This window comes from Urocitellus parryii, chromosome 3 (genome assembly GCF_045843805.1).
Source record: "Urocitellus parryii isolate mUroPar1 chromosome 3, mUroPar1.hap1, whole genome shotgun sequence".
Classification (NCBI taxonomy): domain Eukaryota; kingdom Metazoa; phylum Chordata; class Mammalia; order Rodentia; family Sciuridae; genus Urocitellus; species Urocitellus parryii.
The window spans coordinates 118,635,387-118,707,475 of NC_135533.1; the positions used below are offsets into that span (position 1 = coordinate 118,635,387).

The 72,089-nt window shown below is 37.3% G+C and overlaps 1 protein-coding gene across 1 annotated transcript; it reads left to right on the top strand.

The window, feature by feature from the left end:
- The first annotated feature begins 19,637 nt into the window (after positions 1–19,637).
- Positions 19,638–46,150, top strand: LOC144253738 (immunoglobulin lambda-1 light chain-like). The gene is made up of 2 exons (XM_077796450.1): positions 19,638–19,988; positions 45,650–46,150. The coding sequence occupies exons 1-2, from the start codon at positions 19,638–19,640 to the stop codon at positions 46,148–46,150; spliced, it is 852 nt and encodes a 283-aa protein (XP_077652576.1).
- The last annotated feature ends 25,939 nt before the right edge of the window (positions 46,151–72,089 follow it).

A 72,089-nucleotide genomic window follows, 5' to 3' on the forward strand; every position in this document is an offset into this window, starting at 1 on the left:
GGGTCAAATGGTGGCTCCACTCCAAGTGTTCTAAGGAATCTCCAGACTGCTTTCCAGAGTGTTTGCAATGATTTGCAGTTTCACCATCATGTGCTTATTTTTTTCTGCAATTTTCTTCCTGAAACATTGGTAATTTTATTCAGTTTGTTTTATGTTACTTGGTGTAGAGAGATCAAATATTCTGGGTTAATTTTTGGAGAAAAAGTTAGAAAAAGCATAATCAAAAGAAAACTTTATATGTGCTGGTGGATTTGGGTACACTCATTAAGAAAAGGAGGATTATATTTCCTGATCTGCAAAGGAGTAGGGAAGAATTTTTGTCTTGCTTTTTTCTGAATTGAAGGGCAAGTGGAGCTTGACCTGTGGAAAAAATATCTGGAGAAAATTAACAGTCATTGCACTTAAGAGAACTATGTGAAGGTGGAAAAATTAATTATCATTAAAACTACATAAAAGCACAAGGGGACATACACTGCCTATTCTTCACAGTAGAAGAAAGAAATGAAGAAAGTAGGGTGGAAATAGTGATGAAAATTTAATATATTAATGTTTTATAAATTTGAATGGCTTATTAATGCACACATTATAATACAATTTATTCTAAAATGATTTATCAATCAGAATGTAAGTTATTTTACAAATTTCTATACTATTGCTTTCAGAAATATTAAAACTACACCGAGATTCCATCTCACTCCAGTCACAATGGCAATTATCAAGAATATAAGCAACAATCAGATTTGAAGATGTGGGGAAATGTATACTCATACATTGCTGGTGGAACTGAAAATTGGTACAACTACTTTGGAAAGGTCTATGAAGATTCCTCAGATACTTGGAATGGAATGACAACTTAAACAGCTATCCAATTTCTCAGTTTATACCCAAAGGTATTAAAATGTATACTATAATGATGAATCTGTATCAATATCTGTAGCAGTTCAATCTACAGTATCTAAACTATATAAAGAGGCTAGGTTCCCTTAAATAGATAAATGGATAAAGAAAACATGGTATGTATACACAATGAAATATTACTCAGCCTTAAAGAGAAGGAATTTGTAGCATTTATAGATAAATGGATGAAACTGGAGACTATAATCTTAAGTGAAATAAAACAATCCTAAAAGCATAAAGCCTCATTGTTCTCTCTGATATGTGAATGCAAACTCAAAATAAGGTAAAGGGGTGAGGAAGAATAGAAATACTTAGGATTAGATAAAGAGGAATGAAGGGAAGGAATGGGGAATAGGAACAGGAAATAGTAGAATGAATCAGACTTAATTTCCTGTGTGTGTGTGTGTGTGTGTGTGTGTGTATATATATAAAACAAATGTAATTATACATCCTATACAACCAGAAAAATGGGAAGTTATACTCCATATAAGTATAATATGTGAAAACATTTTCTATTGTCATATATAAACAATAAGAACAAATAAAAAGTAAAATAATTTTTTTTTTAAATTCAGGATGTACTTCCTCAGATGGAAACATGGAACCTTCCTGAGATACACTGAATCATATTGAACAAATATGAACAAACGTTGACATTCATGTCCACATACCTGCATATGTCACAATGACAAGGACAATACTTTTTTATCCATGACTGAAAATATTCATGAGTTCTGGAATCTGAGTCCTTTCAGGGTCTCCAGTCCCTGTGGCATTCCATGTAACCAATGGTAGCTGAAATGCTACATGGTTGTGACTGACTCATTGTCACAACCCTCATTCTCACTTGCAGACAATAAAGGTTACAAATATGTGAACTGAGAAAACTTAAAAACATGCATATATGTATCTTCTAAATAGCATCAAATGGCTGCTCATAAGGTATTGCAACTGTATTTCGTGCCAAGTCAAAGGTGAAAAGACTATGGGAACAAAATTTTTTTGTTGTGGATAAACAAGATGGTACCCACAAAATAATGAAACTAGAAAGTTTATATTCACATGCTTAAGTTTGATCTGAGAAGAATTTATATCAAAGACAACACCGTAATCCTGTTCAGGGAAGAGTCAAGTGAACTGTGCATAAATTCACCATGAGGAGTCTGAGTAATGCAAGAAGGCCTTCATGAGATAATGAGGAGGCCACACAAGGGGCTAAATGGTGGGGCACTTATGCAGAGGCAGTGGGTGTAGTGGAGACATAGGATTGTCTCAGGGGTTCTGATCACAATGTAACATGATGATGTGTATGAACAACAGGGGGCACTGCAGACTAGTTAAGAAGAGTTAGATAGTAATAAGTAATATAATAAGCCACCTGGCTCTTCCTGAGTTTCTCATGCTATGGCTCACAGCTGTGACCTCCCACATCTCTGACCCAACCCAACTCCACCCCTGCACACCCACTTGGCATCTTTATGTGCAAGAGTTGAACCCAGACCCAGGGTATAATCAGAAAACGTGGAGGAAACTAATTTGCATGGATAGAAATTCCCCTTCTCAGAGTTTAATAAAGAGGGCAAGGGAGGAACTTGGGGGAAACTCTGCTCAGGACTTGGAAGAGGAAGCAGAGTTCAGGATGACCTTCACCATGACCTGGTCTTGTCTCCTCCTCACAGTCCTTGTTCAGTGCACAGGTGACATGATATGGAGGAGGAATAGTGTGTGGGAGTCCTCTGATATAGGTCCTGATTATACTCTTTTTTCTAGACAAAAATCACTTTCTCTGTGTTTCTCTCACTTCCAGGGTCCTGGGCCCAGTCTGTGCTGACTCAGCAGCCCTCACTTTCTGGGACTCCAGGACAGAGGGTCACCATCTCCTGCACTGGAAATAGCAACAATATTGGCGGCAGCGGTAATTATGTGAACTGGTACCAACAGCTCCCAGAAACGGCTCCCAAACTCCTCATCTAAGGTAATAGTAATCAACTCTCAGGGGTCCCTGATCGCTTCTCTGGCTCCAAGTCTGGCAACTCTGCTTCACTGACCATCACTGGACTCCAGCCTGAGGATGAGGCTGTCTATCACTGTCAGTCTTATGATGACAGCCTCAGTGCTCGCACAGTGCTCCAGGCTCATGGGGAAGTAATACAAGAACCCTTTACCATCTGTCAGGAGGGCAAACACACAGCAGCTTTGCTCAGGCCTGGTATCTGGCTTTTTCTGCTACCACTACTGTAAGCCCAGCTGAATCTACTGGCACCCTTTTGAGTGAGAAGATTCTTGTCCTCTGTACTCAGAATCATTCACAGCTGCATGTTTCTAGGAAAATGCATCCATAGAAACAGAAATCCTTGCTTCTCATTAGCTTAGGAGATGAACAGAATGCTGTTGTCTCTTTGCTTTGAAGGTCAGCTGATGAGGCAGCCAGTGCATTCCTTGTCTTCACAGAGTTCACATCTGATGGGGAATCCTGTGGTTCCACACTCCATTTTTCTTATTTCCATTTATTCTAGAACTGTGTCTTCTTCTCCTTAGGCCTCATTGTGTATAAATGTGATTCATGTTTTAGCCTAATTTTATATAAGTTTTCTAACAGGCAATATTTGAAAGACAATAAATGCACATAATTGAAAACAGAGATTTTGAGATAGTGTCCCACCTTTGGGAACATCAAGACAGTTAGGTCAAGGAATCTGTCTACCAGCCCACAAGCCTACTTTAAACTTTCAGAATCCTCCCTCCATCCCTGCTCACAGAACCTCCCATGAAATCACTGACTTTATTTCTGTGATTATTAGTCAGGTTTTCTCATATATTTAAAAACAACAGAGGATTTTTTTTTTCTTGAATGACCTTTTCAATTTTATAAATACCTTTTGAGACCCTTTCACATTTAGTTGAAATTTCATTGATTCTGCTGGGGACATATCATGACCTTTATGATCTCTGGATATTGCTGTGTTGATGCACACTTTTTTATGATCATGTGTGTGTTAATTTTATTTTATAACTTTGTAAATATAGAGAGCAATATAATGTAGCCTTCATTGTATTGATTGCATTATTGGCCTCCTGATATAAGAACTTTCCTCAAAAATTGATAGGAACCAATCAGAAATCCTTTTCCTTTGTTATCTATTCACTGGACTCAGCATCTCCTCATGGGGCCTGTGGACATGTCTACCCAGGCCCTTACCCTCCTCACTTAGTAGAAAAACTGTCCTATTTCAAGGCTTGTGGTGGAACTGAGATAAAAGGCAAAAGGGCTGACATGCTTGAGTTTCAGGGAGTTACTTGCAAGTAGAAGGCAATTAGGGGATCAAGTTTCCTGCCTTGTGTGCTCACTCAGAGTTTTGAAAGTGTCTCTTACATTGTCATAATCTTTGCAAGGAGCTCTGCAACTATAACACGTTTCCTGGAGCCCATCTGATGACAATAATACTACTAGGAAAATTGTGTTTTCTCCATATACTGATAACAATAGCTAACACATAAGGGAGGTTCAGGACAGGGACAGGCAGTGAAGGTGTGTATTTCTAGCTGCATCCAGGATACAAAAGTTATTTTGGTCCATGTCCTGCCTGAGGAGCCTCCAAATCAGGTTTCTGAAGTCCAGTTAGTTAAGTAAGAAATAAGCACCTTTCATGTTTCCTTCTTAATCTCATGTCAGTTGAGATTTCCAGTAGTTAACCAGTGTCTGACAAACAGTTCATCTTACAAGGACACATGCTGTGACATCTTGAAAGGCATAGATGGCAAGAGCTTGACCTGAAACACTTCTCCTTAGATACTTTCATGGAATAAAAGTGGATTCCGGTAGTTGCATCTAAGAGACAAAACACATAAAAAATCCAGGTGGTCTGAATGCCACCATGTTTGCTGTATTTATATGTTTTTATTTCCTTTAGAAGCTACAGAAGGGAATTCAAGGAACATGCATAGGAGCCCAGATTGTCCCTTGCAGATATAGGGGAGAATAATAAATGTTTGAACATTCAAAAAGAAAGAGGTCTTTCACTATGAGGTTGGTAGGGTGTGACAGAATTAGCTGCATCTAGAGCTTGCTCTGTACAACAACTAGTTGGAGAAAGAAAGCCAAATGAGGAGCACCCCAACCTCCTGTGTACATAAGAGAAATATTAGAGAAGATAGGTAGCTAGGAAAACTTGATATCTGGCCATGAGAACCACCAGAGGGTCATTCTCTCAATTCAACAGTAGGTCTATTTATTGTGAGCTGCTTTCGTGATCCATTGGTTAGCATTCAGCTCTCTCACTGCCTTGGCCCAAGTTAGATTTCTGGTCAGTGAAATGTTCCTTTTGCCATCTGTGGTGGTGCATGCCTGTAATCCCAGATACTCAGAAAGCTGAGACAGCAAGTTGAAGGCAAACTTCAACAACTGAGGTACAACTTGCCTCAAAAACAAACAAAATAAAACAAAAAACAATGAAATATCACAGAGAAGGCATTCATTGTAATATTTAACTTGGGACATTGAAGATGTTTCTGATTCTCAATGGTTATGAACATTGCTTTGGTTAGCAGCTTAAAGGGTTTCCAGGAATTGGGTGGATATAGGACTCTGCATCACATGTGTGCACAAATAGTGTCATGGTTAACAAATTTCCATTTCCTTTTCAGTGCCAGACACAATTCTCTGCCTCCTTGAAGAATTCCTTGGCTCAGGCTTCACTTTGCCTGATAAAGTAGAATCAGGGGAGGCCTGTGGTACATTTGGACAGTAGCATGATAAATTGAATAGCTACTGACCTCCTTCTCCCCTGAATGTTTCCTTCCGCATGCTGACAAGAATTATCCCACAAGTGATTGAGTTAGTAACAGAATGAAAATAAACACATGAAGAGAATCACCATTCATCACATACAGTGCAAAAGGTGTGTGAGCAAGAATTTTCCCATGTTACTTCATATCACAGAGTTGCAATTGTGTTTATCCAGAATGACAAAAACTATCTGGTCCAATAACAAAGTAAAATTGCTAAGTCTATGCATCTCAATGCTAACAGATACTGTTTTCAGTGGGTGACTGAATTAGTATAAGTTCCACTTGCTCCACAGCAGGTTGATTGGCAAGATTAATTAGTAGAGGAAGATGTAAGCAGACAACTGGAAAACTGCTCACCCTGATTATCCATGTGGGAAACAGTGTCCTAACTTATGTGAGGCTCTTCTAAGACCGTCACCCACAGTAGAATCTGGTCTTAAGAATATTCTTCTCAATTAAAAGTGGATTCATTGGCAGAGTAGATTGTATGTTAGGCCACAAAACAAGTCTTTAGAAATTGAAGAGAAAGGAGTAATTCTAATCTTATTCTAAGAGGCCAGTTGTTCTTTCCTGTAAGTTTCACTGACATTGATATATCTACTATAAATAATTGTGCTATCATGCATACATCACTCTTAGTCAGGAATGCCCTAAAAGCTGGGAGTGGTGGTTCACACCTGCAAATCCAACAGCTTGGGAGACTGAAGCTGTAGGATCACAAGTGCAAAGCCAGCCTCAGCAACACTGAAAGGTCCTAGTCAACTTAGCATGTCTCTTTCTCTAAAACAAAAAGGGGCTGGGGATGATGCTTAGTGAGTAAGACCCTCTGGGTTCAGTTCCTGACACACTAAAAGCAAAACAGAAAAAATAGAAAATTCATCCTGAGCTTTGTGTATTTTTGAGTAGTGTGGTCATGTAGACCTGGTTGACCATGTGCATAATTGACTTTATCTCAACTCAGGTAGTTTTTTAAAAAAATAAAATTGTCAAGAAAATATGCTCTAAATTGAAGCATTTCCTCTTTCTTTTTTCTTTTTGACCTTTTTTCTGGTCTAAACTTTAGCTCCAGGGAATTCTTCCAAAATGCATGTCACAACCTGGGCATGTCTCATTCTTCTCTTTACTCAGACTAGTAATATATATATATATATATATATATATATATATATATATATATAGTAATATATATATATATATATATATATATATATATATTAGATATATCTAAAATCATTTTCAACTTAAGCCTTCTCTACATCCAATGAGAATCTTAAAATCAATAACCCTATCAGCAAGTTTGATCATAAAAACAATTTCTTTACACATTGAAAACACTCATGAGTGATGTTCCATCTTTGTTAATTTTTCTATTGATAACTTCCACTTATGAAAGAATGAACTGGATCCTTGGAGGGAGAAATTAGAATAGAGGAAGTAGATCCAAGAGACAGAGAAAATGAGAGCATGGGCAGGTACTGTGGAATGGCATCAAACAAAAGATCGTATTATGTGCAAGGACCAACATATCACAGTAAATTCCAATTTTATTAATTATTTTATTGCACCAATTAATTAAAAACAGGAATGATACCAGTTGAGTAGAGAAACAAGCTTTGGGGAGGGTGAGTGGAAGGAAAGGGAGAATACTGGGGAATGAAAATTGATAAAATTATGTTTCCTGTATGTATGAATATGGGTTTGGTTAATCTGATGATTAACATACAGTCATAATAAAACAATGAAGCATTATACAAAATGAACACAAGTATGTTATCATAAAGAAAACTCAGATAAAATTAAGATCATGCAAAACTAAAATCAAATTGTACACAACTGGGAATGATTTCAACAAAGAGACAAAATCAGATAAATAGATATAAACAGGGATTCTCAAAGAAAACTCAAATAATGAATGTGAGACAATCTTGAAAATATAGTGGAAATGCCATACAAACAATTCAACACTTCTTTATCCAATGAGACCTTGTAGCTTAAGACCAAAAGGTCGTCATGGGGCACTATGTATATTTGTAGAAAACTAGTAGAAACTCAAGTGGTTCAGCTTTATTGGATCATGAACATTTGCTCAGAGGACCATGCACAGTGCTAAAGCAGGTGCTTCCTCCCAAGGGGAAAATCCACAACACACAGCCACCCTAGGTTTACCTCTGAAAATGTAAGTGCTCTGGAATTTGATGTTAAATGTCTCATTTTTATTTAAGACACCACACAAATATGTCTCCTTCAGCAGGCAATTCAGTAATAAATTATGGGCCATCAGGAAGTCTGGTCTAAACGTTAAGGCCAGGAAATCCTTCCAAAATGCATACCACAGCCTGGGCATGTCACCTTCTCCTCCTTACTCAGTGTTCAGAATGATAAAGACTTTGGAATACAGCCATTGTAGCAGCATTCTGTTGTCCTTCCTCATTCTAGACATGTTTTCTTGAGGTTTTAGGGTCCACTCACTGACCACTTGGTCTGGAGGGATAGTTATAGTTTTGGTCCCAATGATTACTTCTCATACTGGTTGCAGCAGAAGTCTAGCCAAGTGCCCAGGACCCTGATTTGAATGAAAAACAAGAGACCCTCTTGGTCACCTTCCTGGTTTTCAGGATTCCTTGCTATGGGCAAAGCTCCTGATCCTCTCAAGTGTTCACTTGAGGGTGAAACAGGTTCAATGTGTGATACATTATAGTGATGCTCAGAACAGTGAGACCCAGATGAGGAACAAAGATCTACACCTGCATTGACTTAGTCTAGATAGAAATATGATCACAGGATATGGGAAATATAAGAACAGACATTGACCACTCTGGCAGCCCAATGATGAGTGTCCATAGAGACAGGTTTAGGAAGGGGCTGGTTAGTTTCTGTTTCTGTAGGAGTCCAAAATGGAGGATATCTGCCAATTGTTTGTGAGGAAATATTCCACAAATATTCCACAATGCCATAAAGATCTCCAATTTTAGTTGATTTGAGAAAAAATCACCACTCTTCCTGTGTGCCTCATAATTGCTCTATGAACAACACACACTCCTGTTTGGACTCTGCAACACCCTTCATTTCTATTGATCCTTTCCCAGGCTGGGCTCATCTTCCTTGAGATCTGAAAACATAGGGAAGCTGTGCTTCACTTTCTCTTCAGATTATACTATGGTGTGACTTTATATTTCCTGATGAAGAATAAACCCTTTCCACTAAAGCATAGCTCTGTGGCCACTACCATACTCATTTTTCCTTTTTAGGCTTCACAAGTTACACTCTTCCCTAAATAATCTTAATGTGAAATGATATTGGATAAATATCAGGATATTTTGTCCTTGACTTTATAAATGTGCCCAACTTTTCAATCCATGGAGCACTAAGAAAATGAATCTAATTAGAAACACTTCCTCTGATATAAAAATTAACAACAGTTGCTTAATTGAGAAGTTGTAGGAGCACTATAACAACATTAATTCATATTTATATAATTTACATAATTATATATAATTTATTATATATATATATAAATATATATATATACACACAAATGTTATTTCATATCAATACTCATAAGGAAAAAATATATAAAACTAGAATAAGATAACTTACATTATATCAGAGTCAAAAGGAAATTGGTTTTGTCAGGTAGACATTCAAGGGCAAATTAGAGCACAGAGAAGCAAGTCAAAGCAGAGAACACTCATTCCCTGATAATATTTTTTTAATTTTTTATTGGTTGTTCAAAACATTACGAAGCTCTTGACGTATCATATTTCATACATTTGATTCAAGTGGGTTGTGAATTCCCAGTTTTACCCCAAATACAGATTGCAGAATCACATTGGTAACACATCCACGTTTTTACATATTGCCATACTAGTGTATGTTGTATTCTGCTACCTTTCCTATCCTCTACTATCCCCCCTCCCCTCCCCTCCCATCTTCTCTCTCTACCCCATCTGCTGTAATTCAATTCTCTCCCCTGTTTTTTTCCCCTTTCCCTTCACAACCTCTTATATGTAATTTTGTATAACAATGAGGGTCTCCTTCCATTTCCATGCAGTTTCCCTTCTCTCTCCCTTTCCCTCCCACCTCTCATCTCTGTTTAATGTTAATCTTTTCCTCATGCTCTTCCTCCCTGCTCTGTTCTTAGTTGCTCTACTTATATCAAAGAAGACATTTGGAATTTGTTTTTTAGGGATTGGCTAGCTCTAATGCCATCCATTTTCCTGCAAATTCCATGAGTTTGTCATTTTTTAGTGCTGTGTAATACTCCATTGTGTATAAATGCCACATTTCTTTTTATCCATTCATCTAATGAAGGGCATCTAGGTTGGTTCCATAGTCTAGCTATTGTGAATTGTGATGCTATGAACATCAATGTGGCAGTATCCCTATAGTACGATCTTTTAAGGTCTTCAGGGACATTTCCTGATAATATTATATTCTCATAGGACAAAGAGACATCTGCATCAACTGCATGTAGAGTGGAGTGAGAACACAAAAGGAGACTCTCAGAAAAGCAGCAACCTGAAATTAAGTAAACCTGTAAAAGGAACAAAGGCAGCATTACTATGACTTGTGAACTCTCCTGAGCTTAGGCTTTAAATGTTGTTCAAAAGGTTTGTAGACTGGAAAAAAGCCAAAGTACCTGGCTGAAGCATAGTCAAATAAATACCAGATAATTCTGAAATATGTGGTATCATAAACAGTGCATTTAGAGTTCTGGAGACCATTAGAAACTGAAAAAACAAAAATAAAAAAAAAGGTCTCAGCACTAAATACCAGAGTTGTTTTACTCTTAGTGAAATAAAATCAGAAAGGTCCATTTACTCTAATCAGGTTAACCTTCCACAATCTCTGCCAGGATATGACAGGGGGTTGAAGACCCAGGATCAGACACCACAGGGGTGAAGTTGCATTATGCATGACAGGTTAGAGCTCTGCACCAGACCAATCTTGTGCAGAAAAAAGTCCTCATCAAATTGTGACTTTCCTGCCCCTGGGCCCCAAGAGCCACATGAGCATTGGGATCTGACCCACACTCTTGCTTCCTATTTCATATTCCCACCCTCATGGATGGATCATTTAGGACTGTTTTCTATGCAAGATGGAATGATGGTCACAGAGCAGGATGCAATTTAGATAAAGAAGCAAGCTAGAAGACTGGAGAGAAAATGAGAAGAAATCAGGCAAGAGTAGATATCAATGCTGAAAATAAGAAAAATCAGTGAGTCCATTTAATTTACAAACACAAATACAAAAATTTCTCATTTTGAGTATTAGTTGACTTTGTTTTATTAAAACAACATAGACAGCACATCCTACATATAAAGTAAAGAGAGGTTTATTTTGGTTCATGAATATGGTGGTTTTAGCCTGGAATGGGTTGCCACATTTATTTAAGACAATGGTAAAGTTATGATAAAATGGGTAAGTTTGAGCCAAGTGAATGGTCATATTTTAAGCCGGGAAGTTGAGAGAGAGAGAGAGAGAGAGAGAGAGAGAGAGAGAGAGAGAGAGAGAGAGAGAGAGAGAGAGAGGAGACTGAGAGAGAGAGGAGGATGGGGATGGGGGGGAGAGAGACAGGGTGTTATATATCCACAGTATTTGTGGACATATCTCTAAAGAACTAAGGCTTTATCACAAGACCCTACCTACTCTCACAATTTACTATCATCTGGTAGTATCTCTTGGTACTACCACTCTGGGAGGAAGCCTCTACATATGGATCTTTGGCAGACACTCAAATTCTACCCACAGTGTAGCAGTATGTTAGGAAGCAGAATTTATGTTAAATTGAGAAAGACTTATGTTGTCCAAAAGAAAGAATTTGGACTGAAAATAGGACTTTTTCTGTGTATGTGTGTGTGTGTGTGTGTGTGTGTGTGTGTATGTGAAGTCTATGAAAGATGCTGAACATTGATTTTGAATGGTGAGCAAGTACAAGAGATATGAGATAATGTCAGATGTCTCAATCATGGAGATAGCCTCTAAGTTCTCAGAAGTGAGACTTGAGTCACTGTAGGGTAGAAAGATGGAATCACAGGACCACCTCAATTGGACTTCAATGGGACTAATAAATACACTGTGGATTCCCACCATGTGCTGCATATATCAATATGGTCCTTCAGGGATAAAATGCAGAGCCCAAATTAAACACTTATGTATCACTTGTACATATAAGGAAGCTGCTTTTGCTTTGCTAACATGAGCTCCTGGTACTCTTGGATCTTATTCGTTCCTAGGTTTCCTATTCTTCATTTGATCTTTAGCTCTTTATTGCTAAGTGAATATCACACTTGATAATGTCTGAGGGAATTTCAGAAGTAGCTTGGGGCTCACTGTAGAGGTTAAGATTATTTGCTGGTCACTGTGATTTCTTAATTCATCTGTATTAAATATGTGATAAATATGGTAACACATTGCTTTTTGTGTTTTTATATTGCATCTTAATAATTTGTGATTTTTTTAGTGAGTTTTAATATAAATGATAAAATTGATATTATTAAGGTTTTTGTGTATTAAAAGTAGCATTTTGTTTCTTTTTTCACTTAAATTTCAGATTGTTCTCTTTACCTTTATATTACAAGCATAAACAATCTGGCATTCTATCAGACACTTTTGACTATTGGACATAGCAAACTTTAATGTGAATCATTATTTCTAATATGAATGGATCTCTTAGAACACACCCCCCAAAATCATGAATGATTTGGAAGGAAACAATAATAACAATGAAAATATAATAAAATAATTATGAACAATTTAGAAATTCTATTTTAGTTTGTAGTTATGACCTCCATTTTTTTCAAAAGAAAACCTTATTTCACAAAGGAACTGAATATGTTTCATTTCTGAACACCCAGTTTTATTCACTAGCATTTCTAATCATCTTCAAATGTGAAAGTGTCTTAAAACGGTAGAGACGTTCACATTAATTTATTCAGAAATAGTCTTAATTTTATTTTCAAGTTTGTTGAACATGTTTTTCTTTTTTTCTTAGTTTTGATGCTGGGAAGAATATCATACTTTATCTCAAATTTGTGTGCCTGTGTTAAAGCTGTATAATTGACGACTTCATAGAGTGTAGGCAGATGGCATCCTAAGCCTTGTGCTGCTGCTGTCCGTGTCTACAATCTCAACCCGGGACTCCACTGAGGCTGCTTGGACTGTTTCTACACTCAGTCAGTGGAAAACCCTGTCTCTGGAACTGGTCATTGATTTCCCCACAAAACTGGCTCTGGAGTGTCAAAATGGGATCTATGCTGCAGAAAAAGGACCTGAATGTGATAGACATCATTATTCAAAGTACATCTATGAAGACACGAATTGGTGTCAACATACTTCATATACAACCAGAGATATGAAAAATTGTGCTGTATATGTGACATAAGAATTGTAATTCATTTGGCTATGATTTAATTTTTTAAAAAAATCAATTAAAAAGGGCCTGACAGTTAACTCAAGAGGGAACAAAACTCTTTTACTGGAGAGAAAAGATATATTCACCAGAAAGGTTTGGGTTTGCAATAAAATAGATGAACTAGGTAGCCCTGGAGAATTTATCCTTGTTTTTATTCCATCTCTGACTTTGAAGAGATGAAATTTGTGGCTGGGTTGAAGAAGTGTGGGGAAGCTGACCTTGTGAAAGGCATTGCTATGGGAAGAGGATGAATCCCTGTGTTATAGTTAAAGTTTCATCCTGGGGTTTCATAAACTGATTTCCAGACAACTCACTTACAATCAAATCAAGCCTTTATTGAAGCACACTGGTGGCAACTGACCAGAAAATAAAGCTGTTCCCTGATCAATCCCAAACAATTGCAAGGGCGCTCCATATAAGCCTGAAAACTGCATAAGGGATGTTTTGGGATCCATGTAATACAAATGCAAGCAAGCCAAGTTACAGAAGTGGGAGAGTGCAGTCAGGTGGAGGGATGCTTAGCCAATCCAATCACAGTTAGCCCAGTCACTCTAGTTATAGAAACAGAGCCCTGTTACTCTAGTTACAGAAACAATGTCCCATTAGGTATTTCCGTGTTCTTACAGGTTTCTATATCAAAAGAAGAAGAACATCTTGCCCTGATCATGACCATTCTACTTGGCATGGTTGTTTTACAGAATGGAGTCACAAAAAAATGGAGTTACATTTGCTTTTATTATCACACCTGCAGACCTTTTTTTGTCTCTAAAATTACTAAATATTTTCCACCTTTTGATACCACAATGTGAAACATATACAACAGAATCCCCTCCAACCTGCTCTTCCACCTGGCCTCAGCTCTGTGAATCTGAACACAGGTGTTGCCTTTCCCAGATCTTTTTCTCTGGACTACCTGCTCCTCTCCCACCTGAGGTTCATTAGGCCCAGGAGACACACTTTGGGCCCAGGAGTCACACATAAGAGGCACTTGACATTTCACTGGTTTCCTATTTCTTTTGCTCTCATCTTAAACAAGAGACTCAGTAAGTCCCACACCCAGATCTCTTTGTCCCTATTTTGATTATAATTTCCCCAGAGCTGATGCTCTAAATAAGACATAATGATGTGCATGGTCCATATTAAACATGTTCTGGTCAATCCAGAAGTGACCTTAAGAATATAAACTGATGTACAGATGGGCAGAGTCCCAAGCACATGGACATTGGTTTGGTCCCAGCAGTTTTTTCCCCTAATCTTTGATTATTGAGTAAGCTAGTTGATCATGCCACCCTCCCTGGGTCAGAGACCCAGACACTGCCAGTATCCACGGGGTAGAGATGGGTAGGGACACATTTTCATGAGCAGCCCCAACTCTGGGAGGCCAATGGACTGGTATAAGAGACCTGGGACAATGGAAGCTATCAGAGTTAGACCTAAGAAGGAGCTGTGTCCCCCATAGACTGGAATCTGTTCCACCTTCTGGTCTTCTCTGACTGCACAGGTAGGTATAGGCCTGAGAGGCCAAGGGCAGACCCCTAATCTGAGTCATTACCCTCTTCCTCAAATACCCAAGTCACTGACCACTGCCTCTGTCCTTCACTGTGATGGGTCTGTGCTTCACTGTGATGGGTCTGTCCCTCTCTTTGCCTATGCTGACACAGCCATTTCCCTTCTCTGCATCTCTAGGATCAGCAAATAGACTTACCAGCACTCTGAACGGAAACCTACTGTTGGTAGAAAAAAATGTAGTGGTACTAGCAGGACTTGTATCTGAGCACTACTCAAACTTGTAAAATCTGAGTCAGACTCAGACAAACAGCTGGGGCCTGGGTTCCCCAGTTGAATTTTTGGGTACAAAGATGTCTCAATCAATGAAGTGTATTTGTAAATCTCTGGCTTCCAGTATGAGGACAAGAACAATTATTACTGTCCTGTATATAAAATCAGTGCTTATAACAGGAAAACCATATGAGGCAGCAGGACATGTCACTCATCTGTAGAGCTTCCAAGTGGTCAAAAACCTCACTATTTATAAAATAACACTTCAGATTCTGGTTTTCATTAGTGGTACAGCATAATTCTATCCTATTACACAATGAATTGCAAAATGCAAAACAAAAGAGTCACAATTTATCTTAATACTAAAAATAATAAAATTATCAATTATCACCAGTAAAGAAGGTATGACACAGAAGTTGAAACCCATCAAGATGATAACGTGTAATATCATTATCAGTCAAAATTCAACAATAGTTTATTTAAATTATAAATTATGCATAATTGTATATGTAATAAAATTTTAGCAGTGATAAATGTCTCTACCCATCATGACTCAGCCATTGTAATTGCATATTATACACTGAATTCTGTAACTGCATTTTCTTTAAAACAATATTATTGAGTTAAACATGTAAACATCCCTGATGTCTCTACAGATAGACATGTAAGCGCTGTTTTATTTTTTCTTTTTATTTAATTTTTTCTAACTTCTTAATTTTAGACTCATGTAAACTACACATATGAATAATAGAATTGAGATGTTCAGCTTCAAGTGGAAGCAGTAAAAATTAAAAGAATTTAAAATAATTTTTTGGTCCATATAAAATGTTGTCCGAACTTAATTTCAAATTTCAAAATTCCAAAGCCTTAGAACATAACAATAAAATTGGTTTATTTTTTCATCATAATATCAAGCCTAATTGAATGAATACTGTGCATTTAAAATCCTCTGTTTCAGTAATCATAGATCCTTGTGTTTAAATTAATGAAGAAAAGGAGTCTAATGGTAGGCTAATATCCTCATTTAAGTGATTTATTCTTCCTGTGAATAACCAGGATATGCCTGCATCTATGTAATAATCCACAGATTGGCCTTAGTGAACAAGTGAACTCATGCTAGGTTAGCATATGGCATCATTCCTTTTGATTTGCACATCAACTTAAGGCACCTGGAATCACAGTAAATGTGCAGTTTTGGTAGAATACGTTTATTTTCACTTCAATGCCTTTGTGGAATAGTAAACCATCCCATAGATGTATAGCACATTTCATTGTTACTTTAATATGCACAGATAGATGAGATTTAGTGTTATTTCATGTGCTTATTTTCTTTTTTTATTTGTTGTTTTTAGATGTATATGACTGTAAACTGTATTTTGACATATTATTCATACATTGGGCAAAACTCATTATAATTTTGTTCCCATTCTTGGGGGTGAACATGATGTTGTCATCTATTTATGTAGTTGTTATAGTTGTCATCTATTTCTATATTTTACACAGGGAATTTATGTCCAATTCATTCTGCTGACTTCCCTATTCTCAATCCCCCCCCTTTTTACCTTCATTCCCCTTTGTCTAATATAATGAACTTCTATATTTACCCCACCTACTATAACTTGCTATGGTTTTTCATCCACATATCAGAGAGAACATTCAACCTTTGGCTTTTTGGGACTGGTTTATTTCACTTAGGATGATAGTCACAAGTTTCATCTATTTACCCACAAATGCCATAATTTCTTTCTTCTTTAAGGCTAAATAATATTCCATTGTGTATATGTACCACATTTCTTTATCCATTCATCTATTAAAGGGAAGCTAGGTTGGTCACATAGTTTAACTACTGTGAATTGAGCTGCTGTAAACTTTGATGTGGTTGCAACACTGTAGTATGCTGATTTTAACTGAGAAGTGGGATAGCTGGATCAAATAGTGGTTCCACTCCAAGTGTTCTGAGGAATCTCCAGGCTGCTTTCTGGTATGGCTGCAATGATTTGCAGTTCCACTATTATGTTCTTATTTGGTTCTACAATTTTCTTCCTAAAACATTGGTAATTTTATACAGTTTGTTTTATGTTGCTGGGTGTAAAAATTTTAAATATTCTGGGTTCATTTTTTTGAGATAAAATTAGACAAAAGATAATCAAAAGAAAACTCCATGTGCTGGTGAATTTGGGTACACTCATGGAGAAGAGGAGAATTATATTTCCTGATCTGCAATGGAGTAGGGAAGAATTTTTGTCTTGCTTTTTCTGAATTGAAAGACAAGTGGAGCTTGATCTGTGGAAAAAAGAATCTGCAAGAAATCAACGGTCTTTGCACTTAAGAGAACTATATGAAGGTGGAAATAAATTTTCATTAAAAGTACAGAAAAGCACAAGGAACATGCACTTCCTATTCTTCACAGGTAGAAGAAAGAAGGAAGAAAGGAATAGAGGAGGGAGGGTGAAAATAGTGATGAAAATTTAATATATTAAAGTTTTATAAATTTTAATGGCTTAATAATGCACACATTCTAATACAATTTATTGTAAAATAATCTATTAATCAGAAAATGTAAGTTAGTTTTCAAATTTCTATACTAATATAAAAATATTAAATTACACAATGTACACAATTTATCTTATCAGAAATAAATATAATTGCTTGATTTTTAATTCTTTATTTAATTACAAATTGTGCTGGATTTGAAAAGGAGCAACCTACTTTGAAGTGAGATATGTTTCTAAGTATGGAAGATTCTAGTCTGTAGAATGGCACTTGTTGACTATCATTGGATCTAGAATTGTGAAAATTATGAAAAAATATTCAACATTTATAGCAGTTTGAGAAATTCAAATTAAAACTACACTGAGATTTCATTTCACTCCAGTTACAATGGCAATTATCAAGAATACAAGCAATAATCAATATTGGTGAGGATGTGGGGGAAATGTACACTCATACATTGCTGGTAGAATTACAATTTGGTACAATTACTCTGGAAACCTATATGGAGATTTCTCAGAAAACTTGGAATGGAACCACCATTTGACCCAAGTATCCTACTCCTTGGTTTATACCCAAAGGTCTTAAAATCAGAATACTATAAAGAGGCAGCTATATCAATTTTTACAGCAGTTCAATTCACAACATCTAAACAATGAAAACAGCACAGTTGGCCTTAAAAAGATAAGTGGATAAAGAAAATGTGATATATATATATATATATCAATCACAATATAAATGTGTGTATATATATATATATATATCTCACAATAGTCACAAAGGTGACTCAGCCATAAAGAGAAGGAATTTGTGGCATTTACAGATAAGTGGATGAAACTGGAGACTATCATCTTAAGTAAAATAAGCCAATCCTAAAAAACACAAAGCCTGAAAACAATGATTCTCTCTGATATGTGAATGCTAACCCAAAATAAGGGCAAGAGGAGAGAAAAATTAGAAATACATAGGAATAGATAAAGGGGAATGAAGGGAAGGAATGGGGAATGGGAATAGGAAAAATTTAGAATGAATTGGCCATAGTATTCTATGTGTGTATATAAACACATGACCAATGTAATTATACATCCTGTGCAACCAGAAGAATGTGAAATTATACTACATATATGTATAATATGTGAAAATACATGCTAATGTCATTTATAACCAATAAGAACAAATAAAAGATAAAATAAAGATTTAAAAAATCAGAATATGATTTACTTCCTCAGTTGGAAACACGGACCTCTTCTGAGATACACTGAATCATATTGAATAAATATGAAGAAAAGCTGATATTCATGCCCAGACTGCCTGCATATTTCCCAGTGATGAGGAAAATGCATTTTCTTCCATGACTGGAAACATTCATGAGTCCTGTAATCTGAGTCCTTTAAGGGTCTCCAGTCTCTTTGACATTTCATGTAGCCAAAGGTGACTGAAATGCTACATGGTTGTGACTGACTCATAGTCACAACCATCATTCTCACTGGTTGACAATAAGGGTTACAAGTAAGCAAACTGAGAAATCATGCATTAAAGTATCTTCTAAAGAGCATCAAATGGCTGCTCATAAGATTTTACAACTGGATTCCTTGCCAAGACAAAGGTGAAAGTACTATTGGAACAAAATTTTTGTGTTGTGGATAAACTTAGATGGTACTCACAAGATAACAAAACCAGAAGCTTATGTTCACCTGCTTAATCCTGATCTGAGAAGAATTTATATCAAAGACACTATCTTAGTCCTGTCGAAAGAAGAGTCAAATGAACTATGCAGCAGTTAGGATGACATATATGAACAATAGGGGCACTGCAGAACAGTTAAGAGGGGTCAGGAAGTAACAAGTAATTTAATAAGCCATCTGGCTCTGCAAGAGGCTCTCTTGTTAAGGCTAACAGCTGTGACCTCCCACACCCTTGAGAAAACCCAACTTCACCCCTGCATACCCACTTGGCATCTTTATGTATAGGAGGTGAGCCAGGGCCCAGAGAGCAATCAGAAAACTTGGAGGAACCTAATTTGCATGGATAGAACTTCCCCTTCTTAGAGTATAAAGAGGGCAAGGGAAACACTTGGGGAAACCTCTACTCAGGATTGGAAACAGGAGATAGAGCTCAGAACAATCTTCACCATGGCCTGGTCCTGTTTCCTCCTCACATTCTTTGTTCAGTGCTCAGGTGACATGATATGGAGGAGGAATAGGGTGTGGGAGTTCTCTGATGTGGGCTCTGATTCTACTTTTGTTTCTAAATAAAAAACACCCTCTGCATGTCTCCTCCACTTCTAGGATCCTGGGTCCAGTCTGTGCTGATTCAGCAGCCCTCACTGTCTGGGGCTCCAGGACAGAGTGTCACCATCTCCTGCACTGGAAGCAGCAACAATATCGGTGACAATTTCGTGCACTGGTATCAGCAGCTCCCAGAAACAGCACCTAAACTCATCATCTATGATGATAATGATCGGCCCTCAGGGGTCCCTGATCGCTTCTCTGGCTCCAGGTCTGGCAACTCTGCTTCACTGACCATCACTGGGCTCCAGCCTGAGGATGAGGCTGTCTATCACTGTGAGTCTTATGATGACAGCTTTGATGCTCCCACAGTGCTCCAGGCTCATGGGGAAGTAAGACAAGAACCCCTTTACCATCTGGCAGGAGGGCAAACACCCTGCAGCTTTGCTCAGGCCTGTTTTTTGACTTTTTCTTCTACCACTATATAGGCCCAGCAGAATCTACTTGCATTTATTTGAAGGAGAAGCCTCTTGTCCTCTGCCCTCAGAATCAGTCACATCAACATGTTTCTAAAAAAAATGTATTCATAAAAACAGAAATTTCTACTCCTCTTTAGTTTGGGCAGCTGAATAGGATGCTGTGGTCTCTTTGCACTGAGGTTCAGCTGATGAGGCAGACAGTGCAAGAAGACCCTAGTCTTCTCAGACTTGACACCTTATGGGGAATCCTGTTATTCCCCACTCCATTTTCCCTATTTCCAGTAATTCTAGAGCTGTGTCTTCTTATCCTTAACCCTCATTGTATATGTGGGTGATTGTTGTTTTAGCTTAATTTTATATGTTTTCTTACATGAAATTGTGGCAGACAATAAAATTCACATAAGTAAAAACTTTGGCAGATTTTGAGACAGTTTCACACCTCTGGGAACATCAGGACAGTCAGGTCCAGGAATCTATCCACCAGCCCACAAACCTACTTTGCCCTTTGGGAATCCCTCCTCCATCTCTGCTCACAGAATCTCCCTGGAAACCACTAACTTTCTTTCTGTGAATATTGGTAAGGTTTTCTTTTATATTTAGAAGCACACAACAGATATTTCTTCTTGAATGACATCTTCCATTCTATAAATTCTTTTTGAGATCCTTTCACATTTTGTTGAATTTCCCTTGATTATGCTTGGGACACATCATGACATTTGTGGTCCCAGGATATTTCCGTGTTTATGCACACCATTTTCTGACCACATGTGTTTTAAAATTTTATTTTATAACTCTGTAAATAGAGAGAGGAATATTATCCAGCCTTCATTGTATTGATTACATTATTGACCTCCTGATCTAAGAATTTTCCTCAAAAATTGATGGGAAACAATCAGAAATCCTATTCCTTTGTTATCTGTTCACTCTTCGCTGGGCTCATTATCTCCTCATGGAGCCTGTGGGCATGTCTACTCAGTTGTTCCTCTCCTCACTTTGGAGAACAACTGTCCTAATTCAGGGCTTGTGATGGGACTGAGATAAAAGGCAAGAGGACTGACATGCATGAGTCCCAGGGAGTTACTTGGAAGAAGACCATTTAGGAAGTCAAGGTTCCTTGTATGCTTAGGTCAGAGTTTTGAGGGTTTATCTTATATTGTCAGGACCTCTGCAAGGACCTCTGCAACTGCAGCACATTTCCTGGAGCCAATCTGATGACAAGAATACTCCTAAGAAAACTGTGGTATCTCCATATGCTGAAAACAGCTGGCACATCAGAGAGACTCAGGACAGGGACAAGCAGTGAAGGTGTATATTTCTAGCTGTTTCCAAGACTGTGGCACATCTATGGAAAAGACACAAAAGCTATTTTCATCCATGTCCTGCCTCGGGAGCCTCCAAATCAGGTTTCTGAAGTTCAGTGAGTTAAATAAGAAATGAGTGCCTTTCATGTTTCCCATTTAATCTCATGTAAGTTAGATTCTCAATGGTTATAACCAGTGTCTGGAAAATGCCTCATCTTACAAGGATACATGCTTTGAAATCTTAGAAGGATGGCAAAGATGACAAGAGCTTGACCTGATACACTCCCTCTTAGATATTTTCAGGGAATAAAAGTGGATTCAGGTAGTTGCAGCTAAGAGATGAAATATATAAAAAATCCAGGAAGTCATAGTGCCACCATGTTTGCTATGTTTATATGATTTTGTTTACTTTAAAAGCTACAGAAGGGAATTAAAGGAACAGGCATGGGAGCCCAGATTGTTCCTTACAGATTTAGGGCACAATAGTTATGTGTTTGAACATTCAAAAGAGAAAGGAAGTTCTCACCATGACGTTGGCAGGGTGTTACACAATTGGCTGCATCTAGAGATTGCTCTGTACAACAACTAGTTGGAGAAAGAAAGTCAAATGAGGAGCCCCCCAAAGCCCTGGGTCCATAAGGGAAATATTAGAGAAAATAAGTATCCAGGAAAACTTGACTACTGGCCATGAGAAATACCAGAGGGTCCTTCTGTCAATGAAAAAGTAGATCTATTTGTTGTGAGCTGCTCTGGTGATCTAATGGTTAGGGTTCAGCTCTCTCACTGCCATGGCCCAAGTTAGATTTCTCATCAGTGATTTTTTTTTTCCATCTGTGGTGGTGCATGCCTATAATCCCAGATACTCAGAACCTTGAGGCAGTGGGAATAACAAGTTGAAGGCAAGCTTCAACAACTGAGGGCCAACCAGTCTCAAAAACAAACAAAATAAAACAAAAACAACAAAAATATTACAGAGAAGTTGTTCATCATAATGCTCAACTTGGGACATTGAAGATGTTTCTGATCACCAATGGTTATGAACATTGCTTTTGTGAGCCACTTAAAATGTGTCCAGGAATTGGGTGGATATAGGACTTTGCATCAGATCTGTGCACATATATTTCCAGGTCCTTTTTAGTGCCAGACATAATTCTTTGTCTCCTTGAAGGGTTTCTTGGCTCGGGGTTCACTTTGCCTGATAAAGTAGAATCAGGGGAGGCCTGTGGTACATCTGGACAATAACATGATAAATTGAAGAGCTACTAACCTCCTTCTCCCCTGAATGTTTCCTTTTGCATGTTGACAACAATTATCCCAATAAGTTATTGAGTTAGTAACAGAATGGAAATGAAAACATTAAGAGAATTACCATTCATCACATACAGTGCTAAAGGTGTGTGAGCAAGAATTTTGCCATGTTACTTCACATCACAGAGTTGCAATTGTGTTTATCCAGAATGACAAAAACTATCTGGCCCAATCACAAAGTAAAATTGCTAAGTCTATGCATCTCAATGCTAACAGATATTGTGTTTTCAGTGGGTGACTGAATTAATATAAACTCCACTTGCTCCACAGCAGGTTGATTGGCAAGATTAATTAGTAGAAGCAGATGTAAGCAGACATCTAGAAAACTGCTCACCGTGAATATCCATGTGGAAAACAGTGTCCTAACTTATGTGAGTCTCTTCTCAGACTGTCACCCACAGTAGAATCTGGTCTTAAGCATATTCTTCTCAATTAAAAGTGTATTCATTGGCAGAGTAGATTGTACGTTAGGCCACAAAACAAGTCTTTAGAAATTGAAGAGAAGGGAGTTATTGTAATCTTATTCTAAGAGGCCAGTTGTTCTTTCCTGGAAGTTTCACTGACATTGATATATATACTATAAACAATGTGTGTTATCATGCATACATAACTCTTAGTCAGGAATGCTCCAAAAACTCAGAGTGGTGGTGCACACCTGCAATTCCAGCAGCTTGGGAGACTGAAGCTGTAGGATCACAAGTGCAAAGCCAGCCTCAGCAACACTGAAAGGTCATAATCAACTTAGCACGACTTTTTCTCTAAAATAAAAGGGGGCTGGGGATGATGCTTAGTGAGTAAGACCCTCTGTGTTCCTGACACACAAAAGGCAAAACAGAAAAAAAACAGGAAAGCCCTTCCAAGCTTGGTGTATTTTTGAGTAGTGTAGCCATGTAGACCTGGTTGACTGTATGCATAACTGAATTTAGTTCAACTGAAGTAGTTTTTTTAAAAAAATGAAAATGGAAAGAAAAGAAAATTTAATTCTCTCACTTGGAGCATTTCTTCTTTTTTTTTTTTTTTTGGTTTTTAACCATGTAGAATATATAACTAAATCATTTTCAACTTAAGCCTTCTCTACATCCAATGAGAATCTCAAAATCAATAACCCTATCAGCAAATTGTTCATGAAAAAAAAACACTTATTTACTCATTAAAAACACGCCTGAGTGAGTTTTCATCTTTATTATTTTTTCTTTTGATAACTTCCACTTATGAAAGAAAGAAGTGGATCATTAAAGGGAGAAATATTGAATAGAGGAGTAGATCTAGGAGAGGGAGAAAATGAGAGAATGGGCAGGTACTGTGGAATGACATCAAACAAATGATGTTATGTGCTAAGAGCAACATATCACAGTTAATTTCAATTTTATTTATTATTTTATTGCACCAATTAATTAAAACAGGAATGAGACCAGTTGAGTAGAAAACATGTTTTGGGGAGGGTGTAATGGAAATAAAGGGAAAATATTGGAGAAAGGAATTGATAAAATTATGTTTCCTATATGTATGACTATAGGTATAAGTTAATCTTATTATTATCATGCAATCATAATAAACCAATCAAGCAGTATACAAAATAAATATGTTATTATGAAGAAAATTTAGATAAAATCAAGATCATGCAAAACTAAAAATGAATTGTACACAACTGGGAATGATTTCAACAAGAAACAAAAACAGATAAATAAATATAAACAGGAATGCTCTTAGAAAACTCAAATAACGAATGTGAGATAGTCTTGAAAATATAATGGAAATTCCATACAAACAATTCAACACTTCTTTATCCAATGAGACCTTACAGCTTAGGACCAAAAGGTCTCCATGGGGCAATATGTATATTTGTAGAAAACTGGTAGAAACTCAATAGGTTCAGCTTTATTGGATCATGAAAATTTGCTCAGTAGACCATGCACAGTGCTAGAAAAGATGCTTCCTCCCATGGGGAAAATCCACGAAACACAGCCACTCTGGGTCTACCTCTGATCACATTAGTGTTCTGAGGACTGAGGACCATGATTTGAAGTTGATGTTAAAGCGTTTATATTTATATAATACATCAGAGAAACATGCCTCCTTCAGCAGGGAATTCAATAATAAATCATGTGCAATCAGGAAATCTGTTCTAAGCTTTAGGGCTGGGAATCCTTCTAAAATGCATACCACAGATTGGACATGTCTCCTTCTCCTTACTCAGTGTTTAGGATGATAAAGACTTTGGATTCCAACCACTGTAGCAACATTCTTTTGTACTTCCTCATTCTAGATGTTTTCTTGAGGTTTTAGGCTCACTTATGAGGTTGTGAGACTCAGGAACCCTCACTGACAACTTGGTATGGAGGGATAGTCACAGTTTTAGTCACCAATGATTACTTCTCATACTAGTTTCAGCAGAAGTCTATCCAAGTGCCCAGGGCCTTGATTTAAGTCAAAAACAAAAGACACTCTTGGGTCTTCCTGGTTCTCAGGCTCCCTTGCTGTGGGCAAAGTAGCCTGATCTTCTCAGGTGTACAGCCTGAGGGTGTAACAGGTTCAATGTGTGATACATTACAGTGTTTCTCAGTGCAGTCAGACCCAGATGGAGAACAGAGATCTAAACTTGCACATGACTTAGGCTAGATAGAAATATGATCACAGTATATGGGAATCATAAGACTGGACACTGACCATTCTGGCAGCCAAATGATGAGTGTCCATAAAGACAGGTTTAGGAAAAGGGCTGGTTAGTTTTTGTTCCTATAGAAGTCCAAAATGGAGGACATCTGTCAATTGTTTGTGAGGAAATATTCCACAAAATCTGCATTCAGTTATCTGAACTACTTATATGCCAAAGCAAGGCTTGGCTCTCTTAGACTTATCACTTGGGGCCCAGACCTGAAGATACTAGTTAGTTAATAAACTGCAGAAATGATTAAGTAAAAGTGCACATATAATTAACAGCCAGCATTAGCTGCTAAAGTGTTTTCAGAAATATTTTATCCTTTCTCTTTGATTAAACAGGGGTACCAGTGTTCTCTCCTCAGCTTTTCTCTCTTGTTAGCATCCACATTCCTCATTAATGTCTGCCCTCACAGTGCTTGAACCCCATATTTAACACCAAGGTGACAGAGTACCACTAGACAAGGTCAAAGTCAACTCTTTCTAAATAGAGAAGCCAAAATATCTGACTCCTTAACAAATTTTTCATTCTTTTATGGATAGAGAAAACATCTAATTGCTATATTTTCCACCATACTCAAGAATGATGGCACCTGCCTGGTTATTCAAATAAGAAATGTCCAATTCCTAATATTTTCCACCTTTCTCACCCTACAGGTCCTTGTGTTTAACACATTATGAAGATTCTGTCTTTGAACAGAGCTCTAATAAATGTCGCCATCCTGTTTTCCCTTCTTAGTGTTTCTGTATAGATTAATGAATTTCTTATGAAATCTTTTCAAACCTCCATAAATGCAATATAATATGTACTAGGGTATATGTAATTTAAATATATAATTTATGTGCATATATAATTGCTAGATATTCAATCCAGGGCCTCCCACATGCTAAGCAAGGACTCTATCACTGTTCAATGATCCCAGCCACCCTAAAGCAATTTTATAGATTCAACTCCAGGTGCAGTTCCTTAAAGAATACCTCTTAATGTCCCAAATAGTGAGTTTCAATTGTTCAGGATTTGAATTTTGGTAGAGTTTAATCATTTTCATATAATTTTGTTTTGTCTTCCCTATATTGCATAATTCTTAAATGACAACAGTATGCAAATATTGATGAAATTGTACTTAAATGCAACTTATCACACAGGTATTTCAAGCAAAGCAATGTGTCCAGTGATGGTGGCAAATTTTGTGGCATTCAGCTGTGAGCACCCTAAGGATGGACCTGTGACAAGAAGATGTCAAAAAAGAGCTGTGGAAGGGCTTTCATGATGTTTCTCACAGCTGACTAAACCCCACTAGCCTTAGGTCTAGCAGAGGCTAAGCTGCTTCCTGTGTTCCCCACGGAGATCTACACCCTGATAATTTCAGGGGCTGGTGATGACTCCTGAGCAACATCCTGTGCAAGATTTCCAATAGCTTCTCTATGACATTTCCAATGGTAAAACTCAGAATGGGCATATCCCTCAGCATCCTTTTCTGTCAGATCCTAAGGCTCATGGATCAGAGATCAGATGCACTCAGAGAAAATGGGAAAAGAGGAATTTACTTTACCTGAACAGCCAGTTCCTTTCCCCAAGGGCAGAAGAAAGGATAAGACAAATCTGAGTTAGCAGAGTTCCTCTGGGAGGATAAAGCACCAATCTAGCATGGCCTGTACCCTCATTCCTCTTGCTACTCTCTCATTAAACAGGTGGGGACAGGTCTCAGAGACTTAGGACAGCTCCCATCCCATATCAATTCTTCTAGTTCAGATTACCAGTATCTTAAATATGGTTATCAATCCAGCACCCATTATTGTTTGTGTTTTCAGGTTCTCTGCCCAGCCTCTGCTGACTCAGTCACCCTCCTTTTCTGTATCATCTGAAACATCTGCCAGAATAATCAACACCCTGAATATGCCTTAAGTGTTCTTGAAAAAGTGAGAAAGTAGTAACAGGAAAAAAGAGGAACCATTCTAGATTTTCCCTGAAATATTACTCAAATTTGGTAATTTCCATGGCTTTGGGGTTCCTGGCTTCTTCTCTGGATCCAAAGATATCCCAACCAATTCATCACTTTTTCTCATTTTTAGGCTGCAGCGTGAGAATTAGGCTGATTATTACTGTGTCACTGGCCACATTTATGCTTTTTACAGTGTCATAGGCAGATAGGGTATTGGTACAAAAAAATCAGGCTGCTCATGGTTTTGGAGTATAACACTTTCAATCTCAAATTAATATGCTTTTACACTAAATATGAATTTAAGTAAGATCTGGTCACAATGTTTGTCCTCTGATTTTTCTAATCAAACTTTCTGAAATATAAGGAAAACTAAAAATAACACCAAAATAAATATCCAACCTTTTTCTTTTTAACTAAAATTATTCCCTGTTTTATGTCTTTATTGATTTTTTAAAAAAATAAATCACAGTGGAAAGCATTACAATTCTTATTACACATATACAGCACTATTTTTCATATCTCTAGTTGTATATAAAGTATGTTGAGACCAATTCCTGCATATATGTACTTTGGATAATGATGTCCATCACATTCCACCATCCTTGCTAATCCCCTTCCCCCTCCTTTTCCTTACCACCCCTCTGCCATATCTACTATTTATCTATTCCTCCCATGCTCCCCTCCATACCCTACTGTGAGTCAGCCTCCTTATATCAGAGAACATATTTGGCTTTTGTTTTTTTGGAATTGTCTGACTTCATTTAGAATTATCTTCTCCAACACCATCCATTTACCTGCTAATGCCATGATTTTATCCTCTTTTAATTCTGAGTAAAATTCCATTGTGTATATATGCCACATTTTTTAATCCATTCATACACTGAGGGGTGTCTATGTTGGCTCCACAGTTTAGCTATTGTGAATTGTGCTGCTATAAACGTTGATGTGGCTGTTTCCCTGTAGTATGCTGTTTTTAAGTCTTTTGGGTATAAACTGAGAAGAGGGATAGCTGGGTGTCAAATGAGAGTTCCATTCCCAGATTTCCAAGAAATCTCCAAACTGCTTTCCATATTGGCTGCACCAATTTGCAGTCCCACCAGCAATGTATGAGTGTACCTTTTCCCCCAAATCCTCGCCAACATTTATTGTTGTTTGTCTTCATAATAGCTGCCATCTGACTAAAGTGAGATGATATATTAGAGTAGTCTTGATTTGCATTTCTCTAATTGGTAGAGATGATGATTATTTTTTTCATATATTTGTTGACTGATTGTATATCCTCTTCAAGAAGTGTCTGTTCAGGTCCTTAGCCATTTGTTGATTGGGTTATTTGTTTTTTAGGTGTTTAGCTTTTTGAGTTCTTTATATACCTAGAGATTAGTGCTCTGTCTAATGTGTGAGGGGTAAAAATTTGCTACAAGGACGTAGGCTTTCTGTTCACCACACAGATTTTTTCTTTTGCTGAGAAGACACTTTTTAGTTTGATTCCATCCCATTTATTGATTCTTGGTTTTACCTCTTGCATGATAGGGGTCTTATTAAGGAAGTTGGGGCCTAATATGACATGATGTATATTAAGGCCTACTTTTCCTTCTATTAGACAGAGTCTCTAGTTTAATTTTTAGGTCCTTGATCCACTTTGAGTTAAGTTTTATGCATGGTGAGAGATAGGGCTTTAATTTCACTTTGTTGCATATGGATTTCCAGTTTTCCCAGAACCATTTGTTGAAGATGCTATCTTTTCTCCAGTACATGTTTTTGGCAACTTTGTCTAATATAAAATAATTGTAGTTTTGTGGGTTAGTCTCTATTGTGTACCAATGGTCTATCAGTCTGTTTTGGTGCCAATACCATGCTGTGTTACTATTGCTCTATAGTATAGTTTAAGGTCTGGTATAGTGATGCCATCTGCTTCACTCTTTCTGCTAAGGATTGCTTTGGCTATTCTGGGTCTCTTACTTTTCCAGATGAATTTCATGTTTAAATTTTTTATTTCTATGAGGAATGCCATTGAGATTTTTGATCAAAATTTCATTAAATCTGTATAGTACTTTTGGTAGTATGGTCATTTTGATAATATTAATTTTGCCTCTCCAAGAACAAGTTAGATCTTTCCATCTTCTATGGTCTTGTTTGATTTCTCTCTTTAGGGTTCTCTATTTTTTATTATATATATCTTTCACCTCTTTTGTTAAGTTGATTCCCAAGTATCTTTTTTTGAGGTTATTGAGGTAGTTTTTCTCATTTTCTTCTCAGAGGATTTGTCACTGATATATAGAAATGCCTTCAATTTATGGGTGTTGATTCTATATCCTGCTACTTTGCTGAATTCATTTACTAGTTCTAGAAATTTCTCTATTGGAGTTTTTTGGGTCTTCTAAGTACAGAATCATATCATCAACAAATAGAGCTAATTTAAGTCCTTCTTTTTCTATACATAACCCTTTAATTTCTTTCCTCTGTCTAATTGCTCTGGCCAGTGTTTGAAGAACTATGTTGAATAGAAGTGGTTAAAGAGAGCATCCCTGTTTTGTTCCAGTTTTTAGAGGGAATGATTTCAATTTTTCTCCATTTAGAATGATGTTGGCTTGAGGCTTAGCGTAGGTACCCTTTACAATGTTGAGATATGTTTCTGTTATCCTTAGTTTTTCTAGTGTTTTGAACATAAAGCAATGTTGTATTTTGTCAAATGCTTTTACTGCATCTATTGAGATGATTTTATGATTCTTATCTCTAAGTCTATTGATGTGATGTACTACATTTATTGATTTCTGTATATTAAACCAACCTTGCATCCCTGGGATGAACCCCACTTTGATCATTATGCACAATCTTTTTGATATGTTTTGTATTCGATTTGCCAGAATTTTATTGAAGATTTTTGCTAGTATGTTTATTAGAGATACTGGTCTGAAGTTTTCTTTCTTTGATGTGTCTTTGCCTGATTTTGGAATCAGAATGATTGGCATCATAGAATGAGTTTGGAAATGCTGCCTCTTTTTCTATTTCTTGAAATAAATTGAAGAGTATTAGCATTAGTTATTCTTTAAAGGTCTTGTAGAAATTGGCTTTGTATTCATCAGATTCTGGGCTCTTCTTGGTTGGTAAGCTTCTGATAGCTTCTTCTACTTCCTCACTTGATATTGGTCTGTTTAAATCATTTATATCTTCCTGATTCAATCTGGGCAAATCGTATGTCTTACGAAATTTGTCCATGCCTTCAATATGTTCTGTTTTATTGGAGTATAATTTTTTCAAAATAACTTCTAATTATCCTCTGTATTCCTATAGTGTCTGCTGTGATATTACTTTTTTTCATCACATATGATGGTATTTTGAGTTTTCTTTCTTCTTCTCTTCACTAGCATAGCTAAGGGTCTGTCAAATTAAGTTATTTTTTAAAGAACCTGCTTTTTGTTCTATCAATGTTTCAATTGTTTCTTTTATTTCCATTTCATTGATTTCAGCTCTAATTTTAATTATTTCTTGCTTTCTACTGTGTTTGCTGTTGATTTATTCTTCCTTTTCTAGGGCTTTAAGATGTAGTGTGAGGTCATTTATTTGTTGACTTTTTCTTCTTTTAAGGAATGATCTACATGCAATTAATTTTCCTTGCAGTACTGCTTTCATTTTATTCCAGAGATATTGATATGCTCTGTCAATGTTCTTATTTACCTCTAAGAATTTTTAAATCTTCTCCTTGGTGTCTTCTGTATCCAATTGTTCATTCAGTAACATATTTTTTAGATTCTATATGATGGAGAAATTTTTATTTTTTATTTAGTCATTGATTTCCAATTTCATTCCCTTGTGATCTGATAAAATGCATGGTAATATCTCTTCTTTTTTTGTATTTGCTAAGAGTTGCTTTGTAGCACAGTATATGGTCTCTTTTAGAGAAGGATCCATGTGGTACTGAGAAGAAAGTGTATCTGCTTGATGCAGGTTGAAATATTCTATATATGTCAGTTAAGTCTAAGTTATTGATTGTATTATCGAGTTCTGAGTTCTGTAGTTTCTTTTTTTTTCCTTTTTTAAATTCTTTTTTTTATTGTTGGTAGTTCAAAACATTACACAGTTCTTAATAGATCATATTTCACAGTTTGATTCAAGTGGGTTATGAACTCCCATTTTTACCCCGTATACAGATTGCTGTATCACATCAGTTACACTTCCATTGATTTACATATTGCCATTCTAGTGTCTGATGTATTCTGCTGTCTATCCTATTCTCTACTATCCCCCCTCCCCTCCCCTCCCCTCCCCTCTTCTCTCTCTACCCCCTCTACTGTAAATCATTTCTTCCACTTGTGTTGTTCTTCTCTTACCCCTCCTTTCCTCTTATATGTGATTTTGTATAACCCTGAGGATCAACTTCCATTTTCATGCAATTTCCCTTCTGTAGTTTCTTTATTCAACTTTTGTTTAGAATATCTATCCAGTGGTGAGAGAGGTCTGTTAAAGTCACCCAAGATTATTATGTTGTGGTCAATTTGATTCTTGAATTTGAGAAGAATTTGTTTGATAAATATATCCACACCATTGTTTTGGGGCAATATATTTATGATTATTATGTCTTGTTGGTGTATGGTTCCCTTGAGCAATATGTAATGTTTATCTTTATCCCTTTTGATTAACTTTGGCTTGAAGTCTACTTTATTTGATATGAGGATGAAAACCCCTTCTTTCTTCCAAAGTTCATGTTAGTTGTATGATTTTTCCTCTCCTTTCTCTGCAGTCTGTGTATTTTTTTTTTCTCAGATGAGTCTCCTGGAGGCAGTCTATTGTTGTGTCTTTTTAAAAATCCAATCTGCTAGCCTATGTCTATGGTGAGTGTAAGCCACTAACTTTCAGGGTTATTATTGAGACATGGTTTGTATTCTCAGACATATTTGTTTGTTTTTATTATTTAACTTGATTGATTTTCTTCTTTGATTATTTTTTTTTCCTTTAGGGTACTACCTCCCTCTGCTGATTTTCATTGTTGTTTTTCGTTTCCTCTTCATGGAATACTTGACCAAGGATATTTTGTAGTGTTGATTTTATAGTTACAAATTCTTTTAACTTTTGTTTACCATGGAAGGTTTTTATTTCATGTTTTTTTTTCACACTTTATTTAGTAACAAATTGCATCTGTAATAAAATGAGTAAAAATGCTCTGTAAAACGGGCATGGTGGACCATGCAGTGACCCTTTCATGTGAGAAGTTTTGCAAGTTCAAAGTCAGGCTCCATAACTTAGTGAGGACCTATACAACTGAGCAAAACCTCTCTCTAAATAAAAAAGAAAAAAAAATCTGAGGATGTGGTTTACTGATTAAGTGCCCCTAAGTTTTATTTCATGTTGAAATCTAAAGCAGAATTACTAACACTAGTGATCTCTCCTTAGCTTTCAGCTTTAAACTTTGTTTAACAGTTCATAGACTGGGAATAACCCAAAGAATCTGACTGAAGCAAAGTCAAATACCAGATAATTCTGAAATATTTGGGACCATAAACAGTGCATTGTGAATTCAGGAGATCATTAGAAACTAAAAAAAAATAAAAGGTCTCAGGAAAATACACCATGGTGGTTTTATCATCAGGGAAATAAAATCAGAAAGGTCCATTTACTATAGTCAGATTGTTTTCTAGAGTCTGTGCCAAGTTATGAGAGGGCTTTGAAGACAGAGCATCAGAGGCCAGCAGGGGGTGATGTTGGACTACTTAGAACAGGACAGGGCTCTGCACCAGGCCACAAAGGGAAATATAGACTTCACACCTCTGTGTCACCAAAGTGTGGCTTTCTTGCACCTGAGCCCCCAGGAGCCACATGAATACTGGGATCTGAGCCACACCCTTGCTTCCTATTTCATCTGCTGATCCTCATGGATTGTTTAGGCCTGTTGTCCATTTGAAATGAAAGAATGGTCATAGAGCAGGGAAAAATTTAGATGAAGAAATAAGCAAGAAGATTATCTGGAGAGAAAATGACAAGAAATCAGACAAATGTAGATCTCAATACTGAAAAGAAATCAGCAAGCCCATTCAATTTATGAACAAAAAAACAAAAATTTGTCAGTATGGGTATTAGTTGACTGTGTTTTAGTAAAACAACATAGACAACACAGGGCACATATAAAGTAAAGACAGGTTTATTTTGTATCATGGATATGGAGGTTTAAGCCAGAGATTTTTAGTCTCATATGTTGGGGACACCTTTGAGCATTTCATAAGTTAGGCAAGTGTTCGCCATGGTGAATGGTCACATCTTATTTCAGGAAGTTGAGAGAAAGAGAGAGAGACGGAGAGAGGGCATACAAGGTGCTATATAACCACTATTTTGTAGACATGACACCAATGAACTCAGGCTTTCTCACAAGGTCGTACCACCTCTCAAAATTTCCTATCACCAGTTAGTACCTCCTACTACTATCACCCTGGGAAAAAGTTTCCATGTATAAATCATTGGCAGACAAATTCCACCCACAGTTTAGCAGTATGTTAGGAAGTAGAATTCTTATTAGACTGAGAAAGATTTACTTTGATAAATAGGAAGGATTTGGACTGAAAATAGAAGTTTTTTTTCTTGAGGTCTATGAAAGATGCTGAACATGGACTTTGAAGGGTGGGCAGGTATAAGAGTTATGAGACGAAGTCAGATGTCACAATCAGGGAGATCACCTCTAAGCTCTTAGCAGCGGGACTCGAGTCACTGTAGGGGAGAAAGATAAAATCATAGGACTCACTTCAATGGGACTAATCAATAGGTATTCCCACAGTGTGTAGCATGTGTCTATACTCTCCTTCAGTGATAAAATTCACAGCTCAATTTAAACACTTACCTGGATCAAGAAGTATGCCTCTGTCCACAATGGAACTACTTTTGCTTTGCTGACATGAGCTCCAGATACCCTGAGATTTTCTTTGTTCCAGGGGTTCCTATTCATCCTTTTACCTTTGGCTCCTTAATGCTACGTGGAGAAAAACATACTAGGAGAAAAACTGTTGATTCATGGTACCTTGGGAATGTCTGAGATAACTTCAAAGGTAGCACAGGGTTCACTGCAGAGGTTAGGATTACTTTCTGGTCACTATGATTTCCTAATTGATCTGTATTTAAATGTGTGATAAGTACTTTAATCCACTGTTTTTTCTGTTTTTTAAAAATTTCATCTGAATAATTTGTTGTCATTTTCTTTCAGCGAGTTTTAATGTAAAGTATAAAAACTGACATAATAAGAATTATACATATTAAAATTAGCATTTCTATTTCTTTTTCACTCAAATTTTAGATCATCTTCTGTATCTTAGTATTATAACACACACAATCACGCACAAAAAAACACACATACAATAAATGTATGTATAGACAACTATGAAGTATACTTGACTACTCGCCCTAACATAGTTTAATATGAATCTTTATTCCTAATATGAGTGGATCTCTTAAAAACATAAAAATAAAATGAAATATTTGGAAGAAAACAATAATAACAGTAAAAATTTAATAAAATGATTATGAACAATTTAGAAAATGTATTTGAGTTTGGAGATACGCACATAATTTTTTAAATGGAATTCTTATTTCACAAAGGAATTAAAGGAGTTTTATTTCTAAACTCCCCAATTATCTTCATCTAGCATTTCCAAACATCTTCAAAAGTGAAAGTGTCTTAAAATAGGAGAGATATTCACACTAGTTTATCATAAATATTCTTAATTTTATTTCCAAGTATGATGGTCATGGTTTTTTTTCTTATTTTTGATATTGAAAAGAATATTATTTTTATTTTAAATTCTGAAGTTCCAATAGTGCTAAAGCCATATAATTTCTGACTTCTTAGAGTGAAGGCAGGTTGCATCCCAAGCCTTGTGTTGCTGTTCTCTGTGTGTCTTCAATGTCAACCCTAGGCTCCACTTAGGCTGCTTGAGACAATCTCCAGGATTCAGTTAGTGGGAGACCCCTGTGTCTAGAACTGGCTAGGGAGCTCCCCACAAACCTGGCATCAGAGTGTCATAATTGACCTATGCTGAGGAAGAAGGGCCTGACAGTTAACTCAATGGGGAACGATGCTCATTTATGGACAGGAAAGAAATGGTCACCAGAAATGACTGGGTTTGCAATCAAATAGATGAACTAGGTAGACATGGAGAATTCACCCTTGTTTTTATTCCATCTCTGACTTTCCAGAGATGAAATATATACCTGAGTTGAAGAAGTGTGAGGAACCTGATCTGGGGAAAGGCATCAACTCAAACTCATATATGTCAGGTACCCTGTACCCACTGGTCTTTGTGAGTTGCCAGTTCTGCCTCTTTCATGATCTCCTCCAGGTGACACTAGGCTGAATTCTGGAGCAGGAAGAGAAAGGAAGGTTGATTTTCATGAAAAACCTTCCTCTGGGTCTGAAGAGGCTTTAAAACATCACACTCAAATTGAGAAGTGTAATGACAACTACATGCTTGTGAGGATCCCTACCATGGACTGGATGATGTTTCTACTGACTTTACTCTCTTATGGTTCAGTTTGGGGAGGGTAACTTCATCCTTGGAATACCTACATAAAAGCAGTGTCTCAAGGGGATCTTTTTGTTCATAACAATAACTGCCTTATTCCTTTTAGTAGTGGATTCTCAGACCCTTGTGATCCAGGAACCCTCATTCTCTGTGTCTCCATGTGGGACAGGGACACTAACCTGTGGCCTTACCTCTGGGTCAGTCTCCACAGGTCATTATACAAACTGGCACTAGCAGATCCAGGACATGTTCTCCATTAACTTGTCTATAGCACAAACCTCTGCCCCTCTGGAGTCCCTGATCTATTCTCTGGTTCCTTCCTAGGAGACAAATCTGCCCTCATCATCACGGGCGCTTAGACTAAAAATGAGGCTGATTATTACTGCATAATCTATGTGGGTAGAATTAGTCACATAGTGCTGTAAACTCATGGGGAAGTATACCCAAAATATCTTTATGTGTTCAGAATGTCTCTTAATTCAGAATGTCTCATGATGGTGAGACATTTATAGGTTGAAAATGTTCAACACTTTCATTGAAGATGCAACTGCATGACAAGTTCTCCTACTGTTGGTTCATGCCATGTGCCTCATCCTCTCCCTCCCAGCTTGTATACGTTTCTCAGTGTGCCTCTCTATACACTAGGCTTCTACTCACCCTTTCAGTTTGGACAATGAGCAGAGGAGTTAATCTTCCAACAGGTAACTGTCAGGAAGATTCAGAGTATCCTCCTTACCTTTAAGACTTTTCTCATTCAAAATATTAACAAATGATGGTTAGTCTTTTTATATATATTGATTTGATTATGGAGATCCAATTAATACTTAATTTGCTTTTAAATTATAAAAGAAAAAAATTCTTTGATAATATTTTTATGATTATAACATAATATAATTTTGCTTTTACAATTATGTTATGAACCTGTTTAAGGGAATTTATGATTAATATAAAATCAGAATCAACATCTAGGTCTAAATTATTTACATATTAAAAATATCAAGTCATTGCAAAGAAAAAATGATCTGAATTCAAAATGCAGCCAATAGACAGCAAGTATTTCTGCAAAACTTCCTTTTAAGCATATTTTCAGTGAGTCATATGAATATTAGTATCTGCATAGCTAGAAACACTCATACAAAACTGACTTTCAAACACTCCCTTATCATCCACTGGGTTGACTTTCCTGCTGAAGAGCATAAAGGTACAGAACTGAAGGTTACATGTGGACATGAATAGGCCCTATTGCACTCAGTGCTGGCTGAGCAGGTGAAAAAGAAGTGTGTGAATATTCAGTTTGAGTTACTTTTCTCTTTTATTTATAGAAAATGATATTATAAACTGTTATGTTGAGGTAATACACAACAGGAGGGAAAAGAAACACTATGTAGGTAAGGTCCTGATATGTGTTTATTATTGCTATGTAATGTTGCTTTTATTAACTTCTAAAAAATCAAAGTTTAACTTTTTGTGGTTTAAATAAATAATACAACTGCTTAAAAAGTCCTCATGAGACTGAAAGGAAATTAATTCCACCATAATTTAAATAATTTAAAAGTACAAACCAATTTCTACAATATATTTACTAGTCTGAAAATAGTACTTTGTTGAAACCCTCCCTCTGTCTTCAAAGCATAGAACTTTCTGGCAAGCTTGAAGGGTTTCCCTCATTGTAGAGAATGCTTTAAATGGAATCTGTGACATCCCCATGTTGTCCTTATATTAGCTGGTGTGCATAATGCATTCTGGGAGAAACAGATCAGAGGGAGGTATGTGTGTCCAGTGGATGCTCATTCATGGTGAGGACCTGTGGTTGCATAAATGGAACAGCAGGGTACATGATTACTTCAATGCCTTTAGTTGCTGGATAAACATGAAGTAAATAGGAAATCATAAAATAGTATGTTTTATTTCAGTGACTGCTTGAGATATGGTCTATATAATACTCGTCTTTGAGATATATTTAGTTTATCTAAATTAACTCTTATAGAAGGAGCATCTACAGAGAAATATAGTAATACCTATTATAATAATTGCTGTTATTTTCTTTTTCTCATTCTCTATGTGTTTCATATATGTATTTTTGTATGGCAGATGTAATAAGTAAATATATCTACCTACATTTAAATGTATTCATACTGTCTGTATGTTATATTTGGATTATTAATTTTATACAAGATTGTACTGTCAATTTTTACAATTTATATCAGTCAACCAAACAAGAACAACTTTTCCCCATTTTTCCCTTAAACTACTTTTCTCTCTAAACTGATATTTTTTTTTTTTTAGTTTGAAGGCTGTGAAAATCAGATGCAAATGTTAGATAAGATAATGCTTTGGAAGGAGACAAAGTGGAAAGTAGCTGGAGGATGACAGGTACCTTTAGACCACAGTTCTGACATCTGAGACAGAAGCAGTGGGAGGAAGAATTGGGTAGAAAGATCCTCTGATACAGGTAGGACTGAGAGGGAATATGCAGGCTGAATGGCTCTTGGAAACTGGGTTCCCATTAGAGGGACACTAGTGCCCACAGAAGGATCCTGCACTAGTAATCTGAGATGTCAGCATTGCCTGGAGCCATAAAAGGGCAGAGGACTGACATTGACTGTTTTTCCCATAGGATCCCCTGTAAGAGTGCTACAGGTACTTCCTGGGCTGCTACAATCAGCTTTAGTGATGCATTCACCCTCAGGACAGATGATGTGCCTATTCCCAGAATCCTATTCCCCTATATGGACCAAATATGAAGTCAAAGCTGAGGTCTTTCAGGGATTTGGAGCCCTTGCTATCTGCAGGCCCTGCCAATACTGAGATACCTCTCTTTTCTAACCTTCATGAGGAGAAGGTACTAAGGCCTAGAGTATCCTTTCAGGCAATGCCATCTCCTCCTGTGCCTGACTCCTGCTGCTCCCATAACCTAAGACCACTCTTTAAATTCCCTAAATATCTCTAGTGTCTGATGCATGTGAAGAATCTTATTCATTCTTTAAGAATAAATGAGTGAAAGAAGAAATAAATAACTCATCTAATTCTCCTACTAGTGGTTAACTTAATTTTGATATTCTTCCTTAGGAGGGGGATGATTTCCTTCAGCATTGATTTTCTCTGAAATTACTGAATAATTTCCACATTTTCATGCCATGTTCACTAAGTGATAAACATACAACAATACCCCTCCAACCTGCTTTTGTATCTGGCCTCAACTTGGTGAATCAGAATCCCAGATATCACACCTAAGATGCACTTGGCATTTCACCTCTTCCCTATTTCCCCTGCTCTCATCTTACACTGCACACCCACAAATTCCTCCTGCCAGATCACATTGTTCCATTGTGAAAATAGTCTTACAATTTTCCCAGAGCAGATGCTCCAATATGAGTTATAATGATGGGCACAGTCCTGGTTAAGCATATTCTGGCTAATGCAGAAGTCACCTTAGGAACCTAAAAAGATATACAGATGTACAGAGTCCCATGCTCATGGTGGAGTCCTTGAAGTTGTTTTCTCCTAAGCCACAATTATTAACTAAACTTGTTCATCATGCTACCCTACCTCAGTCAGGGTCCCCTACACTGCAAGTGCAAATGGGGTAGAGACAAGGGAGAAGAACAAATTTACATGAGCAGCCACAACTCTGGGAGGTATGAAGGTTCTGTGTCCACCATGGCCTGATTCCTTTCCTCCTTGTGCTCCTCTTTAAATGCACAGGTAGGTACAGGCCTCAGAAGCCTAGTCCAGGCCCCTAACCTGTGTCATTATTCTCTGTCTCCAAAATCCAAGTCACTTACCCCTACCTCTGCCCTTTACTCTGATGTGTCTGTGCTTGCAGATTCCCTCTCTTTGCCCATTCAGACATGGTCACTCCCCTTCTTTGCATTCCTGGATCAAAAGCCAGACTCACCTGTACTCTTAATAGAAACCTACTATTGGTAGATATACATATACTGGTACTAGCAGGATTGGTATATGAGTACTACAAATCAGACTCAGAGAAATAGCTGGAACCTGTGTTCCACATTTTAATTTTTGGATAGAAAGATCTCTCAACTAATAAAGTGTATTTGTAAATCTCTGGGCTACAATTTGAGGAAATGGCCAATGATTACTCTTTTGTTTATGAAGTTAAAACTTATGACAGTGAAACCACCAGATGAGTGAGTGAGATAGAACCCTCTGTAGAGATTCCAAGTTATGACAATTTACTGCAGCAGTTAAAACCCTGTTTATAAAATAAAACACTAGAGTTTGGTTTATATTAGTGGTACACCATAATTCTCTTGCATTACACAATGGTCATAGAAACTGTAAAAGCATTCTAAGATATCATCTCACTCCAGTCAGAATGACAGCTATTATGAAGACAAACAATAAGTGTTGGTGAGAATGTGGGGGAAAATAACACACTCATATATTGCTGGTGGGACTGCAAACCAGTGCAGCCAATATGGAAAGCAGTGTGGAGAGTCCTAGGAAAATAGGGAATGGAACCACTATTTGACCCAGCTGTCTCTCCCCTGGATCTATACCCAAAGGACTTAAAAACAGCAAACTACAGGGACACAGGCACATCAAGGTTTATGGTAACACAATTCACAATACATAAACTGTGGAAAAACCTTGATGCCCTTCAGTAGATGAATGGATAAAAAAACGTGGCATATATACACAATGGAATATTACTCAGCAATAAGAGAATAAAATCATGACATTTGCATGTAAATCGAAAGAGCTGGAGAAGATAATGATAAGTGAAGTTAGCTAATCTCCAAAAAACAAATGCCAAATGTTTTATTTGATAAAAGGTGACTGACTCATAGTCGGGTAGGGAGAGGGAGCATGGAAGGAAAAGATGAACTCTAGATAGGGAAGAAGGGTGGGAGAGGCAAGGAGGGGGCAGGGGTTTAGCAATGATAGTGGAATGTGATGGACATCATTATCCAAAGTATATATATGAAGATATGAATTGGTGTGAACATACTTTATAGAGAAAGTTATGAAAAATTGTGTTTATATGTGTAATAAGAATTGTAATGCATTCTGCTGTCATTTATTTTTTTTTAAATCAATAAAAATAAAAATTAATAAAAAATAATAAAATTATCAATTATCACTAGTAAAGGAGGTATGGCACAGAAGTTAAAGCCCATCAAGGTGATAATCCATAATATCATTAAAACTCAGTATATTACAAAATTTTCTTTTAATTAAAAAATTATGCATAATTATATAAAGGTAATAAAATTCCAACAGCAATCAGTATCTACCCATCGGGACCCAATTGTAATTCAAATTAGATACTGAATCCTGTAAATGCATTGTCTTTAAAACAGTATCACTGAATTAAACATGTAAATATCCATGATGTCTCTGCAGTTTGAAATGTATTATTTTAATATTTTATTTAATAAAATAAATAAAATATTATTTTATTTATATTTTATTTAAATATTTTAATATTTTTCTTTCATTTGTTTTTTAAAAACTCCTTAATCATAGACTCATGTTAAATATCCATGTAAACATTTGAATTCAGATATTATGCTTCAAATATCTGAAGCAGTAAAAATTAAAAGTCTAATAAGATGTTTTATTGTTCTGTATATTTTTTAACCTTAATTTCAAATTTCAATATTCCAAAGCCTTAAACCATAACAATAAAATTGGTGTATTTTACTTTTATCATAATAACAAACCTTGTTGAAAGAATAATCTGTATTTAAAGTGCTTCTGGTCAGTAATCGTAGACCCTGCACTTGTTCATAGACCCTGCACTTGTGTTTAAATAAATGAAGAAAGGGATTATAGTGATAAACTAATATCTTCATTTAAGTGGTTTATTTTCTTATGAATAACCTGTGTATTCATGCATCTATGCAGTAATCCACAGATTGACTTAGGGAATGGGTGAGCTCATGCTAGCTGAGCATATGTTATTATTTCTTTTGGTTTCCACAAGATCTTCAGGCACCTGGATTAACAGTGAACACATTGTTTCAGTGTACATTTATTTTCACTTCATTACCTTTGTGGAATATTCAAACCATCCAATAAATGTGTAGCACCTTAATATGCACAGTCTAATGATAAATGAGATTTAGTGTTATTTCATGTGCTTATTTTTATTTTATATTTTTTTGTATAGATATAGAGGACAGTAGTGTATATTGGGACACATTATATATACACTGGGGGCAACCATTACAATTTTGATCCCATTCTTGGGGCTGAACATGATGTGAAGTTCCACTGGTCTTTATATATATGTAATTGAAAGAACACAGGAAGGTTATGCCTTGTTCATTCTACTGTATTTCCTGTTCTCATTCCCATCCCTTCTTTTCATTCCCCTTTGTCTAATTTGAAGTGTTTCTACATTTACCCACCCTACTCTTCCTTACTATGGGTTAGCATTCACATATCAGAAAGAACATTTGGCCTTTGGATTTTTGGGACTGTCTCATTTCATTTAGCTTGATAGTCTCAAGTTCCATCCATGTACCAGCAAAAGCCATAATTTGATTTCTCTTTAGTGCTGACTAATATTTCTTTGTGTATGTACACCATATTTTCCTGATCCATTTATCTGTTGAAAGGCATCTAGGTTGGTTCCATAGTTTAGCTATTGTGAATTGAGCTGCTATAAATATCAATGTGGCTGCATCACTGTAGAATGCTAATTTTAAGTGCTCAGGGTATAAACTGAGAAGTGGGATAGCTAGGTCAAATGGTGGTTCCATTCCAAGTTTTCTGAGGAATTTCCATATGCCTTTCCAGAGTGGTTGCAGACATTTTCAGTTCCACTATCATTTGCCTGTTTTCTATCTGAATTTTTCTTTATGAAACATTGGTCATTTTATAATATTTTTTAATGTTGCTTGATGTAAATAGTTCAAATATTCTGTGTTCATATTTGAAGTTAAAGTTAGAGAAGAGGATAGTCAAAAATAAACTTTGTATGTGCTGGTGGATTTGGGTACACTTATGAAAACAAGAAGAATTAAATTTTCTCATCTGCTACTGCAGATGAGGTGTTTTTGTCTTGCTATTTCTGAATTGAAGGGCAAGTGGAGCTTCTCCTGTGGAAGGATAAAATATGCAGAAAATTAACAATCATTGCCCTGGAGAGAACTATGTGAAGATGAAGAAATGAATTTTCATTAAAACTACAGAAACTTACAAAGGGGCCTACAGTGCTTATTCCTAAGAGGGAGAGGGAAAAGGAAGGAAGAAATAAGGATTAAAATTTAACATGTTAAAGTTTTAAAAATTTGAATGACTTTTTTTTAAAGAGAGAGATAGAGAGAGAGAGAGAGAGAGAGAGAGAGAGAGAGAGAGAGAGAGAGAGAGAGAGGAGGGGGGGAATTTTTTTAGTATTTATTTTTTAAGTTTTTGGTGTACACAACATCTTTATTTTATTTTATGTGGTGCTGAGGATTGAACCCAGCACCCTGTGCATGCCAGGTGAGTGTGCTACCGCTTGAGCCACATCCCCAACCCCCAAAATTTGAATGACTTTATAATGCACACATTTAATGTATATTTTTTTAAATAACCTATTAATCAGAAAATGTATATTGTATTTTATAATCTATGGATTATCACTTTATAAATGTAACAAATATTAAATTCCACAATGCATACAATTTATCTTACCCCAGAAATAAATATAATTGCTTGATTTTAATTCTGTCTGTATTTAATTACAAATTTTTCTGGAGATAAAAAGTACAACCTACTATGGGGTGAGTTTTGGTCCTAAGTATGGAAGTTTTTAGGCCATAGAATGGCAATTGTTGCCTATCTTGGAATCCAGAAATGTCAAAATTATGAGAAAAAGTTCAACATCTCTAGCAGTTAGAAAAAGAAAATTAAAACTACATTGAGATTCCAATTCACACAAATTACAATGGCAATTATTAAGAATACAAGCAACTAAAGTGTTGTCAAGGATGTGGGTAAAAAGGTACACTCATACATTGCTGATGGGACTGCAAATTGGTGCAACCACTCTGGAAAGCAGTTTAGAGATTCCTTACAAAACTTACAAAGGAATCACAGTTTATTCCAGTTACCTCACTGCTTGGTTTCTATCCAAAGGTCTCAAAATTGGCATACTACAGTGATGCACTCACATCAATATTTATACCAGTTAAACTCACAAGAGCTAAACTATGGAACCAGCCTAGGTGTCCTTCAACAGGTAAATGGATAAAGAAAATTTTGTATATATACACAATGGGATATTAGCTAGCCATAAAGAACAATAAAATTATGGTATTTGCCAGTAAATGAATAGAACTGGAGACTATCATGCTAAGTGAAATAAGCCTGTTCCCCAAACCAAAAACTGAAAGTTGTCTCTGAAAAGTGGTTGCTAAGTCACATAAGTGCAGGGCTTAAGGATGAATATAAATAATTTGGATAAGACAGAGGGTAATAAAGGGAAGCGGAGAAGAATAGGAATATGAAAGATAATAGAATAACTGAGACATATGTGTATATATAAATACATGACCAATGTAATTCTATATCATATACAACCAGAAGAATGGGAAGTTATAATACACATATGTGTAATATGTTGAAATACCCTCTATTGTCACTTATAACTAATAAGAACATTTAAAAATAAGATAATTTTTAAAAAAAATTTACAATATGATTTACTTCCTCAGCTGCAACCACAGGAACCCTTGTGAAATACACTGAAACCTATTGAACAAATTTTGAACAAAAGGTTGGCTGATATTCATGTTTAGACCACCTCAATCCCTGCCATTGCCTAAAACAGTGAATTTCCATCCATGTCTGAAAACATTCAAGAGTATTGCTGTCTGAGTCCTTTCAGGATCTACAATCCTTGTGGCATTCCATGTAGCCAGTGGTGGCTGAAGCTATATGGCTGTGATGGAGTTATAGTCACCACTCTCAGTATCACTTGCTGACAATAAGGGTTATAAATATGTGAACTGAGAAAGCTTGAAAACATGCATACAAGTATCTTCTTAATGACATCAAAAGGCTGTTCATAAGATTTTACAAGTGAGTTCCTCACCAAGTACTAGGCAAAAGGACATTTGGGACATAGTCCTTTGTGTATAGTAAACTAGATGGCACCTTGCAAGCTAATAAAACAGGAGACTGTATTTTCACTTGCTTAAATTTTGATCTAATAAGAATTTATATCAAAGATACCATCGTACTTTTGTCTAGGGAGTAATCAAGTGAAGTATGCATAAATTTACAATGTGGAGTCTGAGGAAAGCAAGAAGGCCATCCTGAGGGAAGGAGGAGGCCACAGAAGGAGCTCACTGGCCTGGCCACTACACAGAGGAAGTGGGAATGTAAAGGAGATGTAGGACTGTCTCAGGGGGTCTGATCACAATATCACATGATAATGTTTATGAGCTTGGACAACAGGGGGTGCTAAAGACCAGTTAAGAGTGATTAGAAAGAAACTGGAACTGTAAGAAGCCACCTGGCCCTGTCTGATGCTCTCATGATAGGCCTCATAGCTGTGACCTCCCACATCATCTGAAGCAACCCAACTCTACCCCTGCACACCCACTTGGCATTTTTATGTAAAGGAGTCTGAATCAGGAGCCAGGATGCAATCAGATATCATAGAGAAACCTAATTTGCATGGATAGACCCTCCCCTTCTCAGAGTATGAAAAGAGCAAGGGAGAGACTTGGGGGAACCTCTGCTCAGCATCAGGAACAAAAGGCAGAGCTCAAAATGACCTTCGCCATGGCCTGGTCCTGTCTCCTCTTCACATTCCTTGTTCAGTGCACAGGTGACATGATATGGAGGTGGAATAGGGTGTGGGTGTCCTCTGATATAGGTCCTGATTCTACTCTTGTCTCTAGACAAAAATTATGCTCTCTGTGTTTCTCTCACTTCCAGGGACCTGGGCCCAGCCTTTGCTGACTCAGCAGCCCTCACTTTCTGGGACTCCAGGACAGAGGATCACCATCTCCTGCACTGGAAGTAGCAACAATATTGGTTACAGTTTTGTGAACTGGTATCAGCAGTTCCCAGCAACAGCCCCTAAGCTCCTCATCTATGGTGATAGCAATCGACCCTCAGGGATTCCTGATCGCTTCTCTGGCTCCAAGTCTGGCAACTCTGGTTCATTGACCATCACTGGGCTCCAGCCTGAGGATGAGGCTGACTATTTCTGTCAGTCTTATGACAGTAGCCTCAATGCTCCCACAGTGCTCCAGGTTCATGGGGAAGTGAGACAAAAACCCCTTTACCATCTGTCAGAAGGGCCAATGCCCAGCATCTTTGCTCAGGCCTGGCCTCTGGCTTTTTCTGCTACCACTACCATATCCTCAACTGAATATTCTGGCACTTTCTTTGAGTAAGGAGCCTCTTTTTATGTGTTTTCAGAGTCACTCACAGCAGGATGTTCCTAGGAAAATGTCTCCATAAAAACAGAAATTCTCCTTAGCTTGAGGAGCTGAACAGGATGCTGTGGTCTCTTTACTCTGAAGTTCAAATGATGAAGTAGCCAGTGCAACCCTGGCCATCTCAGATTTGACTTCTGATGGGGAACACTGTAGTTCCACACTCTATTTTTCCTATTTCTAGGAATTCTAGAACTGTGTCTTATTCTCTTTAGCCCTCATTTTGAATATCTGTGATTCATGTTTTAGCCTAATTTTATGTGTTTTCTAACAAGCAATATTCGACAGACAATAACATGCACATAAATGAAAAATTTGAGAGATTTTGCAATATTTTCACACCTTTGGGAATATCAACACACTCAGGCCAAGGAATTTGTCCACTACACACAAAGCCCCCTTTGCTCTTTTGGAATCCTCCCTCCATCTCTGCTCAAAGAATCATCCAAGCAACCACTGACTTTCTTTCTTTGAATATTGGTAAGGTTTCCTTTAATATGACTTTTATATTTGGAAACTCATAGATGATATTCATTCTTGAATGATTTATTTCAGTTATAAATTCCTTTTGGGGCCATTTCACATTGTATTGTATTTCCTTTGATTCTGTATGGCCTTTGTTGTTCCTCAATATTTCTGTGTTGATGGACACTTTTCTCTGATCACTTCTGTGTTAGAGTTTTATTTTATAACTCCATCAGAATAGAGAGCAATATAATTCAGCCTTCATTGTGTTCATTGTATTATAGACATACTGATCTAAGATGTTTAATTCAAAAATTATTGTAGTAGAATTAGAAACCTGTTTCCTTTGATATCTGCTCACTCTTCATTGGGCTTAATATCTCATCAATGGACCTGTGGAAATGCCTAGCCAGGCCCTTCATCTCCTCACTTGGAAGAGTGACTGTCCTAAGTCAGGGCTTGTGGTGGGTCTGAGATAAAAGGAAAGAGAGCTCACATATAAGACTCCCAGGGAGTTACTTTGAAGCTGAAAAGCACTGGGAGTATCAGGCTCCTGCCCTGTGTGCTTAGGTCAGAGAGATTGGAGGGTGTCTCTTATATTACCACAACCTCTGCAAAGACCTCTGTAACTGCACTACATTTCCTGGAGCCCATATGATGACATGAATACTCCTAAGAAAATTGTGTTATCTCCATATGCTGATAACAACAAAAGACACATCAGGGAGGCTCAGGACAGGGACAGGTGGTGAAGGTGTGTATTCTCAGCCATGTCCATGATTGTGGCACATCAATGAGAAAAGATTCAAACCATTTTAGTACATATCCTTCCTGTGGAGAGTCCAAATCAGGTTTCTGAATTTCAGTGAGGTAAATAAGAAATGAATGCCCTTCATGTTTCCCTCTTACTCTTATTTCAGCTGAGATTCCCTGCTTTGGTTTATAAATAAAATCTGGGTAACACCTCATTTTCCAAGAAGATGTGCAAGGACATCTAAGGGGGATGGCAAGGATGGCAAGCTCTGGACCTGAGACACTTCCCCTTAGATTTCTTAAGGGACAAAATGTTTATTTGGGTGGTTGCAGCTAAGTGACCAAAAGTTGAAAAAAAAAAAAACAGGAGTTCTGAGGGCCACTCTGTTTGCTGTGTTGTTGTGCATTCTCTCACTTTAAAACCTATGGAAGGGAATTCAAGAGAACTACATGGGAGTCCAAATTGTCCCTTGCTGATTTGGGGCACAATAATCTGATGTTTGAACAATCAAAAAAGAAAGAGGGCTATTAACCTTACCATGAGGTAGCCAGAGTGATAGGGGAACAGGCTTCATCCAGAGCTTTCTCTGTACAACAAGCAGCTGCAGGAAAAGGCCAAATGAGTGCATTTTCACTCCCGGACATAGGGTGAACATTGGAGAGTACAATTAGCCAGGAAAAGCTTCACTACCATCCATGAGAACCACCAGAAGGTCCTTGTGTGAACACAACAGCAGGTCTATTTGTATGAGTAAGATGCTCTGGGTGATCTAGTGGTTAGGATTCAGCTCTCTCAATGCCATGATCCAAGTTAGATTTCTGGTCAGTGAAGACTTTGTTTTGCCATCTGTGGTGGTGCATGCATATAATCCCAGATACTCTAGTGGCTGAGCCAGTGGGAATAATAAGTGTAAGACAAGATTCAACAACTGAGGGAAAACCTGTTCCCAAAACAAAACAATTAAAAAAAACAACAAAGATGTCACAGAGAAGCTATTTATCCTAATACTCAACTTGGAATACTGAAGGCTTGCTTTTGTGAGCAACTTAAAAGGTGTCCAGGAATTAGTTGGACATGAGACTCTGCATCATACATATGCACAAGTGCTGCATGGTTTCCAAGATTCCAGGTCCTTTTGAGTGCCAGATATAATTCTCTGCCTCTAAGAAGAGTGCCTTGGCTGAGGACTGCTTTGCCCAATAAAGTAGAATCAGAGCAGTCCTGTGCTATATCTGGACAATAGCATGATAAGTTGAAGAGCTATTGCCCTTCTTCTTCCCTGCATGATTCCTTCTGCAGATTGAGAAGAATTATGCTGAGTAATCCTGTGTTGAATTAGTAAAAGAATAAAAGGAACACATGGTCAATCACCATTCATCACATGCAGTAGAAAAAGTTTGTGAGGAAGAATTTTGCCATGTTATTTCACATCAGAGACTTGCAATTGGGTTCATCCAGAATGTCAGAACTATCTGGTCTAATAACAAAGTAAAATTGCTAAGTCTATGTATCTCAATGATAATGCATAATGTGTTTTCAGTGTGTGTCTGATTCAGTATAAAGCTCCACTTGCTCCACAGCAGGTAGATTAGGAAGATTGATTTTAGGACAGGGAGATGCAAGTAGACAACTAATAAACTGCTTGTACTGATTAGAAGTGTGGGAAACAGTGTCCTAACTAATATGAGGCTCTTCTCAGACTCTCACCCAAATTAGTCACTGGAGCTTAGGAACATTATTTTCAATTAAATATGGATTCATTGGCAGGGTAGGTTATATATTAGACCACAAAACAGGTCTTCAGAAATTGAAGAGGAAAGAGTTTTAATCTTCTTCTAAGAGGCTAGTTGTTCTCTTCTGGTAGAATCACTGACATTGATAATATTCCTAAAAACAATATGTGCTATCATGCAAACATTATTGTCAAACAGGAAAACCCTAAAATCTGGGTGTGGTAATTCCAGCAGCTTGGGAGGCTGAGGCAGGAGGACAAGTTTCAAAGCCAGCTTCTGCAACTTAGCAAGAACCTAAGAAACTTTGCAAAAACAACAACAACAACAATAACAACAACAACAACAACAACAATAAAATGGTTGGGGCTGGGATATGGCTCAGTGATTAAGCCCCTTTAAGTTCAATCCCTGATACCAACCAACAAACAGACAAACCAAAAAAAAAAAAAAAAAAAAAAAAACAAAAAACAACCAGTAATGCCCATCTGTGCTTTTTTTTTTTTTTTTTGAGTAGTGTGGTCATGTTGACCATCTGCATGACTGACTTTATCTTCACTGAAGTAGTTAAAAAAATGTAAATGAGACAAAAAGAAAATTTAATCCTCTAACTTGGAGCATTTCCTCTTTCTTTTTTTTATCCCTGTAGAAATAATTACTAAAATCATTTTTTACTTAAGTTCTGTCAACATCCAATGAGAAGCTCAAACTCAATAATCTTATCAGGAAGTTAGTTAAGAAAACATTTCTTTAACTCTTTCAAAACACTCATGATTGAGGTCGCATCTTTATTTCTTTTTCTCTTATTATGTTCCACTTATAAAAGAAAGAACTGGGTCCTTGAAGGGAGAAATATTGAGTAAAAAAAGATTCATGAAGGAAGAAATCGAAGGGATGGTGGGTCCTGTAGAAGGACATCAAACCAATGATGCTATGTGTATGTAGAAATATATCACAGTGACTCCCAATTTTATTAAAAATTTTAATGCAGAAAGTAAAGAAAAACAGAAATGATACCTGTAGAGTAAAGACACAGGGGATGGTATATGGAGGAAAAGGGAGAATACTGGGGAATTAAATTGATGATTTGTGTTTCCTATGTGTAAAATTATGTGGACCATAAATCCCACTATTATCTTATAATTAAGATAAACCAATAAGGCATTATACAAAATAAATACAAGTATATTAATGATAAAAATTTAGATAAGGTTAAGAACACGCAACACTAAAATTGAACTGCACACAACTGGGAATGCTTTCAAAAAACAAAGAACAAAAACAGATAAATAGATATAAATAGAAATGCTCAAAGAAAACTCATGCAATGAATGTTATATTGTCTTGGAAATATGGCCAGGACATCAAACAAATGATGAACAGTTCTTTATCAAATGAGATCTTATCATTTTAGAGCAAAAGACATTCAGATGGCACTGTGGACATTTGTAGAAAACTGGTAGAAACTCAAAGGGTTTAGCTTTATTGGATCATGAATATTTGCTCAGTGGACCATGCACAGTGCTAGAGCAACTGCTTCTTCCCATGGGGAAAATCACAGCACACAGCCACCCTGGGTCTACCTCTGAAAATCTAAGTGCTCTGAGGACTGAGGACCATGTTTTGAAAGTTGATGGTAAAGGGCTCATAGTGTTATAATACACCACATAAATATGCCCCCTTTATTCATGCATTTTGTAAGAAATCATGGGTAATTAGGAAGTTTGGTCTAAAACTTTAGGGCCAGGGGATCCTTACAAAATTCATACCACAGCCTGGAAATGTCTCCTTTTCTTTCTCACTCAGTGTTTATATTCCAGCTGTTGTAATGGCCCTGTGTTGTCCTTCCTCATTCTAGACATTGTTTGTTTGGGTTTGGGGGTTCACTTCTTAAATTGTGAGACTCAGGAGCTCTCACTGTTCTCCTGCTCAAGAGGGACAATAACTCTCATTTGTAGCTCCAGAACTGTGAACGTCTAGTGCGTTCGGGTCTCGAAATCACCGGGACACAGGGGATGCAGAGCCAAGGCAGCAATTGCAACTGCATGCTGAGGTTTATTCGCATGTTTCTTTTATATTCTTCTTCTAACAAAGCAAGCAATTCTTCAGTAGCACTTCACCCACATAGCCCAAATATCATGCCTCAGCGGGTACACAGAGCTAAATTCAAGTTGTTCCTGTTCTTTTTGATAAGTACCCTCCCAAAGTTCTTTGTAGACATTATCTAATCCCCGAATGTACTGTTCCCAGGTCCAGTATGCAGGAAGCTTCTTCCTCTAGGCCAAACCATGCAGAAGCTTGTGTCTTGTGATAAGGGGAAGAGGACTTTTCCTCCTCCTAGAGAGGCATGCCTTCAGCTGACCTAAATCACAGCCACAGCTTCTTGCAAGGTGTCAGGCTGAGGGAGCTAAACTCTGCACACTTAAACCCCAACACAGAACAGTTTTGGTTACCAATGATAACTTCTCATACTGGTTGCAGTAGAAGTCTAGCCAAGAACCCAGGACCCTGATTTGAAATGCAAACAACATAAACACTTGGTCACCTTCCTTGTTCTCTGGCTCCTTTGCTAAGCTGCGTGATCCTCTCATGTGCTGAGCCTGAGGGTGTTACAGGTTTAATGTATGATACATTACAATGAGCTCATCACAGTCAGACCCAGATGGGGAACAGAGTTCTTAACCTTCCCATAATAGAGCCTGGTTAGAAATATGATTACAGGATAAGGGATTCATAAGACCAGACACTGACGACTCTGACACCCAATGTTGACTGTCCCTAGAGACAGCTTTAGAAAAGGAGCTGGTTAGTTTCAGTCATATATAAGTCCAAAATGGATAATGACTGTCAATTGTTTGTGAGGAAATGTTACACACAATTGAATTATCTGAACTCTTCTTCAGTCATTCCTGCAATCTGTATTTGGGCCAATCAAAATGGTGCTAGTCTATCCTAAACCTAAATTCGTCATATCACTTGAGGCTCAATCTGAAGATACTAAGTTAGATAATATGCATAATGCATGAATGGTTAAGTAAAAATGCACACACAATGGACAGCTAGCCGTAGCAGATAAAGCATTTTTAGAATTATTGTATTCTTTACTACTTGATTAAACATGGCTTCCAGTGCTCTCTCACCAACTCTTCTCTGTACTTGGCATCCACATTCCCCATCAGTGACTGCCCTCACAATTCCTGGACCCCATCTTTAACACTAAGTTGAGAGCATGCCACTAGACAAGGTCACAGTCAAGTGTTTTCAAACAGAGAAGCCAAAACACCCGACTCCTTATCAAGTATTTTATTCTTTTCTGCATAGAGAAACCATCTCATTGTCATATTTTTCACAATACACAAGAGAGGAATGAGAGCACAGGCCATGGTAGATTAGTGCTTGATTCCCACAGAAGGACTCTGCTACTTCAGACTTGTCTTATTCTTTCTGATGTCCTCAGGGAAAATATGTGGCTGTTCTGGTGAACTAAACTCCTTCCTTTCTTCTTTCTCAGATTATATCTAATCTCTGAAGTACTTCTTGTACAGGCACATGCCTGGTTATTCAAACAAGAAATGTCCAGTTTCTAATATATTCATCCTTTCTCTACGCACAGGTTCTTGTGTGTAACATGTTATGAAGATTTTGTCTATGAACAGAACTGTGATGCATCTCCCTATCCTGTTTTCCATTGCCACTGATTCTGTATAGACAAATTAAATTTTTAAGAAAACGTTTGAAAATCTCTAGCAATGTGATATCATATGTAATATGAAATTTGTATTTAAATACATAGTGTATGTATATATGTAACTGCTAGAGATTCAACTGTGGGCATCCAACATGCTAAGCTAGCACTCTGCCACAATACAACATTCCAAGCTAACCTCATTCAATTTCATAGACTCAACTCAAGGTGCAGTTCCTCTGAGAAGACCCCTTAACGTCCCATATAGAGAGTTTCAATTGTTGAGGATTAGAATTTTGATAGAGCTTATTAAATTCACAGCACTGTGTTCTTTCTTCTCTATAGTGCATATTTAAAAAAAATATTTATTTTATTTATTTGTTTTGGTACTGAGGATCGATCCCAGGGCTTCACATATGCTAGGCGAGTGATCTACTGCTGAGCCACAATCCCAACCCAATATATTGCATAATTTATACATGACAGGCAGCATTCTAATATTGATAAAATTGTGCTTATGTGCAACTTATTACTAAACATTCCAGGCAAAGCAATGTGTCCAATGATGGTGGCAAATCTGTGGCATTCAGCCCTTAGGACCCTAAAGATTGACCTGTGACAATAGGTGGCAAAGAAGAGCAGTGGGAGGGCTTTCATGATGTTTCCCAAGGCTGTCTGAACCCCACTAGCCTCAGGTCTAGTAAAGGCTGAGCTGTCTCCTGTGCTTCCCAAGGTGATCTTCACCCTGATGCTCTCGGGGCCTGGTGATGACTCCCAAGCAGGAACTGTGCAGGGTTCCAATAGCTGCACTGTCTATGACATTTCCTATGGTAAACTCAGAACGGGGCATCTCCCTCAGCATCCTTTCCCCTCAGATCCTCTCTAAGCCTCCTGATTCAGAAATCAGATGCAATATGAGAAAGCAAGAAGAAAGGAGTTCAATTTATCTGAACAGTCACTTATTTTCCCTGAAAGCAGCAGAGAGAAAAAGACAAGCCTAAGGTAGCAAAGTCTCTCTGTGGCAATCAAGCACCGGTCTACCATTGCCTGTACCCTCATTCCTCTCACTACTGTCTCAGTACACACTTAGGGACAGGTCTTAGAGACTCAGGTGTACCCTCATTCCTCTCACTACTGTCTCAGTACACACTTAGGGACAGGTCTTAGAGACTCAGGACAGCTCCCATCATATATCAATTCTTTTAGTTCTGATGAGCAGTATTTAAAATATGGTTCCCACTCCAGCTCTCATTATTGACTCTTTACAGGTTGTCTCCCCAGCCTTTGGTGACTCAGCCACCCTCCCTTTCAGCACCTCCTGAAGCATCTGTCAGATTCATCTGCACCCTGAGCAATGTCTTCCATGTTGCTGAAAAAGGAATACAGTGGGACCAGTACAAGATGGGGAACAATTATAGATTTTTTCCTAAGATACTACTCATATTTGTATATTCTACTTGGCTCTGGGGTTCCTGGCCTCTTCTCTGGATTCAAAGATATCCCAACCAATTCATAACTTTTTCTCATTTCTGAGCTGCAACCTGCATGAGGCTGACTATTACTGTGTCATTGACCACAATAATGTTTCTCATAGTGACACAGGCAGATGGGGAATTGGTACAAAAATATCAGCCTGCTTGCTGTTATGGGCTATACCTTTTCACCAACTTTCAATTAATATGCTTATATATTAAATATATATTGAATAAATATACATTTAAGTCCTCTAAATTTTGTAATCAAAGTTTCTGAAATCTTAGGAAAACTGAAAATAAATGAACACCAAAATCACCCTAAAAACAAATAACAACAAAAATAAATATGATAACATCCAAACTTTTTCTTGTGATCAGTATGGTGATCTGATTTTACAACCAGATGTTGTACATTTAAATTGTTTTATCTGGAAAAAAAGCAGCAAATGAGTTCTATTCTTTCCCACGATTCAGAGACTCTTTCAGCAGGTGGACATTCCTCCACAGCATGGTCTCTGCTCTTCAAGGATTCAGAGAAGATCTCACCTGTTTGTCTCTAGTTGTTTGTGCTTTGGGCTGTAACAGGCTCTCAGGTCCGGAGACACTAAGCAAAATGCTTTGTGAGGATGGAGGCATCAGCTAAATTTTAGGCCCAGGTCTGTCCTGGCTCCCTTGCTGGGTATCTGCACTTTTGGTTTGATGTCAAGTAGAGAAAGTTAGGCATTGGGGTAGGGATGTGATAAGAAGTTTAGGAGTGAAATCAGCAAACTTTCTTGAGGGACATGAGTGACTGAAGGAGAGGTTCCACCATTGATTAGAAAACTCTGAGAGTCTTCCTGGGAAGTTAAGTGAGGTAAGTCCCAAGGATGACACTCTTCTTCATGTGACAGCACTCAGGATAATGTGGACGTTCATAGGTAGGATTTTCTGGCATCATAGTGATTCCACTAGTTACCTTGAAGAGTCCTGCTTCCCTGGGTGCTGAAGTATAGCACGAGAGAAGCACGCCAAGGCAAGTTTAGTTTAGAAAATAAAAAGCTTTATTAAAGGTTAGCAGAACAGATTTCCTCCCAGGAAGAAGGGGATCCAAAAGGCAGATGGAGTCCATAGGATGAGGAAGTCCCATCCCTTTAAATTCTAAGTTTATTTTATTTTTTTGGCCTTCTACATTTCTGTCCTTTATCTTGCTTATTTTCATTTATCATTCATGGGATGGAGGATGCAGTTGGGAAGGCCAAAAGGTTGGAAACCTGTAGACCAATGGGGCAGGGAAGGAGTGGTCCAGGCAAGAAGGGCTTAGGATGAATTGATTAGTGCCTTCCTATTTCCTGGGAGCTGCTTCCTTAACTGTTCTTTAGGATGGGCCAGGGCCTTGGGGATGTTAACATTTCAATCTCCCAAGTGTGGTTTCTGATTTCTCAGACACAGATGGATCTCTGTTTTCTTTCTTAGATTCAACTCTGTTTTGCTCTATTAGACTCAATATCAGACCTGATGTACCAAACTACACTACATTTTTTTAAAAAATATTTACTTTTTAGAAGTAGTTGGACACAATTCCTCAGTTTTGTTTATTTATTTTTATATGTTGCTGAGGACCAAACCCAGGGTCTCTCACGTGCTAGACAAGTGCTCTACTGCTGAGCCACAATCCCAGCCCCCTAACTACCTATCTTTAAATCTGTCTTCAATAGGAACTGACTTCCATCCTTCTCTCATCTAATACCCATTGGGGATTTTCAAAATTTCAGAGTTTAAGAGTTGATTGCGGACCTTCATGGAGCAGAAATTTCCACACATGTACATGTAGGTGTAATTCTACCTGTAAATCACATGATGTGCCTCAGAGCCTGTGGTCATTTTATTTTACACAGGGAGCTATAGAATCATTGGAGGTTGCTGTGACAGTTGGTACCCAGGATTTTTTTGGAAGAAGACCCAGATCATGTTACCTAATATATAAGTGATCAGTCATTAAGGATTCAGTCCTAAACTCAGGCCTAAGTTTTGTCAGTAGAGCCTCATTGTATGTGGTGCTGAGGATCGAACCCGGGCCGCACACATGCCAGGTGAGCGCGCTACCACTTGAGCCACATCCCCAGCCCCATATTTTTTTTTTTTTTTTTTTTTTTTAGTTTTCGGTGGACATAACATCTTTGTTGGTATGTGGAGTAGAGCCTCATTGTGTACCACTAGATTCCAACCTAAAAACAGACTTAAAATTTAAAAAAGGCTGATTATCACTTTCCAACCCCCACTCAATACACTCTTTCCATTATTCTCATTTGGGTATATCCTTAATGCCGAAGAGATCTCCAACCTGGGATAAACTGAGAAAAAAATCACCACTACTTTTTGCCCCATTACTTTGTTTCTGCCTATGAGCAACATACACTCCTGTTTAGCTTTTCCTACCCCCTGCATGTCTCCTGATCTGTTCTCAGGCTTTGCTGATCTTCCCTGAGCTCAGAGAACTTAGGTAAGCTGTGCATCTTTTCCTTCTGATTACACTCTGGTATAGCTTTGGATTCTCTGATGAAGTACAAACCCTCTCCAGCATTCCATGTTCATTTTTCCTAGTTAAAACACAAAAGTTATTCTTTTCCCTACATATTCCTCAGGTGGAAGAATTTTGTAAAAATATCTGGTTTTTGTACTTAGACTTTATAAACCTACCTACTTTAAATCCATGAATCTCTTAGCAACTGAAAGTGATTAGGAATTTTTCCTCCTATGTAAATATTCACGAGGGTCACTTAGTTGAGATGTTGTAAGAGCACCAGTGTAACAGTAATTTATATTTATAGCAATGTTATTTCATACCAGTACTCATATGGAAAAATATAAACTAGAAGAAAATAACTTATATAAGAGTCAAAACAAAATTGGTTTTTCAGGTAGATATTGAAGGGTCAATTAGAGAACAGAGAACCATATCAAAGCAGACAACACTCATTCCCTGATAATCTTATATTCTCAAAAAGAAAACTGACATTTGAAGCCAAGACCTATAGAATGGAGTGAGAGTCACAACAGGAGACTCATAAAAGCAGTAATCTGATAAAAATAAACCTGTAAGAGGAACATAGGCAGCATTACTGCAACTTATTTTCTGTCCTGAACTTTAGCTTTTAAATTTTGTTCAAAATGTTCATAAACTGGGAATAACCCAAATACCTGGCTTGTGGTGAGCCGTTTCTGTGAACTGTGGCCGCCATTACAAGATGGCGCTGGTTTCCCCTGTAGTCTGTGACAAACAACTCCTTATCAGAATGAGTTGGCACGCTGTGACTTGGCACCCTATGAGAAAAGTCCACGTGGCAGTTGTGCATTGGGGCTTTATCTGCTTTATTAAGGCTGGGGCACACGGCAGTAGAAGTAGTGGCAATAGGAGTAGCAGTAGAAGTAGTGGCAGTAGGAGTAGCAGTAGGAGTAGTGGCAGTAGGAGTAGCAGTAGAAGCTAAAAGACATGTCAATACAAAGGCCTGAATAAACTGCTGAAAGAAGAAAAAGTATCAAGGACCTGAATAAACTGCTGAAAGAAGATTCCTGAGTTGCGTCCTCCTTGCGGGCAAGGGGTCGCAACACTGGCTGAAGCAAGATCAAATACCAGGTAATTATGAAATATATGGGATCATAAACAGTGCATCTGAGTTCTGGATAGCATTAGGAAAAAAAAGTTATAAGGACAAAACACCTTGTGGTTTTACTATCAGAGAAATAAAACCAAAGATGTCCATTTACTGTAGTCAGGTTATCCTTTTAGAATCTCTGAGATGGATCAGAGGCCAGCAGGGGGCAATGTTGGACTACTCATGACAGGGCTCTGCACCAGGCCACATAAGGGAATACTGGCTTCATTGTCCTGTGCAGAAGGTATCCTCACTCAAGTGTGACTTTCCTGCACCTGGGCCCCCAGGAGTCACATGAATACTGGGATCTAACACATACCCTTGCTTCCTATTTCATTCTCTCATGGTTTGATTGCTTAGGCCTATTGTCCAGGCAGAATGGAAGAATGGCCACAGAGCAGGAACAAATTTAGATGAAAAAAAATAAGCAAGAAGACTGTCTGGAGAGAAAATGACAAGAAATTAGACAAGTGTATATATCAATACTGAAAATAAGAAGTCAAAAGGCCCCTTTAATTTATGAAAAAAAATGCAAAAGATTCTCAGTATTAGTTGACTTGGTATTACTACTACTACTACTACTACTACTACTACTACTAATAATAATAATAATAATTAACATAGACAATGCAGGGTACATATAAGGTAAAGAAAGGTTTATTTTGATTCACAGATTTGGAGGTTTAAGCATGGGATTATTAGTCCCATATGATTGGGACACTGGTGAAGGTATGGTAATGATACTGCTGGTTATTGGTGATGAGTCTGGCTTCCTCACATGTTGAAGTTAGAACATTAGAGAAACATATAAAGCAGGGTTTATGTAAAGAGGGGTAACAAAGACTCTACTGGGATGGAGGAGGGAGCCATAGCTGGTTTTCTGGTATCCCAAGAAGCAAGGTGTTCTGCTCTTTATATGTGTCCTAAGATTCCTTTTTTGTTTTGCCTTCATCCACACTTCCCCTTATCTTTCTCTTTCCTGCTTATGTGGCTAGGCCCAGGAATGCTGAGTGAGTTGCCTAAAAGATGGGTAACAGGTGGGCTGAAGGGGGAAGGCAGGATGGAGTAGCCAACGACATCATATTAACAACCTTATAGCTCCCTGTAGGGAGGGGCAATCCTTGGGAGAGGTTACCTTGGCAACAGTTTGGAGCAGGGGCAGGTTCTTTATATGGGTGGAGGAAGGGCTCTGAAGGAATTAACATTTCAATCCCTCAGGGGACAGTCCCCACCTTGCCAAACTCACTCAAAATTGGTCTGATTCTATCTGACCTGACTCATTTTATCTATCTATACTGATGGCCTGTCTAATTCTGGCTTCAGTAAGATGAGGAAGGGTGAGCCAAGCTGAATGGTCACATCTTATTCCAGTAAGTTGAGAGAGCTAGAGAGAGGTGGGGGGCAAGGTGAGTGTATAAGCACTATATTTATGGACATGCTTCCAATGGCTGAAGTCTCTCTAATAGGGCCCTAATACCTCTTACAAGGTACTCTCACCAGGTAGTACCTCCTGGTATTACTACACTGGGAGAAAGTCTATATGTATAGAACTTTGGCAGACACTCCACCCACAGTTCAGCAGTCTGTTAGAAAGTAGAATTCATGTTAGACTGAGAAAGACTTACCTTGACAAACAGGAAGAATTTGGGCTGAATATAGGACTTTTTTTTCTTGAGGTCTGTGAAGATGATGAACATGGACTTTGAAGGATGGGCAGGTATAAGAGTTATGAGACAATGTCAGAAGTAACCATCAGGCATATCACCTCTAAGCTCTCAGCAGTGTGACCAGAGTCACTGTAGGGTAGAAAGATGGAATCACAGGACCCACTTCAGTGGAATTTCAATGGAACTAATCAATATGAATCTCTACAGTGTGCAGCATATATCCGTACAATCTTTAAGGGATAAAATACACAGCTCAATTTAAACTCTTATCTGGATCAAGCAACTCCATGCACAATGAAACTGATTTTGCTTTGCTGACATGAGCTCTTGGACCCTATGTGGGCTCTCTATTGTCCAGCTAGGAGGTCCACAGAACAGAGTAGAGGGAGTGTGGCTGAAGAGCCACTAATCAAGACATCTGGAGACCAAGCAGGAAGCAGGTCTGATTTTGTTGCACAGTTACTATATATATATATATATATATATATATATATATATATATATATATATATATATATACATACACACACACATATGTATTCAGGCAGTAGCTAAGCAGGTTACAGTCAGCCACCAACAAAATTTCTGGCCAACTGTCCCTGCAGTGACCAATCGAGGAGTGAGCCATGGAGCAAGCACAAGGACTGCAATAAGCAGCCTCATTCCTAGGGCTGTGATATGGGGTAAGAGGTTCATTGCTCAAATGCCTAGCACAGGGGAGTGATTTGCAACTCAGACGCCTTTAATGTATGTCATGTATGCAGTACTCAATGCACTTGTTTCCACAGTACCCTGAGATTTTCTCTCTTCCAAGTTTCCTATTCCCCCTTTTGCCTGTGGTTTCTTATTGCCATTAGACCTCCCAGGAGAAAGACTGTTGATTCATGGTTCCATGAGAATGTCTGAGACAACTTCAGAGGTAACTCAGGGATCACTGCAGAGGTTAGGATTACTTTCTGTTCACTACGACTTCCCAATTCATCTGTTTTTAAATGTGTGATAAATACTTGAACCCATTGTTTTTCTTGGTTTTATTGCATCTGACTAATTTTGTTATCATTTTTTAGTAAGTTCTAATGAAAAGGATAAAAAAACAATAGGATTTTATGTATTAAAATTAGGATTTCTATTTCTTTCTCACTTAAATTTCAGATCACACTCTTTTATCTTAGATTTATCACACACACACACACACAAACACACAAAAAACTCAATATACACATAATCATATGTATGTATGGACAACTATGTGATACACTTAACTATTAGCCATACATAGTTTAATATGAATCTGTATTCCTAATATGAGTGGATCCCTTAAAACATATAAAATTGAAAATTTTGGAAGGAAACAATAATAAATATAAAAATTTAATAATGTAGTTATGAACAGTTTAGAAATTGTGTTTTTGTTTGAAATAAAGAACACCATATTTTTTTAAAAAAAATTATTTTACAAAGAAATTAAAAGAGTTTCATTTCTGAACTCCCCAATTATCCTCATCTAACATTTTTAATCATCTTAAAAAGTGAAAGTGTTTTAAAAATGTTAGAGATATTCACAGTAATTGATCATAAATATTCTTAATTTTATTTTCAAGTATGATGAACATGGTTTTCCTATTTTTTGATATTGGGAAGAATATTCCACTTTCTCTTAAATTCTGCAGTTCCACTAGTCCTAAAGCCATACAACTGGTGAAGGTAAGTGGCTTCTCAAGCCTTGTGCTGTTGCTGTCTGTATCTGAATTCTCAATTCTGGGATCCACTGATGATGCTTGAGAGAGTCTCTAGGATTTAGTTAGTAGGAGACTCCTTTCTCTGGAACTGTCCAGAGAGTTCCCTACAAACCTGGCTTCAGAGTGTCATAATTGGATCTATGGTGAAGAAAAAGGGCCTGACAGTTAACTCAAGGAGAAATAATATGCATTTATGGACAGGAAAAAAAAAAGGTTAACCAGCAAGTACTGGGTTTGCAATAAAGTAGATGAACTAGGTAGAAATGGAGAATTCACCCTTGTTTTTATTCCATCTCTGAATTTTTAGAGATGAACTTTATGCCCGAGTTGAAGTAGTGTAAGGAAGCTGATCTGGGGAAAATCATCAACTAAAACTCATGTGTGTCAGGCCCCCAGTACTCACTGGTCTATGTGAATTCCCAGGATCTGCCTCTTTCACGATCTCCTCCAGGGGACATCAGGCTGAATTCTGGAGCAGGAAGAGAAAGGAAGGATTTTCCTAAAAAACAACAACAACAACAACAAAAAAAAAAAAAAAACATTTCTCTGGGTCTGAAGAAGCATTAAAATGTCCTGAGGACACCAAATTAAAGTGACTCATGTGAAGACACCAAGTCTATTTGAAGATCTCCATCATGGCATGGATCATGTTTTAACTGTTTTTCTTCTCTTCTGATTCAGGTCAGGGGAGGTGAACTGCATCCTTGGGGTGCCTATATAAAAGCAGTGTGTCAGGGGGACCATTTTATTCATAACTATAACTCTCTCTCTCTCTGATTGCTTTTAGTGGTGGATTCTCAGATGACTGTGATTCAGGAGCCCTGACTCTCTGTGTCTTCATGTGGGACAGAAATACTTACCTGTGGCCTTCGCTCTGGGTTAGTCCCTTCAGGTTACTACCCAAGCTAGCACCAGCATTTGCCAGGACATGCTTCATACACACTTATCTAGAGCACAAATACCTGCCTTTGGATTCCATAATCTATTCTCTTGTTCCATTCTTGTAAACAAAGCTGCCGTGAGCATCACAGGGGCTCAGACAAACAATGAGGCTGATTATTGCTGCACCCTCAATATGGGTATTCACACAGTAATCTAAACCTCCAGGGAGGTGCAACCAAAACATCTGTGCATGTTCAGAATGTCTCATACTTTACAGGGTAGAGAGAGAGTGAGAGGGTGAAAATGTTCAACACTTTCATGTGAAGGTGATGCTGCATGACTTCTGTCCTACAAGTGGTTCATACCATGTGCCTCACTCTGTCTCTCCCAATGTGTATTCATTTCTCAGAGTGACTTCTCCTACATTAGGCTTCCACTCTCCCTCTTTGCTTGGGACAAGGAACAGAGAACTCTTCTCCAAGAGGTAACCATCAGGAAGATTCAGAGAATTATCCCTTATCTTTAAGATGCTTATGATTTAAGATATTAACAAATGATCATTAGTAGTTCTCATACATTGATTTGATTATGGGTTAAATTAGTACTCAATTTTCTTTCAAGTTATAAAAGAAAAATTGCCTTTATTTTTTTATTATGTTTATAACATAACACAATTTTGGTTTTATAATTACATAATGAACTTGTTTGTGTGTATTTGTGATTAGTATGCAATCACACCCATCATCAATGTCTAAATTATTCCCATATTTCAATTAAAAATCCCTAACTCATTCAGAAACTGATTTGAGAATATCAAGTCATTGCAAATAATAAGTATCTAATTGAAAACAGCAGACAAAAAATGAGAGGGATTTCTGTAAAACTTCCTTTTATACATGCTTTCTAAGGTTCATATAAATAACTGCATACTTCAGTGTTTCATATAATTATCTAGTATCGGCATTACTAAAAACTCCCATAGAATTCTGACTTCCAAACACTGTTCTACCATGCACTGAGCTGGTTCTCCTGATGAAGGCCACACATGTTCAGGACTAGAGGTTTTACCTGAACAGGAACAGGTCCTATTGCATTCAACACTGGCTGAACAGGTAAAGAAGAAATGTGTGAAAATTCAGTTTGAGTTAGTATTTTGCTTTATCAAGAGAAGAAAATATTGTAAACTGTTATGTTGAAGTAATACACAACAAGAAGGAAAGAAAATTTGGGTAAGAAATTTCTTAATATACACTATATTTGCAATGTTAGGTTGTTTTCCTAACCTTTTGAAATCTAGATTTGGTTTTTGTGATTGAAATGAATAATATAACTACAAAAAGTCATTATGAATATGAATGGAAAATAAGCCTGTCATATTGCAAAAGCACAAACCAATATCTCCAGTATATTTGCTATTCTGAAAAATATTTTTGAAACAGAGAAATTCCTGGCAAACCTGAAGGGTTTTCCTCATTGTAGAGAGTACATCAGGGGAAACTGTGACATCCTCATGTAGCTCTAAAGTTCCCTGGTGTGAACAATGCATTCTAGAACAAACAGGACAGAGGGAGAGTAAGTGTGCCCAGTGGATTCTTATTCGTGGTGAGAACTTATGACTGCAAAAATAGAACAGCTGGAAACATGATTCCTTTAGTGCCTCCAGTTGCTGGGTAAACATGAAGGGATAATAGAAAATCATAAGATAATTTATTTTATTTCTTTTTTTATTGGTTGTTCAAAACATTACAAAACTCATGACATATCATCTTCCATACATTTGATTCAAGTGGGTTATGAACTCCCATTTTTCACCCCAAATACAAGTTGCAGAATCACATCAGTTACACATCCACATTTTTACATAATACCATATTAATGACTGTTGTATTCTGCTACCTTTCCTATCCCCTACTATCCCCCCTCCCCTTCCCTCTCATCTTTCCTCTCTACCCCATCTGCTGTTGTTTAATTCTCTCCCTTGTTTTTTCAATGCCTACTTGAGATGTGATCTATATAATACTGGTACTTAGATATATTTCTTTGATCTAAATTAACTCATATAGAAGGAAGTATCTACAAAGAAATATAGTAATACCTGTTATATATAAAACAAATTGCTTTTTTTTTCATTTTCTTTTTCTCATTATCTGCGTGTTCTTACGCATGCATGATTATATGGCAGTTGTGGTAAGTAAATTTACCTACCTACATTTAAATATATTCACATACATATTGATGCTATATTTAAATTATTATTTTTATTATATCTTATAGTGAATTTTTACAAATTTATATCAATCAAGCAAACAAGAATAAGTTTTCCTGTTTTTTCCCTTAAGTTATTTTTCTCTCTGAGCCATTTTTTTTCTAGTTTGAAGGCTGTGAAAAGCAGATGCAAATGTTAGATAAGATAATAGATTGGGGCTGTAGCTCAGTGGCAGTGCGCTTGCCTAGCATGACTGAGGCACTGGGTTTGATCCCCAGCACCACATGAAAAGTCTAGGGTAGACCCCTAACCTGAGTCATTGCCCTCTGCCTTGTTTATTTATGAAAATAAACAAATAAAACAAAATCATTCTGTCCATCTACAACTACAAAAAAATAAAAATAAAAAAAAATGGATTGGGTGGAGAAGAAAAACTGAAAAATACCTGTTGGAGGACTTTCACCTTCAGACCACAGTTCTGACACTTGTGATAGGAGCAGGGGGAGGAACAATTGGGTAGGAAGACCCTCTGACCACAGGCAGGGCTGAGAGAATCTGCAGGTTGTGTGGCTCCTGGAACCTGGGTGCCCATCAGAAGGCTACTAGTTCCCACAGAAGAACCCTGCACTAGTTACTCCAGAAGTCATCATTGCCTGTAGCCAGCCAAGGGCAGAGGCCTGACATCAAATCTGGTTCCACTGTAGGATCCCCTGTAAGAAATGTGATGGGTACTTCCTGGGCTGCTACAACCACCTTTGGTGATGCATTCACCCTCAGAATAAGGGCTGTGCTTATTCCCCTCTTCCTACTCCCATATCTTGTCCCAACATGAGGTCTTTCGGGGCTTTGGAAACCTTGATACTTTCCGACCCTGCAACTACTGAGATATCTCTCTTCCCTAACCTGTATGAGAAGGAATTTCTCAAGCTGAAGTATCCTTTTGGGCAATTCCATCCCTTTCGTGCCTGGCTTCTGCTGCTCCCATGGCCTGGGACCACTCCTTAAATTCATTTATTATCTCTATTTTCTGATGTATATGAAGCATCTCATTCATTCTTAAAAAATAGATGAGTAAAAAGAGAATTGAGTGAATCATCTAATTCCCTAACTAGAGGTTAATTTAACTTCAGCATTAATCCTATTGGAGTGAAATGATTCCCTGCAGCCAGGATTGTCCCTGAAATTACTAAATAATTTCCACCTTTTCATACCATGATCACCATGTGACAAGTGTACAACAAATTGTCCTCTGACCTGCTCTTCCACCTGGCCTCACTGTGTGAATCTGAACACAGGTGTTGCCTTTCCCTCATCTTGTTCTCTGGACTACCTGCTCCTCTCCTATTTGAGATTTATTTCCAGGTTTCATACCCAAGAGGCACTTGGAATTTCACCTCTTTTCTATTTCCTCTGTTCTCATCTTTTATCATACACCAACAAATGCCCTCTGCCCAATATCTTCGCACCAATTTTGTCTTACTTTTTCCCCAGAGGAGATGCTCTAATATGAGATATAATGATGAACACAGTTCTGGTTAAACGTGTTCTGGTCAATGCAGAGGTCACCTTGGGAATCTACACAGATGTTCACATGGGTAGAGTCCCATGCACTTGGACATTGGTGTGGTCCTAGAAGTAGTTTCCTCTTAAACCCCAGTTATTAAGTAAGCTAGTGCATTATGCCACCCTCCCTTGGTAAAGAACTCGGACACTGGGCTACACATGGGGTAGAGATACATGGTAGAGACACATTTCATGAGCAGCTCCAACTCTGGGAGGCCAATAGAACTGGTTAAGGGAGGGGAGCAGTGGATTTATCCATGTGATGCCTAATAAGTGACTGTGTCCACCATGGCCTGGAGTCCTTTCCTACTTCTGCTCTTCTCTCAATGCATAGGTAGGTATAGGCCTCAGAAATCTAGGGTAGACCCCTAACCTGAGTCATTACCCTCTGCCTTGGATAGCCAAGTCACTGATCTCTGCCTCTGCCCTTCACTGTGATGGTTCTATACTTGCAGATTCCCTCTCTTTGCCTAAGCCTACATGGTTACTTCCCTTCTCTTCATCCCTGGATCAACACGAAGACTCCCCTGCACTCTTAACAGGTGGTAGAGAAAACATGTACTGGTAATGGCAGGACTTGTATCTGAGAACTAATATTCTGAATCAGAACTTGGATGAGCAGCCATCTTTCCTCCCTCTGCATCTTGTTTCTGTGGCTCCTTTTATTTTTCTTACATAATTGTATATGTATATGAAATAAATTTACATATTGATCATAATAAATTTATAGTATCGATCAGTATCTACCCATCAGGGCCCAGAAATTGTCCCTGCAAATTAGACCTGAATTTTGTAAATACATTTTCTTTACAACAGTATCATTGAGTTGAACATGTAAACATCTGTGATGTCTCTGCAGATTGATATTTAAGTGCTTGTTTTACTTTGTCTCTTTATTTGCTTTTAAAAAAAAACTACTTAATTGTAGACTCATGTAAACTATCTATGTGAATAATAGAATTCAGATGTTCTGCTCCAAGTGGAAGCAGTAAGAATGATGCTTTAAAAGTAAGTTTTCTTGCACCATGTGAGATATTATCCAAACTTAATTTCAAATTTCAATATTTCAAAACGTTAGAACATAACAATAAAATTGGTTTATTTTACTTTTGTTATAATATCAAGTCTGGTTGAAAGAACAGTGTGCATTTAAAATCCTCCATCTCTTTAATCTTAGATCCTAAAATTGAGTTTAAATTAATGAAGAAAAGAAGTATAATTGTAGGCTAATATCCTCATGTAAGTGGGTTTATTCTTCCTATGAATAACCAGTGTATGCAAGTGTCTATGCAGTAATCCACAGATTGAAATTAGTGAATGCGTGAACTTATTCTAGCTGAGCATAAGTCATCATTCATTTTGATTTCAACTTCACATTCAGTTCGGATTCACAGTGAATATACAGTTTCAGTATATGTTTATTTCCAAAAAAAATGTGTTTGTGGAATATTAAACCATTCCATAAAGGTGTAACTCATTTCATTGTTATTTGAATATGCTCATTCTAATAATAGATGAGTAATATCATGTGCTTATTTTCTTTTTTATTTGTTGTTTTTAGATATCTATGACAGCATATATCTTGATATATATATATATACATATATATATACATATATATATATATATACATATATATATATATATACACACACACACACATGAGGTGAAACAAACACATTACAATTTTGATTCTATTTTTATTGTTGAAAATAATGTAGAGTTACACTTTCTTTTTTATTTATTCATTTATATGAATAAATGAAAATAAGAAAGAAAAGATTTGTCTAATTTAATCTACTTTGTTTTTTTCTCATTGCACCTCCCTTCCCTCTATTCCTCTTTGTCTATCCAATGATCTTCAATTCTTCTCCCTACTTTCAGTTGCTATGGGTTTATCCACACATCACATAGAACATTTGGCCTTTGGTTTTTTGGGACTGGCTTATATAACTTAGCATGATAGTCTTCAGTTGCATCCATCTATGAGAGAATGACATAATTTTATATCTCTTTATGGTTGAGTAATATTTCATTGTGTATATATACCACATTTTCTTTTGATTCATCTGTTGAAAGGTGCCCGAGTTGGTTTCATAACTTGGGTATTGTGAATTGAGCTTCTATAATCATCGATGTGGCTGAGTCATTGTAGTATTCTGATTTTAAGTCCTTTGGGTATATGCTGAGGAGTGGGGTAACTGGATCAAATTATGGTTCCATTCCAAGATTTCTAAGAAATATTTTTTTTTACCTTTGAATGTGATTTTATTTGGATAAAGAGTCCTTGCAGATATAATTAAGTAAAGCATCTAAAGACAGGATCATTCTTAATTATCTGAACATTCAGTCCAATTGCAAGTGTCCTTATTAGAGCCACAGAGAGCAGGCCATGAGAACATGGAGAACCACAAGCTAAGGAATATCTGATGGCACCAGAAATCCGAAGAAGCACAGAAGAAGGCTTCTCTGGAAACTTTAGAGGAAGCATGGCCCTAAAAACACCTTGATTTCACATTTTTATTTTCCAGAGGTAAATGAATAATTTTTTTCTGAACTCTTAGGGATTTTAGACATGTATTACAATAGGCCTAGAAAATTAATACAATTGTTTTTGATTTGGGATCTGTTCTTACTTCCTCAAATATTTCCTGAGTCAATAAGCTCATGAATAGAATTCATCCTTGCTCCATTTTTCTGTTTCTTCATTTCTAGCATTTCCCATTTGACTTTTAACATTGTTTTCCTCTCTGATGAAATTCCTTAGTTTCCTGGATTTTGTCTGTCATTTCCAGGGATGCGTTTTGTTTATGCCTCTTCCACATGAACAGCGGATCTTAGACTGAGCCCATGGTGTCAGAGGGTTTGTTACCCTTCCTTCAGAGGTTTATGTTTTGTTCTTTCTAGAAGAGAAAGGCCCAGAGCCACATGTAGGGCCTCCTGCATTTCCCTCAGCAGTCACTGATCCTCTCCTGAAAGCCACTCTGCATCTCTGCATGGCCCTGATTGTTCTCATGCTACCTAGAAAACATTCGAGGGGAGCACCTATCTGTCTGGGCTCTTGGATGTCCTAATCTGACAAACTAGCACATTCTTGACCTTTAGTAATTTGCTAAAAGTTTAATTGTTCTTGCCATGACTGCCACTTCCTCCTGTAACTTTCTTTTTTTTCTTTTCTTTTCTTTTTTTTTTATTTTTTATTGGTTGTTCACAACATTACAAAGCTCTTGACATATCATATTTCATACATTAGATTGAAGTGGGTTATGAACTCCCAATTTTACCCCAAATGCAGATTGCAGAATCACGTCGGTTACACATCCACAATTTTACATAATGCCCAATTAGTAATTGTTGTATTCTGCTACCTTTCCTATCCCCTATCCCCCCTCCCCTCCCCTCCTATCTTCTCTCTCTACCCCATCTACTGTAATTCATTTCTCTAAGAAATATTTATACTGCTTTTTAGAGTGATTGGACCTGTTTTCAGTTGCACCATAATGTGCTTACTTTCTATCTGCAATTTTCTTTTGGAAACTTTGGTCATTTTATATAATTATTTTCATGGTGCTTGGTGTAAAGAGTTCAAATGTTCTGGGTACATATTTGAAGATAAAATTATGGAAGATAATCAAAAGAAAATTTTATATGTGCTGGTTGACATATGTACACTCATGAAGAAGAGGGGAATTAAACTTTTATATCTTCAGTGGAGTAGAAAGATCTTTTGGTCTTGCTCTTTTGTTAACTGAAGGGAAAGTGAAGCTGGAAAAATTTGCAGGATATTAACATTCATTGCAGTTGAGAGAACCATGTGAAGGTGGAAAAATAAATTTTAGATAAACACAATGTTTGATTAAAGCTACAAAAAATCTCAAGTTGACCTATAATTGTTCCTTTCAGAGGAAAGAAAGAAGAAGAAAAGAGGAATAATGATTGATATTTAATATATTAAAATTTTATAAATTTGAATAACTTGCTAATGTTCATATTCCATGTATAATTTATTTTAAAATGTAATTTTAAAGGTAATTCATTTTAAAATACTGTATTTTCTAATCTCTATACTACCACTTTCATAAATATGAAAAAAAATATTTGATTTCAGAATGTTCATAATTTCTCTTCTCAGTGAAATAAAAATAGCTGCTTGATTTTTACTTCAGTCTATATTTAAATATTGCTGGAATTGAAGAGTACCAATCTACCATGAGTTGAGTTACATTCCTAAGTATGAAAGCTAGGCCCCAGAATGGCACATGTTACCTATCTTGGGATCTAGAGCAATCAAAATTGTGAAAAAATATTCAACATCTCTAGAAGTTAGAGAAATTCAAATTAAAACTGCACTGAGATTGCATCTCACTCCAGTCACCATAGCTATTATCAAGAATACAAGCAACAATAAATTTGATAAAGGTACACTCATACTTTGCCGGTGGAAATGCTAAAGGGTGCAACCACCCTGGAAAGCCATATGGAGATTCTTCAGAAAGCTTGCAATGGAACCACCATTTGATTAAGCTATCCCACTCCTAAGTTTGTACAAAAAGGACATAAAATGAGCACACTATACTGAGACAGTCACATCAATGTTTACAATAGCTTAATTCACAATATCTAAACTTTGAGAAAAGCCTAGGTGCCCTTAAATAGATAAATTCATAAAGAAAATGTGGTATATATAAACAATGGAATATTTTTAGACATAAAGAGAAAGAAAATTGTGGCATTTGTTGGTAAATAGATGGAACTGAAGACTACAATGCTGTGTGAAAAAAGCCAATCTCCACAAAACAAAGGGTGAGTGTTCTCTCTGATATGTGCATGTTAACTCACAATAAGGTCAGACATGTAAGGAAGAATAAAAGTACTTTGGGTTGACAAAGGATAATGAAGGGAAGGGAGGGGGATTGGGAATAGGAAAGATAGTAGAATGAATCAGACATTACTTTTCTATATTCATATATGAACAAATGACCAATGTAATTATAAACCATGTACAACTAAAAAAATTGAAGTTAAACTCCATGTATGTATAATATGTCAAAATACATTCTAGTAGTAAGATCAAACAATAATAAAAATAAAAATAAATGAGTAAAAATTAAAAATGGAAATGAAACATTTTAAAAACATTCCTCAGTTGGAATTTTTTCACCCTTGTGAAATACACTGAATCATATTGAACAAATATGAAGAAAAGGCTGATATTCATGCCCAGACCACCTGCATCCTTGTCACTGGCTAGGAGACAGGACATTTTCATCCATGATTAAAAACATTCACAAGTCCTGCAATTTTAGTCCTTTCAATGTCTACGGTCCCTGTGACATTGCATGTAGCCAATAGTGGCTGAAGCTAAATGGCTGTGCATAGCTGATAGTCACAATCCTCAGTCACTTTCAATAAGTTAACTGGCAATAAGTGTTACAAACATGTGAAATGAGAAAGCTTGAAAACATGCACACAAGTACCTTCTAAATGGCAACCCATAAGTTTTCACAACAGACCCCAAAACAAAGCTTTTGTGTTGTAGATAAAGATGATGGTACTCTGAAACATTTATGTTCACCTGCTTAATCCTGATCTGGGAAGAATTTATATAGAAGACAGCATCTTAGTCCTGTACAGTGAAGTGTCAAGTGAACTATGCATAAATTCTCCATGAGGATCTGAGGAAAGCAAAATGGCTACCCTGTGGTAATGGGAGGCCACAGAAGGGCTCACTCGCCTGCATATTCAGTGGGGATGCAAGACTGTCTCAGGACTTCTGATAGAATGTCACATGATGAGGTGTATGGGCTTGAACAATAGGGGGCACTGAAGACCCATTAAGAGGGGTTGGGAAGTAACCAGAACTGTAATAAGCCACCTGGCTCTGCCTGACGTTCTCTTGTTAGAGCTCACAGCTGTGACCTTTCATTTCCCTGAGCCAACCCAACTCCACCCCTGCACACCCACTTGGCATCTTTATATACAATATGTTAACCAGGGCCCAGGGTGCAATTAGAAAACCTGGATGACACAATTTTGCATAGATAGACCCTCCCCTTCTCAGTGTATTAAGAAGGCAAGGGAGAGACTTGGGGGAAACTC

Excerpts from the sequence above, each read along its gene's own strand:
- LOC144253738 (XM_077796450.1), top strand. The coding sequence starts at position 19,638 with ATGTCTCCTCCACTTCTAGGATCCTGGGTCCAGTCTGTGCTGATTCAG. Across the intron at positions 19,989-45,649 it reads TGCTCCAGGCTCATGGGGAA|ACAAAAATTATGCTCTCTGT; the intron begins GTAAGACAAGAA and ends TCTTGTCTCTAG.